The sequence below is a fragment of the Nicotiana sylvestris genome, chromosome 2 (assembly GCF_000393655.2).
Source record: "Nicotiana sylvestris chromosome 2, ASM39365v2, whole genome shotgun sequence".
Lineage (NCBI taxonomy): Eukaryota > Viridiplantae > Streptophyta > Magnoliopsida > Solanales > Solanaceae > Nicotiana > Nicotiana sylvestris.
Window position 1 is genome coordinate 13,551,032 of NC_091058.1, and position 71,285 is coordinate 13,622,316.

Below are 71,285 nucleotides of genomic sequence, written 5' to 3' on the forward strand. Positions count from 1 at the left end.
TATCCCCAGTAAAAGGGAATTGACAAAAGGATTGACGAGTGTCAAAAGGGATATCCTTGCCGAAATCAAAGGTTATAAACCTCAAGGCCAAGGCCCGTGGACAAATCAAGAAGAGCAATGGGCATGATTTGGGAAATTTATACGAGACTAAAAGGTCGGGAAAATGACAGTTTCCGAACTATACCACAAAAGAAGAGGGATATCCCCAGCAGAAAGGGATCATTCCCAGCAAATAATATCATCCTCAGCAAGTTTTTTGGAACGAAGAGCACGGAAGCAGAAAGGGAAAGGCCATCCCCAGTAGGAGTATCACAACCAACCACCACAGTCGAATCTTAAAAGGAAATGGCATTGATGGCGGAAAGGCATGCCATAAGGGAGATTGTCAAACTGGGGCAGAAAATTTTCCTTTCATTTAGAAAATTTTCTGGAAGTCAGATACCCATTCGGGGAAGAATAAAGATAGCACCAGTCTCAAGGGAAGTGGTATTTGAACCAATTTTACCCCCAGCATAACAAGTTTTAATAAAGGAAGTTGTTCCCCAGCGGACAGAACAAAAGGATAAAACTTGTGCTCGGAAAAAGCAAAAGGCCAGTATCATTCCCAGCAGCCTTCAGAAGAGTGAAGCACTAGTTTTGAAGGAATCAAAATCTCCCAGTAGTGTTATCCTTAACAGCGTTATCCCCGACTAATAATATTTTATCCCCAGCAATGTTGATAGAGAAAAGTTTTGAAGGAAGTAGCTTTGGAGAAAAGGGGAAGAAAGGAGACTCCACAATAATATTATTCCCCAACAGGTAAGTAAATAATTCCCCAGCAGTGTTATCCCCAGCAGTCTCGGGGAAAGACAACACGAGCTTTTAAAGGAGATAATCATCCCCCAACAAGGCCACAAATCGGCCACCATTTTTAAAAAAAAAAACTGATAAAATTTTTCTTTGCTTGAGAGTTGAAATAGGAACAAAGTAGCGCAAGGGAAAAAGAAAAAAAAGAAGAAATTATCAAGGTAAGTTTCTCAAACCTGTGATCTCTACATTTTCCTCCTAGGATAAAAGTCCTAGTCCGATGAAATGTTCTCCTGAGATATTAAATCTTAATCCGATGAATCTTTCTCCAAAGCTCGAAAGGAGTTTGATTTATTTTTAAAGTGTTAGAGTTGGAAAAGTCAGGAGCCCGCCTGGAGAATGGATATTTTAATATTTAAGAAAGTTGTTGAGGTCAGGAGCCCGCCTAGAGAATGGAGGTGTTAATATTTTCAAAGTTTTTGAGGTCAAGAGCCCGCCTGGAGAATGGAGGTGTTAATATTTAAGAAAGTTGTTGAGGTCAGGAGCCCGCCTGAAGAATGGAGGTGTTAATATTTAAGAAAGTTGTTGAGGTTAGGAGCCCCCCTGAAGAACAAAATGGCGATTTAAATTTCAAGTTTTGAAGTTGGGAGCCCGTCCATATAACAGAGGAATATATTTCAGTCTTTACATTTAAGTTGAAGAAATTGGGTTCGTCCGCCCTCGAATAGGATATTTTGGGTTTGTCCGCCCTCAAATAGGATATTTTGGGTTCATCCGCCCTCGAATAGGATATTGAATTTAATCCTTTCTCCAAAGGACGTTTTGATTTGTTTCGACCCGAGTGGTCCTGCTTGTATGAACATTGCCAAAATATATGTTTCATAAATCATTGCCAAAGGCATTTTATTTTCAAAGTTGTTGAAGTCAGGAGCCCGCCTGAAGAGAGAAATGACATTTTATTTTCGAAGTTGTTGTTGAGGTCAGGAGCCCGCCTGAAGAAAGGAAAGACGTTTTATTTTTAAAAGTTGTTGAAATTTCGTCAGCCTAAAGAAAGGAATGACATTTTATTTTCAAAGTTGTTGTTGAAGTCAGGAGCCCGCCTGAAGAGAGGAATGACATTTTATTTTCGAAAATGTTGTTGAGGTCATAGCCCGCCTGAAGAAAGGAAAGGCGTTTTATTTTTTAAAAAAGTTGTTGAAATCTCGCCAGCCTAAAGAAAGGAATGACATTTTATTTTCAAAGTTGTTGTTAAAGTCAGGAGCCCGCCTGAAGAGAGGAAAGACGTTTTATTTTTTGAAATCTCGCCAGCCTAAAGAAAGGAATGACATTTTATTTTCAAAGTTGTTGTTGAAGTTAGGAGCCGGCCTGAAGAGAGGAAAGGCGTTTTATTTTTGAAATCTCGCCAGTCTAAAGAAAGGAATGACATTTTATTTTCAAAGTTGTTGTTGAAGTCAGGAGCCCGCCTGAAGAAAGGAAAGACGCTTTATTTTTCAAAGTTGTTGTTGAGGTCAGGAGCTCGCCTGAAGAAAGGAAAGGCGTTTTATTTTTCAAAGTTGTTGATGAAGTCAAGAGCCCGCCTGAAGAGAGGAATGACAAATTTATTTTCAAAGTTGTTGGTTGAAGTTGGGAGCCCACCCATATAATAGAGGAATACATTGCAAGTCAGTAAAGCAGAAGAATCCAACAGGAATCCCCAGCGGGAAACAATAAAAATCCCCAGTACCGGAAAGCGGAAGGTTGCAACAAGAGATCCCAGCGCAAAATCAAGCGCATGAGTCAAAAGGGAGAAAAAACGTATCTTGAAAGAAGCGGCCTGTGAACATTGAATTATGCCCAGCATAACAAAGCTTAATGAAGAAAGCCATATCCCCAGTGGACCGAACCAGACAATGAGAATTGGTATTCAGAGTAGCAAAAGGTCGGTGTCACCCCCGTCAGTTCTCGGAAGAAAGAAGCACCGAAATCGACGCAAGCCGACAAGAAAGCAAGGCATCAAGAACAAATGGAAGATAGATGAGATCTTGTAATCCGTAGTCTAGCCTAACTTCTTGATTTTTCTTTTAAGCATGGTGTAATAAGGAGGTCAGCAAACAAGTAAAAGTAGCATGCAACAGCAGTAACATTGCAGTCCCATGGTAGTCCCAACTACCAAAACTTTCCGAACTACATTAACCTGATTCCCTTTTAGCCAGGGATATGTAGGAAACCTTTGAAGCAAAGGTTCGGTTAAATTTTTTTCAAAAAAAATGCTTCACACGGAGTACTTAGATGGGCAAAAATCGCTCACTTTATCTTTGCACGAAAAACCTTCGTGTCTTCGGGCAAAGAGGAGCAGCTGTAAGCACGTGATTTTTGCCCTATGAAATAATTACTCCCAAAAATTCAAAATAAAACGATTTTCCTTGGTGTGCTATTTTGAGAATTTTTGCGACATTTTAGGATAATTATTTGTATTTGTCCATGCATGTTTATTTGTTAAATTAATAAAAAATACAAAAAATATGTCACATTTGCATTTAGGATTTAATTCTACAATTAGGAGTAATTAAGTTTGTTTTACCAGAATGAAAATTACAAAAAAAATATGCATCATTTGCATTTTTAGCATTCAATGTCAAAATTGTGCAATTTTGTTTTAATGAGTGTTTAATTATGTATGATAAATGTTGCTAGGAATTAGTTAGTATTTTTGATAAGTTAATTTAGTTTATAACTTAATTTAGAATTTTAGTTTTATTAATTAGAAAGTAGAAGAAAATAGAGCAAAAAATATAAAGAAAATCGGAATTGGGCCTCTTCTTCAATTTCAAACCACAGGCCCAAAAAATACCCAACCTTCCCCATGACCCGGTCTATTTCAACACGGGCCGACCCGGTCCGCCCCATAACTAAACTATCCGTCCAACCCCTTTTCTTCATTTTCTCATTTTTCATTTCCCTAACTAAAAAACCCTAACCATCCGCCCCCCTCCTCATCTTCTTCTTCTCCAAAAACACCCCAAGCTCCCCTCCCACGGCTTCCCATGACTGCCTTTGCCCTTCTGTCTCCTTCCCCTTCACCCCGTCACACTCACACACACGCACATCAACACATACACACACATACACAGTGCAAAACCAGCTCCACCATGAACAACCAACGTTCATGGCTGCTGCTTCCTCCTTCGTTCTTCGTCCAAACAGACCCTGCTGCTCCTCCTTCGTTCTTCGTCCAAACAAGACCCCGCTACCCACTGCTTCTTCTTCTTCGTCATTGTCGCTGCTGCTCCTGCTACATCCAGCCATGGACGAGATCATCGTTGTCATGGTTGCGTCTTCAAGCTCGTCCAAACAGCCATGAGATCTCATCCTCACTGCCATGGCTGCGTCAAGCTCATCCAAACAGCCATGAGATCTCATCCTCGCTGCCATGGCTGCGTCAAGCTCGTCGAGCAGTTGATCCGCGTCCAGCTCCCATCGTCGCTGCTTCTGCTTCGTTTTCAAATGACACCAAATGACCATCTTCTTCCATGGTCGTCTTCGGCGTCGAGTTATTTTGGTGCGATAATTATTTCCGGGCAGATTTGTTTTCGTTCGAGTTCATCGTCGTTCCGATCCGGTTAGTTGGTTTAAGTTTCATTTTTTGTCCGTAATTTGTTTGATATTTTCGGGTTTGAAATTAGATATGTTCGATATTAAGTTCATGTTTATCGTTTTGTTATTTTCTTCAGTTTGTTTCATTTTTCTTGTTTATTTTTAGGTAGAAATTGTTAGTTTAGTTATAATATTGTTAGATTTAAGTTGAGTTCAATTAATTATTTCTTCAGTTCGTTTGAATCTGACATGTTTGTTGTTTAATTGAGACATATAATTCATGTTCATTTTTTGTTTGAAGTTCATGTTAATTCAGTGATTTAATGTGAGTTTATGTTTTAGTTTTTAATTTTTGATTTTAGTTTGAATCATGTATCTTTGTTGTAATTTTGTTGGATTTAATTTGAAGATCAATTGATTGTTTGAGTTTAGTGATTTAAATCTATTTATTTATTTTTGTTTAAGTTTTAATTTGAATTTGAGCTCATGATTTGAATGTACTTGTTTGTTATTGTTGTTGAATCTGAAAGTAGATTTGTTGTTTAAAGATTGTTCAATCAAAATAATTCCAGTTGTTTCTTTGTTGTTCGTCATATGGTTTGAGTTTGTTCATAAAATCTGATTAGGAATTGGTTATAGCTGCTATATTTTGGTTAGAATTGATTAGCTGAACTTGTTATAGCTGACGGGGTGGATTGGTAAATTACAGTATTTTCAGGGTCAAAATGATAATTTCAGTAAGGTTAGGGGGTATTTTTGGAATTAAAATTCCGAACAATTATTTATTTTGAGTGCTCTGTCCATTAAGATTAAAATAATATTAAAATAATCAATAGGGGGACAAGACATAATGGTGGGGAATAACGTACTTGTTTAATAAAAAATGGGGAACAAGACATAGTGGGATTGCGGGGCTCAAGAAAAGTTGTTTAAATAAATAATAATTGTATTTTTATGTAGTAGTGGGTTTGGTAAGAGAAAATGGTTGTTTTATTATTTGATTAATTGATTAAAGGGTTTGGGATGAGAGAAATAAATAGAGGGACTTGAACAGATTTTTAGGGGAGACAGAAAAAATAGATAGAGAGAAAAAAAAAGGGAGCTGAATATTGAAGAGAGAAAAAATTCCGAAAATATTAAGATTTCCAAACATACAAATAAAAACATTCTGGAAATTAAAAGAGAGAGTAGTATACACCTGATATACAATTTAAATATTCTGATATACGGATTCGGAAATTAAGGGTTGAACATTAATTAGTCTTTCAAATCTGAAAAGATTCTCTTGGCTTCTATCCATTGATTGTTGTCGGTGTTTCTGGATTTTTATCTTGATTTCAAAATCTGTCACTGATTTCTCGTTGCTGGTTGTTACTGGCTGCTGGGTGTTGCTGTTGTTGTATGCTACTGAATTTCTGCTGATCTCCCTTTTCTTTTGCTTCCAATATCAGGTACATGACTGTAATACTAGCTATTGCAAGCTAATAATGTGGAAGCATGAATACATATGAAGAATGGAAGTTTGAAGTGTTAATTTCGCTTTTTCTTTGTTCCTTTTATTGATTGTATTTAGACTATTTCATGTATTACTGAATAATAATTGGAATAAGAGAAAATAACATAAGTTAGTCTTTAATGAATAGGTTTGGCAAAATGGGTTAATTCACTAGTTATGAAGGTTTTAAGATTATCAACAGTAGGTTAATCATGAACAAGCAGCTAAATTTAGCTAAGGCATGAATTTAAACTAAATTTCGTGAATTAGGCATTAAGGCATGATTTGAGTTCAAACAAGATTAGAAGAACGTTTAAGTTTAATAAACTTTCTAATAAGCTTTAGTAATTATGGTTAAATCTAGTTTCAAATAGTTGTGAATAATTAATCTCAATAGTTTTTTTTATAACAATGCGAGTTTTAATCTAGCTATATTTGATTCTTTTGAATATTAGTTGTCGAATTTTTATTTCGAAATTGTTAAGTGAAATTCCTTTTCATTAATATTTGTATTAATCTAGCAATAGTATGTCATGCTTTCTTAAATAAATAAAAAAGCTCGTAATTAATTAGGATTTTCTTTCTTTATTTTAGAGACTAATTTTAATAGAAAAACGTAGTCGCTTTAAGATTTATCCATTTAAAATAAATGAGACGAGCCTCGCCTAGTAAAACGTATAGATTGCGGGGCCCTCACAAATGTATGCATTAATAATTTATAACATCGGAGTTGGCCGTCTAGTGAAATTTTACGGCCTTTCCCAAAACAACAATACGCTAGTCGCTCTAGACGCGTCTTTAACAAATTATTTTCTTAAATATGGGTGTGCATTTATGTAACCCAAATCCAAATCTCAACGGAGTCAAAAGGTGTCGATAACCACGGGCGCATTGATTGCGACGTGGTTTGAAATACGTTTTCACAATGTTACAATTCTCCATAAAATAATAACAATAAATAAAAATAATAAAAGCGGCTAAAGGATAAAATTTGCACATAAGTTTATAATATGTATTATATCAGATAATCAAGCCGAATATAACAGTTGAACGACCGTGCTAGAACCACGGAACTCGGGAGTGCCTAACACCTTCTCCCGGGTTAACAGAATTCCTTATCCAGATTTTTGGTTCGCGGACTGTAATACAAAGTCATTCTTTTCCTCGATTCGGGATTAAAATTGGTGACTTGGGACACCCTAAATCTCCCAAGTGGCGACTCTAAATAAATAAATAAATCCCTTTTCGATTGTCCTTTAATTGGAAAAAACTCCCTTCCGCGCCCCTTCGCGGGCGGCGCGGGCGAAAAAGGAGGTGTGACAACTTATGCCTCACTACAAAAACGCACCTCAAACACCCCGGGCTTACGCCCAGCACTTGAAACTTTCGTCCCACACTATCACCTCGGGGCATTTTTGGTGCGCCTCGCCCCCAGGGTTCGCCCCGAAACGCCTTTTAAAACACTGACCTCGACTACTTCTAAATACCTGCTACTTTTCATTAGCAATATGTTCCAGTTAATTCTATCCACCAAGGCTTGAATAGAAGTGAAAGTATCACCTAGTTCTATATATTTAAGTTTTGGTGGACAGAATTATTAGTACATGTGCTGGCGGAAGGTAGCACGTACCTCGTGCGGAAGCTGGTTCCGACATCACAATTACAAAAATTAATTAAAAAAAAGAATAATGATGGTCATAAGTTATTGTTATTTATGCTCATGTTAGATTGAGTGGTACAACTTGTTCACAACAATATACATACAAGATTTACCAAAGAACAATTAATTAATCTCTGTTTAAATCTTTATTTATTTTTTAATTACAAATAAATGGGTTTCTATTTCATTCAAATTGTCAAAGTTGGTATCCATCATTTTATTCAAATAGGATTGAATTAATAGTGGACTGAGACGTGACTATAAATTCAAGCTGGATAGAGTTCATTTTCATTAAAATAAAGCATACACCACACGATAAGCTGTGCACAACCGAAAATGACTTTTAGACAGACATGATAACCTTTTAGACAGTCTAATCCAAACACTGTTCAAACCCGTTGTTTTCGAACCCTCCAAAATCCCATGTTTCTTAACCCCATTATTACCAAATCATTCACACTTCCTTTACCAAACTCAATATTGGCTTTTGCATCAAATTAGATAATTTAATCACAAGAGTACGAATTAAAAACATGCAATTAATTATGAGGAATTGCTCTCTCCGTCTCATATTAATAGTCGTGGTTACTAAAAATAATTATCTTAAATTATTTATACATTTTAAAAGTTCAAGACAAAATTGATTATTTTTTTCCTTTTTTACCATTAGTAATAATTGTTCTTGAAGATGGAAATAACACATAAATAGAATAAATATTTAATATACAGAGATTATATCTTAAGACATAAATAAGGAAAAAATAGTCCAATCCCTTTCCTAATTAATATTTCTTAAAGGGCGCGTAAAAAGGAAACACGACACATAATATGAGATATAGGGAGTAAAACTCTTTTTAAAGATGGTATGCTGCCACTCTATATACAAAATATATGTACCAAACAGTGGCGAAGCCATATGGATTGACCACCATTCGTCGGAAAATTGCACTGTATATATAGATAAAATATTACGTTTTAGAGGTATATAACACATATTGAATACTCTTTGTCGGAATCTTTTTTTACTCTTTTCAAAATTAAATACCCTTGAAATTATTTTTAGTTTAGCTACTGGTACCAAAGTAGCTAAGGGAATCCCGGTCCAATTCGTATAGTATTTAAAGTTTAGTCAGTGAGAAGCTGAGTTCCGTCGTTTAGCGTTAGCAAACTTGTTTTACATATATAGTAAAAAAAAAAAAAACTTTATATTGTAAAAAATGTCAGTACACTTGTCTATAAAATCATGTTACAAATAAAGGGAAAACAAAAAAAATTCACACTTAAATTATTTTAAATTTTAGAAATTTATCATTAAAAATTGTGTATCACTCATTTCTCCATCATGGCAGTAAAAGAGACATGTCTGTACTATCAACGGACCTGTAAAACCCAAGCCAACACGTGTCAAGCGAAGACATGAGTAGTACATTGTCCTCCGTACAACGGCAGCGTACCACATAATTTCGCAAGCAGCATTTTTATTACACGTGGTCTCTTCCATTTTAACGCCGGAAATCCCTCCACTTTTCCTTTTTCTGTACGTTCTCCGTTCAAACGCAGCACACAGCCAAATCTATACGTATCGCCGTAGATTTATACGGTATCACATAAATTGAGATTATTACCATAAGTTAACAGATTCGATTTTAAACCCTAGCGTTACAAATCTAAAAGTCTGTGGATCCTAAACTTACACAGTTACACTGATCACTGCTTCATACAGTACACTGTGTGTGTGTGTGTGTATTTATAGATATAGTTACAGATAGGGGAAGTGATAATGGGGGGAGTCACGTCATCGATGGCAGCAAAGTTTGCATTTTTTCCGCCGAATCCGCCGTCTTATGGAGTGGTGGTGGAAGAATCGACGGGGAAATTGAAGATGACTGAGGTGCCGGCGAAGGAAAACGTCGACGTATTGAGGCTACCGACGAAGAGAGGAACGTCGATTGTGGCGGTGTACGTAAAAAATCCGGCGGCGACGTTGACGCTGCTTTACTCGCACGGTAACGCTGCTGATCTGGGACAGATGTACGAGTTATTCACTGAACTTAGTCACCATCTCCGGGTCAATTTGATGGGGTATAATTTCTCATGCTCATAATATTGTTTTTTAACTGCAGTTATTTGTAATTTTTTTTTCTTTTTGGTGTGAAAAGTAGATGTCTTGCTGTCCGCTGAGAATGAAACAGTGACTTTTTTGTTTCAGTTGTAGAATCCAGTGTATACATCAAGGCGGTTGGTTTATAAGTTTCTTTTTATATGTCTGGGACTTTGCTTGTGTCTATCCTTACTAATGAATGATATACAATTAAGCGTCCTAAAGCCTAATACAGTTGATATACCTTCAGATTTGGGGTACTAAACTAGTGATTATATTGCATCAGAAAAATACAGTTGATCAACTTCAGATTAGGCATAGTGATTGCATCAGAAAATAAACTAGCGATTGCATGAGGAAAAATTCTGCTCAAGTGTCATGTTTTTAGTGATCTCTTAGTAGCTTCATAAAAAAAAATTCATAAAAAAAAATATCCTTGAATTTTTGTTATGTTCTTTGATACAAAGAGAAGACTTGGTTGAAAACTTATGCTCTCATAGCACAATTGAAGTTGAAATACTCCCTCTGTTCCATCTTATTGATTGGACACTGAAATTAGGATATTAATTTGACTTAAATGTATATGTTTGTGTGTGTGAATAATAGTAGTAGTAGCGGAAGATAATGCTTTATAAATGGTTAAAAAGCTAGTTTCTGTGAGAAAACATCACATTGTAAGTTTGAAATTCTCATACAACTTTGAAGAAATAAATATCTTTCATTTGTTTTTATCAAAAAAATAATAATTGAAAGTTATTTTATTTCTTCAAAGTTGTAGAAGTTGTATGAGAATAAAATGGTATCAAATACTTTCGGACGAAGGAGCATTATTCTTGATGCTTTTCTGTATGTTCTTTCGTATGAAGAGCAGACCAGTTGAGAACTTGTCTTCTTATGGCACAGCTGAAGTTAAGATGATAGATTGATGAAAGCTAGGATTATTTTTCCAGTCAGATCTGGTGAACGAGAAGTAATGCTGACAAAGCTTGTTTCGCTATTGTAAGAGATAAGCTTTTCTTACATCTGGACTACGTGGACTTTACAAGTAACATTTAGACCTTGCCCATGTATCGTCTTGGAAATTCACCTCTAGTTAGAACTTTTATGATCTCCAAAAAGTGAGAGATGCCCACTGGCTTTCTCCCTTGCGTTTTGCTTCCTTTCGTCCTTTTTACCTGATTGCGTAAATCTTAATAAAACTTGGAGGAAAGTTTACTGTAAGTTTTGGAAAAGCTGCTTATCCTTGTCCTTTTGAACAGCGAAAATTTTGATCTTAAACCACGTTAGTGGGCTTATACATCTTTGAAGTTCAAATTACCTTAAACCTTTCTTCTGGCAGATATGATTATTCAGGGTATGGACGGTCTACCGGCAAGGTATTAAAGATTTATTTGGATGATAAATTAGAATGGAGATTTGTTGAGGTTAAAGTGTTAAACTCTTATATTGTTATTTTCCTATAGCCAAGTGAGCAGAACACTTATGCTGACATAGAAGCTGCATATAGATGTCTTGAAGAGACATATGGGGTGAAAGAGGAAGATGTCATATTATACGGACAGTCAGTTGGGAGTGGACCCACATTGGATCTGGCATCGCGATTGTCAAGATTGAGAGCGGTGGTTCTTCACAGCCCAATACTCTCCGGACTTCGTGTAATGTATCCAGTGAAGCGAACATATTGGTTTGACATATATAAGGTTAACATTATATTTCTAGCAGTTTGTAAAGTTTATTTGAAGGACTTAAGTTCATTGCGTAATTAGTTGCTTCTTTACGATGCAGAATGTTGACAAAATACCATTGGTAGAATGTCCTGTCCTTGTTATTCATGTGAGTATTCATGTTTCTTCTTCAACTTTCTACATTTCTTTATATTAAATTGAAGTGTTGTATCATAAATTTCAAAACTAAGTGGTTAAACTGTGATCTTTGGATATATTAGGGTCATTCTGATTATGCATATTGGAGTAGGTAAAATCTTCCTTGCTTGATTGTGTTTATGGTGGAACTAGATTAGAGGTTGGATTAATGTCCGGAATTCTGCCTCCAGATCTCTCCCATTTAGCTTCCACTTACGAGCCTCTACTCCACCTGTGCCCTGCTAATCTTCACCTCTGCATTTTCCTCTTTCTTTTTGGATTTTAGATTGTTTATAACCTTTTTCTTTTCTTAATAAATTTCTATATCATAAGGCCGTGACTTTCTGTTTGGTTGGTTGTTCGTGTTCCTTTATTTTGGTTGACATATGACCTCTTTTTTGTGAATGGCATAAGTCCACCACATTTAAATAGTCAACTTATATATATATATATATATATATTATAGCACCATTTTATGTTATCTTGAATTTGTGTATACATCTTTATTTCCTTTTTACATTTCCAGCCATTTCGTTCACAGATGTCTTGAAGACTCTCATGTAGTAGCTCAATCAGACCTTTTCCTCTTGAGCTTCATGCAAGTCAATGCAGGCCATACAAAATAGGACAGGGAAATATGAGTTATTGTCTTACAAAGGCAAAGAGTAGTATCATGTAGAAACATTGATTTCCTTTTCATAATTTATCATCAGTAATTCGTTGTAAAGTTGGCCAAACAATTAATTTTTCTATAGCATTATAGTAGTCTCCTGTTTTCTGGTGTGCCTTCTCTAAAGACCAAATTATTCTGCTTTCCGGATGTGATATAATTGTAACTCTTGGATTCAGAATTTCTAGTTGATATATATGCACTTTTTTCGAGAAATTCCAGGGTACTGCAGATGATGTAGTTGATTGCTCCCACGGCAAACAACTTTTTGAGCTATCCAAGCAGAAATATGAACCATTATGGGTTAAAAATGGTAACCATTGTGATTTGGAGGTCTTCCCTGAGTACATAAAACATCTGAAGAAGTTCATATCAGCTATTGAGAAATCAACTGTTTTTAGAAATGGATCTGCACTATGTACGGACCAAATAGATAAACCTCGAAGCAGCACAGACTGTAGACCTCGTCCAAGCACAGATCAGAGAGAGAAAGCTAGGCAAAGTGCAGACAAGAGGGAGCCTAGAACAAGCACAGATCGAAGAGATAAATCCAGATCTAGCGTGGACCGCAAGGAAAAGAAAAGCAAGAGTTTGGATCTCTCAGAAAAGGCGAACAATAATATGGAACAACCAGAGAAATCTAGAAACAGCATTGACCGGTTAGATTACCCTTACTAAGAGTACTTCAATTTACCTTTACCGCGATGTTAACTCATAATAGCCTGATATTGTATTAAATGCTATAACTGCTTTCATGACTAATGGATGCAACTGGTGGCAGTTTTGGTGACATGATGAGATCTGCTGTATTGTGCAATATCGACTGCTTCAAGCCAGTGGGAGCAAAGGTCTGAATGTCTTGTGAAGGTTAGTCTAAAAGGATAGTCAATTCCACCTTCGGCTTTTGAGCAATTTGGTTGTTTATTTGGTCTTTATGGTGTCATCTTCGATTTTTACCTTCTCCGGACTATATCGTGTATGCAATATGTTCCCAGGAAAAACTAAATGTTTTTTCTGTTGTTTCTCATGCTTGATTTGCTTCATAGTTTTGGTGTCTTTACATCTTCTCCTAGTAATACATTGGTGAGCCATTTGGTCGATGTTTGAAGTCCTTGGGCTAGGTTCATTCACCTCAAATAACCCAGTGTTAGTCTGATTACCTACTTTAGTACAGTCATGAAGAATGGATCTGATCTTCGTATGCATTTTAGCAATGTGTTTCCTTTATCAGACATTTTTTACAATTCAAAAGCAAAGAAATTTTATCTATTATCCTGGCTGTGAGGCCGAGGGTCCCCCGAAAACATCCTCTCTATCCCTCCGGGTAGTGGTAAGGTCTGCGTACACTCTACCCTCCTCAGACCCCACTTATGGGATCCTACTGGGTTGTTGTTGTATGATGTATCTTGGCTGTGAGGGTGTGCGTTTTTTGTTCTTTCCTATAATCTTGATATGAGCAAAGCCCTTTTAATGAAAGAGTAAGAATGCTAAAAATCTTGATAATTACTTGAAGAAGTTGTTTGGCAACTGGCAAGTGCAACTTGGCAAACCTGTGCTGTATATACTCCTTTTTGGTATTCTGTGACTAAAATCAATTCTGTTTATCTTATCTCTTGATTGCCTAAAATTTGACTCTCCTGCCAAAATGCTAGAATGGGGAATCTTTCACCTTTAACATTAGTTTCATGGAGTATATGTTGCTTTTTTGTTCTGGAACAATTCCATATATTTGATGCTGAAGGTTATGTCTGTGTAATCTGTAGTTTGGTGCCTCCAGCCTTGTTGATGAATCATCCAGCTTGAAACCTTTAAAGAATAACTGAAATTAAGTGCAATTGAGGTTCTTGTGGTTGCTATACGTTTACATCATTGTGCAGTATAAATCACTGCAATAGGTGTTAATTTATCACAAAAGTATCTAAAATATTTGTGAAATAAGGCATTCAGATTAAAGTTAAAACCTTAATCTCTGAAAAGTTGGCTGAGAACCACCTCAAGAGTAATTTCTGGTGATTAGGTAATAAGGTGCAGAAATCACAGAAAGAATCTCCTTTGTTGTTTAGGCATGGATTTGGCCCTTTTGTAGGAAGAATGCAGGCCACTGATCATTTGCAAAGGCAACATTTTCGCACTGTTTTGCTGGTAGCAGTGCATGGAGATCCCACATCCCTACTTAATCTCCCTTGTGATGAGCCGGTGTGAATAAAAAATAAACAGTGTTTTGGTTGATTATAGAATGTATTACTTGATTAATCAGTGCTTCATTTGGTTTAGTTGAGATTGTAACGATTTTGTTTCAACTTCTGCCCATTTTTTGCTTTTACGGATCTCCTAAACCTGCATGTTTTGTTAGTATAGAGTTTTGTGGAACTCTTTTGCTTACAGTTATCCGATTGATCTCAGTGGACAGTTTCATACCATGCAACGTTGCTGGAATTTCTACCAAGGATGTGCATGCTTCTGAGCTCAACTGAACTTCCAGTGCAAAAACTGGTTGTAGATACCACGGCAAACCAAAATGGTCTTCGCATGATATAGCTCACAGGAGATCCTACAATTTGGATGAATGGGGTAGTAACCAGGGAAAAGTGGTTGGGGTTTCTCCCTTCAGGTTGGGTGGTTATATATATATTACCCATTACAAATGTTCTTTATTTATATGACCAATTTCACAGGAGATCTATATGTTAAGACGTAGGAGATCAGCGCTATAAAACAAATTATTTTCTTCTGTTCAATTTGTAATTGGTTATTTTATACCATTTCCTCTGTCCCCGTTCCTGTGCCAATGGGAAATGTTGTTATACTAGAATACCCTGGACATATGCTCTTAACCTGTTACTCTGCGCCCCGGTTGTAGCAGACGCTGAATTAAAATAAGCTATATCGGCCAGGGAACTTGGTTTTGGATTTATTTTTAGATTCTTTTTCTCCTAAAGACAACCTGTATTTTAACTGTCGTCAGAAGATACTCTTCCTTCCAAAACTACTACTGTATCATAAGTAACACTTTTATTGAACGAGTGTCGAGTAATACGTACCGGAAATTCGCCACGTTGAGGATCATCTACATGTTTTGTCCTCGATCTTGGCTTGGTCGTCAATACATATGTTGGCTTTGTACGAAGCCCTCCTCGATTTATCTACATTTACAAGGACTTTTTAGCTGTTTGGCAAATCATTAGATTTTTTCCCCCTAAAATATAAAAGAAATATAGTATGTTATAGTATTGCAGTTCTTAAAAGTTTTGCTAGTGTTTGATTTTAGTTATCCACATATCTGATACCAGCTTAGAGTTCGATAAATTTGAATTTGCATCGAGAAGTTTACATTGAATCTGTGAGTGCTTGTTAAGTGGAAAAAGATTTGGTTCAAAACTGTATCAAGCATTATGCACCCATTTTGATAAACATTTTAAAAATTATTTAACCATATTAAAAGAAATTCTCACATCCAAAATACATTAAAAATCCAAATTATGGCTTTTCTTTTTGTTTCTTAGTGAGAAAAACTTTCGCCCAAAAATTCTGAAAGAGGCATACACGTGTCGCTTGGTCGAGGCTAGCCCGTAAAGCAGATGAAATATAACAAAGTGTCAAAAAGTAACCAGAGTGCACAGGCTACAGATTTGCTGATTAGCCACATCGGACCCAAAGGTTTAAGGAGGGTTTATAAAGTCGGTTCACTTCTATAGCCACCTCCCTGAAAGATCAAATATCAAATTCCCCTATTTTTCCTCTACTTACCCTTCAGACTTCAGTCTCATGAATTTCTGCACTTCTACTGATCCATCAATTCACTTCTCTCTTATATTTATTCCAACCTAAATTTTTCTGAACAAATTTGATGTCCAGCACTAAAACCCCCATTTCCCTTACCATCAAACTAAACCAATTCACTGATAAACCCACAGGTTTAGATATAAACCCATATCACAATTCCCCTATTATGTGGAGAAATATAATCAAACAGCTCTCTTCAAGAACCCCACAAAAGCTTCTTTTTAGCTCCAAGAATCGTACTTATAGCTTTCTTGGTTTTGGTCAAGATTCAATTTTTAAGGACAATACGAAATTTAGATCCTTAATTCCAATTTCTTGTTCAAATATTGTGATGGGGTTTCAGAATCTTGGCGAATATTTGCCTGGGGATGAGTTTTTGAGCAGACCCTTAATAAAAAACCAAGTGAATAACAATTTTTGCTGTAGAAAGAGCTATGCTAGTGTAGCTGAGGCTGTAGCAGTATCTTCCACTGATGCTGAAGAAGATGTGTCTGTGGTTGATGAAGTTCACGAACTGTTAACAGAATTGAAGAAAGAAGAGAAAAAGCAGTTTGCTTTTAGGCGCCGGAAGCAAAGGATGTTGACTAGTGGTATGGGCCATAGGAAGTATCAAACACTTAAAAGGAGGCAAGTTAAAGTAGAGACAGAGGCATGGGAACAAGCAGCAAAGGAGTATAAGGAGCTTTTGTTTGATATGTGTGAGCAGAAATTAGCACCCAATTTGCCTTATGTGAAGTCATTGTTTTTAGGATGGTTTGAGCCATTGCGCGATAAGATAGCTGAAGAGCAGGAATTATGTAGTCAAGGGAAGAGTAAAGCAGCTTATGCTAAGTACTTTTATCAGTTACCTGCAGATATGATGGCAGTTATCACAATGCATAAGTTGATGGGATTGTTGATGACGGGTGGTGACCATGGTACTGCACGAGTGGTACAAGCTGCGCTTGTTATTGGTGATGCAATCGAACAGGAGGTTAGTTAGCCTGAAGCTTATCTCTTATTGTTTGCTAATCTCAGTTGTAAGTAAATGAAATTTCTCTGCGTGATATAGAGAACACAAAAATTTGCATCAAACTTGCTGCATTATGAATTTTCTCTAAGTATTTCTTATGTGTTATTCAGCCCCTCTTCTTTGGTGTAGTTCATGTGGAACTGCCAAAGCTTGAAGTGAAAGTGGGAGGATCCTTAAATCGCATATGGGAAAATATATATGAATGTAATAGAAATTTCATTTTGGTCAAAGGGCAATAGTAATCTAGGCTGGAGTGACTGCCGTCTTGATTAATTAAGGGACTCCTTAAGCATCTAAAAATATGAAGGCAAATTATTTTTCAGCATTCTATATTTCTGTTTAGCAATCTATGTCAACAAGAAAATAGCTAAGTTGCAATCTAGTGACATCAAATGCTTGCACGATAGTTGCAATCTAGACCCTGCAACTATTTGGTGGACAATATGGAAGGACAGGAATTCAAGATGCTTTGAGGATACAATTAGCTCTACTCAGTAAATTAAGATGAATTGTGTTCTTCTTTTTTGTTTTTGGTGTAAAGCAGAGTATAGTGATGATTTAGAGTCAATTTTACAAGTACTAGACTCCTTGTAAGAAGTGCAAGGATTGTAATAGTGGGCCTTGTAGGTTTTTGTAAATTTCAGCTTTTGGCTTCCAGCACAACTTGTGCTGAAGATTTATTAATATGCTGATACATGTTACATTGTTAACCAAAAAAAAAACGCTTCCACGATAGTATCATTGCAAATTTGACCTAATTGGCATAACAAGTACTTTATTTAAAGACGTATGATATAGGGCAAACAAAAAAGTCAATGCTACCAGTTTGAATATTATGGTCTAGAAAATTTCGCTTGCCTTGTTGACACTGTCAGTGTGGTTCCAGAAAAAAATTGAATGTAAATGTTCACCTGCTTTGATTTTGGCTGGATGTAGCTCAGCAGGTTCATGTGTATGGGAGCATATTTAGTGAAACAAATATGATTAGATTCCGTCACTCCTATCAAATGGCAGACTAGTTACCTTTGTAGGTTCTTCGATAGAAAGATCTGATGAATTTTAGGGTTATAAATTGGAAAGGAGGTGTAAAGAAAATGAATTTAATAAAGAACAAGGAGGTCGAAGGAGGAGCGACATTCATTGATCAGTCCAAAGTGCACAACTTTTGGAAAAAGGCTCTGAAGTATGAGTATCAAAAAATGAACTGCATGTTTCAAAATCATAGCCTGGTCATAATAACTGCACAATATGTCATACTTTAGCCTCTAAATTTGCGCAAGATGTTCAAAATGTCTAATTATTGTTGTGATGTAAATGTGTCAGGGTAGTTTAACTAACTCTGGCTTGATGGGTTAAACTGTATTGGTGCGTGTGGTTCCTCTTGATAACAAGAATATTCAATATTGTTTATTTGTTAGATCTAATGTAAGTGATAAATTGAACTGTTCTGTTGACATCTTTATATGTTAGACAAGATAGATTTCAAGCATATTGGATAGTGTATTATGGTGTTATGTTGGCTAACCGGTGAAAGAGCTTATTTTGGCTTTACCCTATGTCAAGTTTCAAGTCCAATAAATGGTGGGATAAACTGAAGAGGACATAGACTTCTATTGTTAGGACAGTGGGAGGCGACTCAGAGCATTTCTCGGTTGTGATGGGATTACACCAAGGATCTGCGCTCAGCCCGTTCTTATTTGCCCTGGCGATAGACGCACTGACACATCATATTCAAGGGGAGGTGCCATGGTGTATGTTATTCAATATTCGCTGATGATATAGTTTTTTATTAAAGAGGTGCGAGGCGACGTTAACATGAGGTTGGAGGTGCGGAGACAGACCCTTGAGTCTAAAGGTTTCAATGAGCTGGACTAAGACAAAATACTTGGAGTGTAAGTTAAGTGGCGTGTCGGGGGAAGCAAACATGGACGTGAGGCTTGCGTCACAAGTCATCCCCAAGAGAGGAAGCTTCAAGTACCTTGGGTCGGTTATCCAGGGGATGGGGAGATTGACGAGGATGTCACGCACCGTATAAGGATGGGGTGGATGAAATGGAGGCTAGCATCTGGCGTATTGTGTGACAAGAAGGTGCCACCGAAACTGAAAGGTAAGTTCTATAGAGCGGTGGTTAGACCGGCCATGTTGTATGGGGCTGCGTGTTGGCAAGTCAAGAATTCTCATATCCAGAAGATGAAAGTAGCAGAAATATGGATGTTGAGATGGATGTGCGGGCACACTAGGCTGGATAAGATTAGAAATGAAGATATTTGGGTGAAGGTAAGCGTGACTCCCATGGAGGACAAGATGCGGGAGATGAGGTTTAGATGGTTCGAGCACGTGCGGAGGAGGAGCCTGGATGTCCCGGTAAGGAGGTGTGAGCGGCTAGCTTTGTCGGGTATGAGGATAGGTAGAGGGCAGCCTAAGAAGTATTGGGGAGAGGTGATCAAGCAGGACATGACGCGGTTTCAGCTTTTCAAGGACATGGCCCTTGATAGGAAGGTGTGGATGTCGAGCATTAGGGTTGAAGGTTAGAAGGTAGTTGAGCATTTTTCTACTTCGTACTGGGTTCATATTGTGTCCATACCACTTCCTCGTGTTTGTACTACCGTTCCATTGTTACTGTTTGTTGTTATTGCTTGTCTTTCTACTTTCTGGTTTCTACGTTGCTGGTATTATTTTTCTGGTTTCTGTTGATGTTACTGATCTACTTTGAGCCGAGAGTCTATTGGAGACATCCTCTCTACTCCTCCGAGTAAGGGTAAGGTTTGCGTACACGCTACCCTCCCCAGACCCTACTTGTTGAATTTTACTCGGTTGTTGTTGTTGTTTGACTGACTTCTATTTGACAGTACCTGAGCTGATCTTGCACTTCCACATGCACCAGGTTAGAATACACAACTTTTTAGAGAAAACAAAGAAGCAGAAAGCCGAGAAAGACAAGCAAAAGGAAGATGGGGAACATGTCACTCAAGAACAAGAGAAACTGCGCAAGAAAGTCACTAATCTGATGAAAAAGCAGAAGTTACGTGCAGTGGGCCAGATAGTGAGACGTCAAGACGATTCAAAGCCCTGGGGGCAAGATGCTAGAGCGAAGGTCTGGGCCTACCCTTGTTGATGTCGTTGAAAATTCAATATTTTGTTATTTATGAAGTTTTAACAGTACCTTTGTTGCCACCAGGTTGGAAGCCGGTTGATTGATCTGCTTCTGCAGACCGCTTATATACAGCCTCCTGCTAATCAGTTAGCAGTTGATCCACCTGACATTCGACCTGCCTTTGTACACAGTGTTAGAACTGTGGCTAAAGAAACAAAGTACTGGTTCATTCTATTTACTTTCAGTTGATTTTATTTGTGACAACCAATTGATGATTATTGTGGTATTATTCCATTACAGGAGTGCCAGCAGAAGATATGGTATTATCCAATGTGACGAACTGGTTTTCAAAGGGCTTGAAAGAACTGTAAGTAATTATTTATTCTTTAGGAGGTATATGTCTCATTTAAAAGCTTCTTTTGTTTATTAGCTACGCTTGTTTAATTGAGCTACCAGATATGAGAACTATTCCTCATTGTTTTGTTTACCTTTGTCCTGCAAGTAGGCAAGGCACATGGTGATACCTTACATGCCAATGTTGGTGCCTCCAGTGAAGTGGACAGGGTATAGTAATTTTTTGTCTATGTATGTAATATGTATTTATATCTTGTTTTTCCATATAATAGATTTATCTAAATCTTGTTTATCTGTCTTCAGTTATGATAAGGGTGGACACCTCTATCTGCCTTCATATGTAATGCGGACACATGGAGCAAGACAACAACGTGAAGCGGTAAAGAGAGCCTCTAGGAACCAGTTGCAACCAGTTTTTGAGGTTCATGGACCAATAATTTATTCAATCTTAAATCTGAGGATCGTATGTTTCCTTTGTTTGCTCATATCATGAAACTTGAGGCTCATGTCCTTTTTATTTGTATCCAGGCTCTTGATACTCTGGGAAATACCAAATGGAGGATAAACAAAAGGGTACTTTCTGTCGTTGATAGAATATGGGCTGGTGGCGGTCGGCTGGCTGATTTGGTTGACCGTGATGATGTTAGTTACTCTATTCTCTTAACTATCCGATTGAGATTCAAAAGCTACTTTCATTTTCATTGTTAAGCAAATGAATTTAATAAGTTGTGTAAATGGTTTGTGATGAAGGAACTGGCAATTGCTGTAATTTCTGTTGTTTTCAGGCCCCTTTGCCAGAAGAACCAGATACAGAAGATGAGGCACTACGCACGAAGTGGAGGTGGAAAGTAAAATCTGTCAAGAAAGAGAACAGAGAAAGGCACTCACAACGATGTGACATCGAGCTCAAACTCGCTGTGGGTTCCAATTGCTTCTCTCGTTTATCTTTTAAGATACTAATACTTCCAATAACATCTGGAAACATACATAGAAAACTTATTCGGGCACAGTTGCAATTAATTTCTGTATCTGTTTGATTTTCCTCCTGAGGTTTGCTTCTTCATGATTTGACAGGTAGCGCGTAAAATGAAAGATGAAGAAAGTTTCTTCTACCCGCACAACGTTGATTTCCGAGGTCGTGCATACCCGATGCATCCACATTTAAACCATCTTGGTTCTGATATCTGTCGGGGTGTCCTGGAGTTTGCCGAAGGTCGTCCTCTTGGAGAGTCAGGCTTGCGCTGGTTGAAGATACACTTGGCAAATCTATTTGCTGGTGGTGTGGAGAAATTATCTCTCGAGGGTAGAATAGGTTTTACTGAAAATCACATGGATGATATATTTGATTCTTCTGACAAACCACTTGAAGGAAGGCGCTGGTGGTTGAATGCAGAGGATCCCTTTCAGTGCCTGGCTGTATGCATTAATCTTAGTGAAGCTGTCAGAAGCTCGTCCCCAGAGACGTCAGTTTCTCATATTCCTGTGCACCAGGTAAGTTTAACTACTAATAGGGTCCTACACGTTTAATTTGTCTGTTTGACATTTTGGAAGAGAAAGAAACCTTTGAGGACAAATTCAACACTATACTCATTCTGATGTAAAGAAGTATATGAAAATACTGCAGAATTTATGCTAGAACTCATGAAAACCCCACAGGAATAGACTAGGCATATTTGTGGGGCTCTATCTTTGCCTCAGATAACCCTTTGTACGTATTTGACTGCACTTCCTTAGTGCTATGCTGATTACACATTACCATTTCTCAAAAAAAGAAAAAAATTGCCTTTTGATGTTTGGCTCACATTGAGCGTACTTTGCAAATTCTTTTCAAGTCATTGCTTTGAGTTATGAAAAGCATGTCAGTATGATTATAAGGGAGCACATAGTCTTATGTGGAAGTCACTGATATATTTGGATTTGGCCCAATACATAGATATCCCATTCAACTTGGCACCATTTTTCATTTTGGCACTCTATCTCAGTCTGGTTTCATTTTGGCACTCCAACCCCGTTTCTTATGTGTCACTTTAACACAAAAGTTGAACCCAGTGCAAAAAATATAGCGCGTGTGTATAGACAAATTTGAGATGTAATAAATATTCAATTAAATGTTGCCACCTGTTTTTTTTCATTCATGTCAAACGGGTCAATATTAAAATACCCGAAACCGACTGTATTTGGGTAAAATTAGGGTCCCGCTTCTTATTTTCTCTCTGTCACAAATCCCTAATCGTAATAGTACCCTAAGCTCCTTCCCGAATCCCTAATCACACATGATGAACCCATCAATTATCAGTGGTTTCTTCATCATCTGAAGACGAGAATCACATATTCATCAATCATTTCTTCATATTCATCATTCGAGACTGATTTAAAGAGTAGTTTTGATTTTTGTTGGCCATAGAAGTAGCTACTGTTTATTAATGTAGTTCTTGTACTAGTAAGTGTCGATTTGTCCATGCATTTTTTTTTTGTCGTGTTATATTGGGAAATTGATACAAAAGCAAGGGTTTTTAATTTCGAAAAACAGTGTGTGTAGAAAATAATTTTCTTTGAGACATGGATTCACTTCAACCTTGAAGCTTAGATGAAATAAACTCATAAAAGAAATTTAATACAAATTTGCAAAAGTTCGAAGCTTTCTGGATGGCCTGGTATGAAATCGGATGAAAGCTTTGGAACTTTGAGAATGAAGATAAGGCAACAGTGAATGGGGAAGGAAATAATGAAGAAGAAATAATGGGGAAGGAAATCGGGGGATTAAATATGGGGCCAACAGAAATTTTATTACCGTTGGAGAAGGAGTTTTGCCAAAAAAAAGCTGCCTCACACGCCTACCAGGTGAGGTAACTCACACTATGTGACTAGTCAGCTTTTGTGTTAAAGTGACACATAAAAATAGGGTTGGAGTGCCAAAATGGAACAAGGTAGAGATAGAATGCCAAAATGGAAAATAGTGCCAAGTTGAATGGGCTGTCTATGTATTTGGCCTTTGGATTTTATTAATTTATTTTTGGCAAATTTGCAAAGATTTTAGAATGTTTTTATGTACTACCTACCTCGTCAATTGATGGGTTATGTATCTCAAGCAGTTTTTTGGGGGGTTTGAATTCCATAATAAACTAACGTATTTTGGACAAGCTGGCAGATTTTCGTTAGTTGGTTCAAACAAAAGGATTATTCTTTTTGGTCGTTTCTCAGTTTCTTGAATGTAGGTTGATGAAAGTTGTCAGTTCATATGTAGAACAAAGGAGTTGGGCTACAACTCAAGTTGCACCTGGACACCTATTCATTTCTCAAACTAACTGCTGTTCGAGCGATATTACTTGATATAAGTTCTCAACTGAAGAGACTATATTTATTTATGGCTTTGAGACCACCTGCTGCCGAAGTCCTTCATCTTCTGCGATTGAATCTCTCTGTAGTATTTTGAGTTTGTATGTAGAATGTATTAGAATTTATCTTATAAACTTTTGTTGTACTTTTCAGGATGGTTCCTGCAATGGTTTACAACATTATGCTGCCCTTGGAAGAGATAAGGTAATAAAAAGCATGAAGTATGGTGCTGACATTCTTATTAAAAAAACCCGTACATGTTGCATCTCTTGAGTGATTATTTAGTTATTAACTTATGATTACAATGAATGCCATTTGCTTTGTTTTCTCATCTTATCAATTCAAGCATAGAGTTCATTTTCCTTCTCTCTGTGAGTTAATCCAAACGAATTATTTGTCACTTCGATTTTCATTCTCTAAAGTCTAATGATCTCTGGCATCTACTTAATCAACTCTTCTGTTGACAATCATCTGTTCAGTTGGGAGCTGCTGCAGTTAATTTGGTTGCTGGAGAAAAACCTGCTGATGTTTACTCTGGCATAGCAGCTAGGTGAGTTTTTCAATCCTCTTCCCTCTAAGACATAATTGGACTTGAGACCTTGAGGTGCTCCTATTCTCTGTCTTGACCTTCACTTTCATGTGAGGCGAACAATTATCCCATGTTTAAGCATAATGTATGCGAACACTTAATCATTAGCATTTGACAAACCACTGACCAGAGAGTATAACGTCAGGAGTGGGTGCAGATTGACCTTTCCTGCCATAACAAATCTTTAGGTAGTTTATATAGTTGTGTGGGAGAAGGAACTGTATTGGGATAGAAAGAAAATTGTATCAATGTTAATCTATGCTTTGCTTTATTGCATGTGACTTTCTAAGGAGGAGAAAACAGTGCAGCACGTGTAAGGTATTACCTTTTTTTTTGGATAGGTAATGGGTAACTTTTAACATAATACCAGCATAAAGGAAATGCTGAGCTAAGTTACAACCAAAATGTAAATCTATTTCAAGTTGAGCTAAGAAAGTCAACAATGGCGTTACTATCATCTACATCAAAGGGAGCCATGTTGCGCCAAAGTCTAAGAAAAAATATATACTCCCTCTGTTCCAGTTTATGTGAACCTATTTGCTTTTTAGTTCGTTCCAAAAAGAATGAACCCTTTCTAAATTTGGTAACAATTTAGCTTAAAGTTACAATTCTACTCTTAATGAGAAGCTTTTATAACCACACAAATACTCTGGGCCCCATTTGGACTTGTTTAGGACCACAAATTCCAAAAGTCTTCATTTTATTCTTAAAATCTGTGCCCAGTCAAACAGGTTCACATAAATTGGAACGGAGGGAGTACAATTTTTCACTATAAATTGTAAAATGAACCCATATGCCACAAACAAACCAACATGACATGATTTGGCTTCAAAATTGACTGCTCAGCGCGCATCAGATAGTGTAAGACAAAATCTAGAATGCTTAACTGAACTTTCTGATCAATGAAGTGGGTTGAGAATCTGAGGTTCTCAGGTTCAAATCCCAGCGGACACAAAAACACTAGGTGATTTCCTCCCATCCGTCCAAGCCTTGAATACCTGTTTCTGGTGGGAGGTAGTAGGCATTTAGTTGAAGTGCGCGCAAGTGGCCCGAACACCACGTTATTTAAAAAAAAAAGAAACTTGCTCGGTATGTGCATGGGAAAACTGGTCAATAATGAAGTTTTGGAGGAGTCAATAAACATACACCATGGAGTCTTATCATTGCTGAATTGGAACTAGAAGCTCTTTCTTTTTTAAGATTTTTGTACTCATTTCGGAGTTTATAACAAGTTCAAATGCTTATAGGTTCAGAGTTCTTAACTGTCAAAAGCAGCATTGAGTTGGAATATTTTCGTCTTTGTATACCAATTCTGGCTAATTAAGTTTAAACATTTGGAAGTTAGTATTGAGGAATAAGGCACAGTGAACAATATTTTGATGTTGCTATTTTTTCAGAGTCCTTGATATTATGAAAAGAGATGCACAGAGAGATCCTGCAGAATTTCCAGACGCTGTGCGTGCAAGGGTTTTAGTTAATCAGGTATCATACCATTCACCTTGTTAAGGCCACTGTTGTTTCATTACCAACAGCATAGTCCCTATTTCTGCAATTGTTGGCAGTTGAAATGCAGTGGTTTGACAGGTTGACAGGAAGTTGGTGAAGCAGACTGTGATGACATCAGTCTATGGGGTCACTTACATTGGGGCTCGTGATCAAATAAAGAGGAGGTTAAAGGAGCGTGGAGCAATTGCTGATGATTCTGAGCTATTTGGTGCTGCTTGCTATGCTGCAAAAGTAAGGGCAAGATGGAGATTATAATTTATACCCCTTTAATAGCTCCTTCCTGGCTTAACTGTTATCAGTTGAGAATTGACTCTTCAAATGCTTAAAACCAAAGAATCAGAACTGCTAGACTTCAGGTGGCAGTTGGATCTGGTTTCTGCTTTGCCTGAAAATGCCTGTCCATTTGTGTGTGTTCACACCCATACATAGTCCACTGTCATGCTTTCTTGCTTTCTCTAAGCATAATCGATGTATTGTATCACATGAAGATCTTTAAAAGGACATTGCCAGTGTCGTGATGGTTATAGAGTGCTAACGAATTTGCCAATGAATAAATGCTCACTACATCATATAATAAGTTCTTTTATAAAAAAAAAACATCATATAATAAGTTCTTACTTCTTATCTTGGTCAATAACCAACACCTTTTGATGCATTCATTAGGTCACGTTAACTGCATTAGGGGAGATGTTTGAAGCTGCACGCAGCATCATGACTTGGCTCGGAGAATGTGCTAAGGTATGCCTAATTTCTTACATTATCACCACTGATATGTGTTGTAAGTTCAGCCCCTCTTCTGTTTAGGTCATTTGAGCAGTTAAAATGTTGCTTTTATGGTGTCAATTACTGGACGGACTAACTTCTTGGACGAAGCTCTTACAGTGTAGTAACTCTTCAATGGTCATCATTTAGTTATCTTAGTCTAAATTACTTGTGTTAATTTGGTCGACCCTGTTTTTTCTACTTTCATTTCTGATGATGATAAAAAGCTATCAGTATGGACATGTACGTCTATGATTATATGTTCCTGTTGTTCTTGACACATGATTGCAAAGATTTTATTTGGTGGAAGTTTTTTTCCTGATAAATGGATTCACTGAGATAATTGAGGAAAAGTCTGGTATACAGAAAGTGGTAGAACCTACATCAAGACATGGTTTCAACAAAATGCTCCTAATTATCAACACTAAATGGGATCACATGGCTCCAAGAATAACTAAAAACAAGTGATATGTCTTGAGTTGTGCAATTGTGTCCTCTATTTCCTTAAAAGCTCTCCTATTTCTTTCACTCCATAGAACCAGAGATCCCGTGTCAGTACTAGTCCCCGGGGGGGGGGGGGTTGAGAACTAAAGATGGAACTTATACTAGGTATAGTGCCCAAGATCCAGTTTTAGTCGATACATGTTCCGAGTTTTCTCTAATTCTTCAATGAGGCATTTGAAGGTCAGTCAAAGATTTTCCATCTGAAGTAGGCTTATCAGATTATAGAAGAAGTGAAGAACTATGCTTATTCAATGATGCAAAAAAATTGAGACTGGAAATCCTGTACAAATATCTGATCACAATGATGAAGGTGCATTAGAATCTTACTCCTGCTACAGTTTACCTTCATTGACCTCGAGGTTTCAACAGATAATTGCTTCTGAAAATGAACCAGTCAGATGGACAACTCCTCTTGGACTTCCAGTTGTTCAGCCTTACCGCAAAATTGGAAGACATCTTGTGAGTATTACTATGTTGTTAATTTTTGGTCACCATGCTCTAGCAAAATCCTCATGTCATTAAATCTCTATTTGGTAAATCTTGTGCAGATTAAGACGTCTCTCCAGATTTTGACTTTGCAACGGGAAACAGAAAAGGTACTTTTCTTGTCTTTGCCCTCATGCTCCGTGTTATCTTATATTCGATCTCTATATCAACAAGGTGGGAACGGATACAAATGAGTGCTCATTTTGTACTTTCATTTGCATATTATTCTTCAGTGTTTCCTCTTTAGATTGAACTTGGCAAATTTCCAGTTGAAAATTTTCTAAAACTCTATGCCCTTTGCAGGTAATGGTCAAGAGGCAAAGGACAGCTTTTCCGCCAAACTTCATTCACTCCCTTGATGGTTCACATATGATGATGACTGCAGTTGCATGCAGAAGGGCAGGCTTAAATTTTGCAGGTCTTTTTAGTTCTCTTTTTCGCCCCATTTTAAGCAGGTTCTGTAGAAGGAAAACAATTAAGCATTTTTTTGCTGCAGGTGTTCATGACTCGTATTGGACGCATGCATGCGATGTTGATAAGTTGAACAGGATATTGAGAGAAAAGTTTGTAGAGCTTTATGAAGCTCCAATTCTTGAGAAAGTAAGTAAACATTATTAGAAAAGTAGCAAATATCATGTTATTGATTTCCAAGTGCTTCTTCTTCCTTAAGAATCCTCTCTCCACCTTTTAAACAAATATTTAAGAGGGCATTATAACTTAATTTTTTTGATGCCTGCGAGCCTTTGACCATTGGAAAAAATAATTCTCTATAGATTGACTGCAGCTCTTTCTTGTTATCAAGCGGAGCTGGTGAAGTTTAATGATTTATTCAATAATCCAAAGTCTATCATCTTTTTTCTTGTCTTCTTTCTTTTTCCTTCTGAAATAGTTGCAAGAATGAGAACCTGTCCCATTGATCAAAGGATTGAACCATTCGCTAATGTTAGTTTAAGGCGTTTCATGTGTCAAAATCTGGAAAATGTTACTTCATTATCCGCTCATTTGTTTCTTTCCATCTTTGGGCAGTTGTTGGAGAGCTTCCAAACTTCTTATCCTACATTGCTATTCCCACCTTTACCTGAACGTGGGGACTTTGATATGCGAGATGTTCTAGAATCTCCTTATTTCTTCAATTGATTGGGTTCATGTGTAACTTCACACCCCTTGAATTACTACACTGGCCGGTGTCATCTTGTGCAACATAGCGTTTGATGAGATGCAGATTCTATTGTATATATGAACATGATTAGGATCTCAAATCTGGGACGCTCTGGTTCTTTTCTCGATCGTGTAGCCTGCACTCTCTAGTGCAGCCGGGGTAGAAGTTTCCAGTCCAAGCATGTATGCAATGAGAATTCAGATTCCCCGGCATGTTTCTGACAGAATATGGAGAATATGTGATGTCTCGTAATTTAGACATGTTCCAAGAATGTTTGTCGAGAAATAGACGATCATTGTGGGGACTAATTTCTTCTGAAGAAGCTTTTGAGGTGCAAGGATGCAAATGATCTCCGGGTTTTGCAGGCTGTTCTTGCAAGATGCAAATGATCTCCGGGTCTAAGTATTTAACTCCTCCTGTATCTTGCTCGTCAGGGGGTATTCTTTGTATTTTCAAATTGTAAATAGAAAAAGTTTGTGCTTTACCACCATTATGGGAGAGCAAGTTTCGATTTCGATGGAGTGAAATTTGCAAGCTTTGAGGCTTGTGTTTGAGATTAAAATGATGTATAATAGTTGAGAAAATATTGTCGCGATATGTTCTGGTGGTGAATCCTATGTATAGATGCTAACAAAATCTGTTAATATCATGTTTTGGACATGCTCTCTCTCTTTAATTCTTCCAGAAATGTTTAATTATTCTCCATTGGGGTAGAGGGGGTAGTATTGTTATTTGGGAATAATATTATCTCACATTTAGGTATGTATTTTCTTTAACAAAATTTTTGGTGGTTCAAAAGTAGTAAACTCAGACAGAGGAGTAATTCGTCTATGTACTTGAAAGTTCCATCATCCCTTTTCTTTTATTTTTTTCTCCCTTATACTTTTCTGGTTCTTGGACAAGTGGGGTCCTCTTCGAATCCCACTTGTGGATTTACACTGGGTTGTTGTTGTTAGGCAACAAAAATAAAAGAAAGTACCTAAATGTGAACCGTGAAGTGACTTGCTTGTAATTGCAAGCAAATGGTGATATGTGCATATGCCTTTTTTTTTAAAATTTAATTTTTATCATCCGATATCTAAAGTTTGCTAGTCGATTAATTCTGATTCACCTAGAGTAAGCCATTTAAGGGTGTATAATATACATGCATGGTACTTGTAAAGCTCGAACTTTTTCTATTGTTCTATGAGTACACCCAACTCTCTTCCTGGACCCACCCTCAACCACAATTTAAAGAGAAGAATGCAAAATTTCGACTGCATTATTGAACTTGGATCGTCTAAGAAATGTATCACGGGTAGGGATGGTAAACGGGACTGTGCTGATTTAAAGCTATGCGGAACGGTGCGGGTTTAAAGCTATGTGGGGCGGGGCGGGTTGAAATATTTTTCATAAAAGCGATGCGGGGCGGCGCAGGTTGCCGGTATATGCGGGTTTACGATGGTGTAAGGATTTTTCTTTCTTATTTTGAGTTTCCTGTGATCACCATATGACCCATAAAACTTGCTTCTCAACAAATTGCTAATCCACTTTGGAAAAAGAAAATATAAACAATTTGTTTATTATATTAATAATAATTTTATGATATAATTCGTCAAAGATAATACGTTAATATTACTTAGCGATATTTTCATAATCTGAAAATAATATTTTCACAAAAACTAAGAAACAGTATTACTGTAACATTAATTTTACAATGATGACACGCTATGTCATCATACAGTGCTTCATTTGGATTCTTTTGATTCCAAATCACAATGCTAGAAATAATCTGGTTTTCTTTTTTAATTGAGATTCAAACTTAAGAAACAAAAATAATTTTCAATTTTTCGGTTGATTAAATTGAAAATTCCAACCAAAATATAAAAAGGAAATAAGTAAACAAAATGAAAAAAAATACTTATGCGGTGCGGGGCAGGCGGGTGGACGCGGGTCTAGTAAAAATTGCACGGGGCGCTCTATTTGGTCGCCCCCATTTAACCTATACCCATTTTTTTTAAAAGTTTTAACTTGTATCCAGTTTTTAAACAACTTCAGCCCCCTTTCTCCTTCTCCTTCTCCTCCTCAAAGTTATATTCGCCCTCAATCCGATAGTTCCATTAGAAGAAATTCAAAGCTTTTCAGCTTTTTTCTTGTCCTCTCCTGCAGCAGAAGCTTGACGACCTAATGAATTCACATGTTACAACATATTAGAAAATTTTAGTCATTCAAAACATGTAATCTCTACTAAATTTGCAAGAAATATTTGATAAAAGAGTATACTGAAAAAGAAAAAGACATAAATAAGAGACAAACCTTCCAACAAGCTGAAAAGATATATGGAGCATTCACAATGTAGTGGGCTGAAGTTCAACTCTAAGAAGGCTGAAGTTCGCCAGTTACAAACAAAAACTTCAGCTCTAGACCTGAACTTCGCTAGTTACAAACAAAAACTTTCGGCAGTTACAAAACAAAAACTTCAGCACACTTGCTACTTCAGTCCCGTCTACAAAAATGCTAAAGTTTTGTGTGATTGCCTTTGCTACTTCAGCCCAAAAACATGACCCAAAAAGTGGGTATAGATGCAAATTCTCTCGCTGGTCTATGTGCAGGCGGGTGGACGCGGGTGAAAATACTATGCGTCGGGGGACGGGACGGGTTGAAATTTTCGCTAGTTTATGCGGGTTTCCCCTGCAACCGCACCGCATCGCACCAATTACCATCCCTAATCACGGGCTGAGCTAATGGAACGGGGAAAGTACAGACTGCTAATAAGGCCCTATTAAACAGTGGCGGAAGTATCTTTGGAGCAACAAAGTTCAATCGAACACAATATTTTCGACACGAAATAAAAATATAACATATGATTGTGAAAAATCATAAATTTTTAGTGTATAAATATTAGATTCTGAACACATAATATTAAAAGAATTGTGAGTTCCGTACTAAAAATCTTAAATATTAAATCCATCAAGTTCATATTCCGGATGTGCTTGTGAAGTGTTATAGTCCAACCGTCAAGACAAAAGAGAAGAAGAGTAAGCGTGAAAATAGCACGGGCTAGCCAGTTTTCGTACTGGTAACTGAAAAATAGCCAGCATTTGTAAAGTCATTGAAAAATAGCCACTATTTTGCTGAAACACAGAAAGTTCCAATATGCGGGATTATGGAGCTTTTGCTTATAAAATTCCAGCATATTATGTTAGAGCTTACTTACTAATAAAGCGGCAAAAAGTACCTTCTTTCTCAAAGTCAACTTTCTCCCTTTTTACGAACTTCAGTACATGGAAAATTCCAGCATAATATGTTGGATCATAGAGCCCCTGCATATAAACTTCCCACATATTATGTTCGAACTCCAGCACATTATGAAATTCCTGCACATTATGCTGGAAGCTCATATGAAAAAAATTCGAACTCCAACATATTATCTTAGAATATTTTCGGATTTTTAAGGGTTTTTTTGTTCAAATTTTTATCTTTACATAAAAAAGTGGCTAAATTTCGATATTTTTGAAATTATAGCTATTTTTTAATTACCAATTGTAAATCTGGCTATTTTTTATTTTTTCGCGGAGTAAGCTTATAATATCAAAGTGTAGCTTACTCTTTTTCTCTTTTGTCTTGATGGTTGGAGTATAATACCTATAAAAAAAAAAAAAAAAAGGGGAGCATAAAGTGAGAAGAATAGTAGCCACTCAAAACAATTGTAGATATAACTTGTGAGTGAGGCACTTTATTAGTTAGTTGGATATAGAAGATCTTTTATAGTTGGAAGTCCATTAATATTTTGGGAGTTGCTGTTCATTGTTGTTGATGTTAGTTACTAACAGTAATTGAAAGCTGGCGTTGTGTACCTCTAAAAAGAGCATGTGAAAGCACATGCAGAAGGGAACCATGTCATTTTCGTTGTTTTCATTTGCACATGCTGATGTGAGATTATGGAAAACTTCCTCATCCCAACTTGTTTCCCCTAAATTATTTAGCGCTGCCTTCGCGGACTCATATATGACAATTGGTACAAAGCCTCCATAGATACTTGAGAGGAGAAAAATCACGATTTCTTGAAATTGACGTAAAGACGGTCTATTGATTGTCCATCGAGCTTGGGTGGTAAGAGCGCAACATATGATGTATGAGTTAGACGTACATCACGAATTTGAACTTTGTCACTAATAAAAGCCTGATATTAAGTAAAGAAGGATAGAAGAATGGGCTAATTATTCACCAAATTTTGAACAATGCCGCTTGGGAATTTCTCAATTATAAAGAGGAGTCTATTGAAGATGAATTTACCGATATTAAGGAGTCAATTTCAACGGTTGTTTGAAGTTGACGTTAAAATGGTCTATTGATTTTCTATATAGCTAGAATCTAGTGGTAAGAGCGCAACATGTGATGTACGAGTTAGATGCACATCACAGGTTCGAACCTTATCCTTGACAAAAGATTGATATTAAGTGGAGAAGGGTAAAGGAATTGGCCAATTATTCATGTAGAAGTATTGTGTTTTCTATCTTTTTGTTCCTTTCCATCTTATTTTGCATCACTATTTGGAGAAACTTTTTAGCTTTCAATTTTTCGTATTATTTATCCCCAAAAAATGAAAGAACGGCTCGTGTGCATTCCAAGATTGAAAAGACAATAATGACCCTAAGAATAATTAAGTTGAAATGTTTTACTCATATTACTCTTTCACTTTTTAATGTTGCGTCTATTTCTATTTTTGGGAAATTATTTCATCTTAATACACTCAATGGCATGCCTTGTAGGGATGACTACTTCATATAAAAGCTTACCTTTAATGAGGTGAGAAAAATATGAAAAGGACATGTGGGAGCTTTTACCACCTCTTTTAATTGTTGATATAATAAGGGCAATTATGGTACCTAACACCAACAACATATTCAGTATAATCCCACAAGTGGTGGGAAGGATAGAGTATACGCAGACCTTACCCATGCCTTTTAACATATATATTTTCAGGTTATGTGTGAATAGCCTTGATTTATTTTAAAATGAAAGAAAAAGAGAAACTTTTCGAACTCGAGTATGAGAAAAAACTATTGAATTAAATGAAAAGTGCAGAGGGGTTACTGTTGGAGTGTGACAACAGCAAGTGCTAGCTAAAGAGCTTAATCTAGTAGAGAAGTTCAATTCCACTCTATAAATAGCAGTCTACTCGTTCAATGCTCTTCACAATTATCTTCCTCGTAACTCTTTCAAATTATTCTCTTTTGCTTCAGATACTTTAGACAAATTATAGCAATGGCTGGGAAACTGAGCATTGTCTTGTTTGTTATTTTGGTAGTTTTTTTGGCCCAAAATCAGGTGAGCGCAAATATTTTGTGCATCCATTGTCAATGTACCTATTATTTTCAACTCGAATTATATACATATAGTTGAAAATATATTTAATGAAGTCTTGAACCCATGCGGCTCATGCATGCATTTTTGTTCTTTCAATTTTATGGTATAATAATAAATAATTTGCTGTGATCAGGTTTCAAGAGCCAAACTAGTGCTTGATCCGAAGCTGCAAACACAGAGAAATAACCAAATGGTAAAGATCCATCTTGTTTTGGGACTTTATGATTTATGAACTTTTTAACTAATTTCCGTAGCTAATTAACTATATTTATTATGTCTGCTTAATTTGCAGTATGGCGTTAGTCAGGGAAGCCTCCATCCTCAAGGTACAGACACTTCAACATGACATATGTGCAGCTACTATCCTACTTCAATCAAAATGTCTAATATTCACTCAGAACTTTTTCTTTAAAAAAAGAACAAAAAAGGAAAAAACAAAAAAATAACAGCTCGGTGCACAAAGTTCCCTATCTATATGTAGGTCCAGGAAGGGACATGACCAAATTGATTATGTTCCACACATATTATGCAATTCATGGGTGAACTCATGACCTCCTGGTCATACGGTGACAACTTTTACAGTTGCGGGGCTCCTTTCTACCTTCTTTTTGAATTTACATTATTAATGTTCTTTTTTTTGGGGGGGTAATTTACGTTGTTAACTTTCTTTCCTTTTTTGGTTGCATTGTACAGATTGTCTACCGAAATGCACGTATCGCTGCTCACAGACTTCATTCAAGAAGCCCTGCATGTTTTTCTGCCAGAAATGTTGTTCTAAGTGTCTGTGTGTGCCCCCTGGCACCTATGGCAACAAACAAACCTGCCCTTGCTACAATAACTGGAAAACCAAGGAAGGTGGCCCCAAGTGTCCCTGATTTTACCCTTCCTTCCACTACTATCTATATAATCCATCTATATATTGTGTGACAGACACCCAACTTCTGTCAGTTTTCATCTATCTGTCAAGTCTATTAACTAGCACTTGGTTCAAGTAGTCTGTGTTAGCTAGCAAATGGTCAAATTAAGCTCCAATATAACCACTTTTTGGCAAAGCCAGGAAGATTAGTTATAATGCAATGACAGTAATTATGCGCTAGCAATTGCTACTAGAAATCTGTATTCTCGTCATACTCCATGCTTGTATGCAGCCTATTGACGAGCTATGTTTATATGTAGTAGTAGTTCTTATGCTATTTGATGCAATTTCTTAAGAACTTGTATTTTAAGATATGTAATCCACATTCTATTTGGTGTTCCTTACCAATATGTGAATGATGCTCTACATTAAAGCAACTGGCAATTATCAAGAATAATGTTACAATAATAAAATGAATGGGGAGTGACAGATAGAGACTGACATACCACAAAAGAATCTGGCACAATTGAATTTGAGCGTGAACTTTTCGCCTAAATGTGTAACAAATGAAATAAATGAAGAAAACGAGGAAAGAGATAATAAGGAACCAAAGCACATGGAGAAACAATTTAGTGCCTCTTTACAATCTCAAGGACGTCCATTGAAATGGAACTGATAAGCAGTCGTCTGTTTCACAGTTTAGTTATACATGAATAATAATTCATGTATTGTCTATATGAAATGAATAGTAATGCATGTTATTATACAAGAAATAACAATACCTGAATCAGGAATTACCATGGTTAAATACTTTGACTTCAATCAAGGACGAAAATAAGCTTATATGCCTTATAAAATAGTCACAGTCTCACAGAGCATTGCATCACAAGCATATCTACTACCCAACATCTTTATATAGAGTTATAAATACGAAGTTGTTAGGTTCTTGGTACTTAACAGAAGGTAGAAGAGATGGATTACAATCCTCTTCTCCAGCATTCTCATTGGAACTTTTTTTTTTTTTGGTAACAAATGTAAATATTACCATTAACAACAAAATACCAATACACCTAAAGAGCACCTAAATTACACTACCATCCCCTAGACGGGTAGGTTAGTGCAAGTAGTAGGCCTCCAACAAACAGCTAATTACACAAGAACTTCTGTAGGATCCTATTGTATCGCTGAGCCTTTCTAGACATTCTAAGTAATTAGCTGCAAAATGCTATTTAATTAGGTGATCCATCAGCAGAGAGTAAGTCGAACTACACCAGCCCACAGCATGTGTCAAACATCGGAATCTCATCCATTCATTAACCAAGATGATCATTCAATGACGTGCATCCTTCACCTGATTGCCCTGGTAAAAGTGTCACAATTAAAATTGCCGAAAAGCTACAACATCCATTAGTAAGAAACTAAGCTAAGCATTGTTCCGGCCATTGCAGCACCTAAAGAAAAGGCATATATATATACTGAAGTCGTATTGAAACAGAGAACTGAATTTTGTCCATTTAGGCTTTTTTCAGTGAGATTTTTCTTATTCATGATGGAGTATTTAGTGATACTAGTACACTCCTGTAGTAACTAGTTGTCTTTGTTGTAATGTTGACTGATGCTTTGGTGAATCATTGTCTCATCTTAGCTTCTTTCATTTCTGAAGGCATGCTGATGTAGTGATAATTTATAAGCAGCATCCATTTATTTTACATGCTCGAGTGCTTCATACTATACCTTATTGAATTTTACAAAGTTGAACCATACAAAGCTCAGTTGAAACATCTGCTCGCGTTAAAGACAAAGGAGGAAGAATGCCTTCTGGAAATGCCACAAAATAGTATTAATTAAGAAGGTTAAAAGTATATAATCAGAAATGATTTGATGGTTCCTCCTTTTGCCCTATCAAACTTTCACCTAAAGAAGAATAGTAAGAGAAATCCTCTGGATCAAAAAATAACCCTATGGGACCTTATATAAGAAGAAAAAAAACATGGGCTACAACCTAGGCGTAATTGGTGCATTCACCTGCCACAATTTCCATGTCTCTGGTGCTGTATTCTTACTCTATCTATAGGTACAACATCCTCCTTAAAGCACAGCTCAAGAAGAGAAACAAAGTCCATCATTGAGCTTGAAATTCAAGACACCAGGTAAAATACAATAAACAAAATGACTGCTTTTGCAAAAGATCATCATTTCTTGAGAATAGTGCAAAAAAGGAAAATGACTAAGAAGATCCCCAAGCAATATGGAACTAGAATTTAACAACAATAAACTCAGTCTAATCCCACAAGTGAACTAGACTTTAACAGCACTTAAGAAAAATGCGAGTGTACCTCTTACATGTTATTAGTCACATGATTTTCTTCATCTGAGTTATTTCAGCTCCACTGTTGTTGCGTTCGAGGTCCCTTCCGTATGAAGGGACAAACTAGGCTCTTAACATAGATTTGTGCTTCAAGAGATGGAGCAAAGTTGGTAACATCCAGATATTTGATCGACTCATCCTTTGAATTGTACTTTGTGAAACGTGATACAAACTGAATCAAAATTTCACCTTCATTTGACATTAAAATCGGTGGATAAAATATATTTGCCGTAGAATCAACAGGAGACTTGATGGTAAATATCTTTACCCAAGATTCTTTTACCCCATACTCCTTCATAACCCATACATCTACATGAGTCCATGCTTCATTACAAAACGCAGAAAGATCACTCCTGAACACACCTAAACTCAAAAAACCACATTTTTTACAAGAGCAGGGCTGCTCTACCTCTGCCCATTTCTCACAAGCCAAATCAATAGAAACAATGTTCCATCCCTTGTCAAGCCAATAAAGCTTCCCATTCACAAGCTTACCCGAATGATCATCCAACAACAACCTACCTTTAAAATGATCAATACTTCTCCAAGAATTACTCTTTAGACTATATATTTTAACTTCAATACGACATAAATGTATACATCTGTAAATAGGGAAAACACCCACTACCTTGTAATCATTTTGGAACTCATCATAAGCAAAACCAAAATTAAAATCAACACATTCATCCTCATGGTAACGGCGGCTTAAATTAAGTCTATAATTACGCAATTTCTTGTACTTTCTAACTGATGGATTCCATAGAAACAAGTCAGGTAAACCGTCAAACGAATTAATGACGAGACAAATCAAACCATTAATAGAACCCACAATCCGAGGAAAATGATTGGGATTTTTACCAGGATAATCCAAGTCAAATGCCTCAGTAACAGAATTGTGAAGTAAAGAGCTAAGAGAACAGTCCTTAACGTCGCTGTTATCATTAGATACCTCAAAATAACTCCATGGTGGGTGTAGTACTTATTACTAGCGGATAATAAGAGATGGGTTTTCACAAATTCAGCGCTAGAGATTATTGCAAGCCATGATTTTGAAACACAACTAAATCGCAAGAGGGAATTGACAGGAAGCTTAACAAGATTTCTGTGATGAGTTCTGCAGGAAGGTTAGGCATAGAAAAGATTGAATCTTTTCTTGAAATGGATGGAACATGAGCTGGGTTTTGGGGTTTGCTCTGTTTTGGGTGTCGAGGGACGGCCTCATCTCTTTGTGATTCCATTTGGTTTGCTGAAACTGGAAATCTTGGAGTTGTTTTTTTGCTTATGGAGAACCCAAGTTGTTGGAAAGACTAGGGTTTAATGGTTTACCTAGTTGTTGTGAAAACCCCATGTTTTCATGCTTTTCCTCCTCCACAGTTTTACTCTTTCCCTTGGTTGTTTTTTAAGGCTGCCGTTTAAAACGTACTTTAACCTTTTGATAAAATTAAATCATGATATTAGTATAAAATTTATACTAATATTAGCTGACTCCCTTTATTTCAAATTAGATGAGGTACTGGTACTCATTTATTTTAAGTCTATTCCAATATAAATGACACATTTTTAAATTTGAAATAATTCAACTTTAAACTATTTATTTTACCTATTTTATCCTTAATAAGATGTTTTTATAACAACACAAATGTCATAGCCCCACAAAGCTTTTACCCCTTAAACTTTTAAGACCAAAAGTTTCAAAATAAAAAATTTCTTAAAATTTGTGTCAAATCAAACTAGCTCGTCGGAGAGAGTACCAAATTTTATATTGAGATTAGTGTTCCAATCTCGGTAAGCAATCAGCCCCTAAAAGGTCCTATGATTTGTGAGCACACAAAAAAATTATACTACAATTATAATACGAGGATTATACTACAAAGATTGAACAATAAGGGGTCGTTTGGTATGAGGTATAAGAAGGTATAAGGGTAGTATAAAAATTTAATACCACCTTAATACTCTGTTTGGTTAGTAAACCAGGTATAAGTTATCCCGGTATTAATTTTAACACTGGGATAACTTATACTACTTTATAGAAGGTGGGGTAATTAGCACTAGTATAACTTATACCTTCTTCTTAAAAATTATGCAATTGTCATTCTTAATACAACATACCATCAGAAAATTTTCCCTTCCTTCTCTCTAGGAAGAAGGGTGAATAGTAAATCCGTTACTATTCATCGGTCATAACTTCGGAATCCAGCAGTGGATTTTCGCAAACTTGATATCAAAAGATTCATTTTCTCTTTGCGCACAATCCCCAATTGGTTTCACCCTCAAATCCATAGCCAATTGTTACAGATCTACAAATTGGTTCGTCCATTACTGTAGCAAACAGTGTATCTGGGCAGCTTCTTCTTTTCTGTGCGATGTAGTGTTGAAACTTTTGCGTAATAGAGCCTTTCCATGGCAGCCAACGTCTCTCCCCAGCCTTTGGTTGTGGGAGAGCAGAATCCAAACTCAAATGAAGTTACTCCAAACATCAACAACTTTGTTACATATGCAGCAAGTTTGAATCAAAAGCAATCTGCCACATCTCTCACAAAAACGAGTTTGAAACCTTTTGAAATTGTTCATGGGGTTCCTACCATTCAATTTTCCATGGATGAACGTGAAGAATTTGCAAAGGAGGAAGGATTACATCAAGCAGTGATGATAAAACTGTCCAGTGACGCACCAAATTTACAGATTTTAAGGAGTATTATGCCGAAAATCTTTGGTATCAAAGGTAATTGCTTGTTCGGTTCTTTGGCTCCACGACAAATTTTAATTCGTTGTGATCAACATGAAGATTATGTTGCTTGTTTGGCAAGAGCTGTAAACTATTTTCAACATAATGGAAGGGAGCATCAATATAGAGTTTTCCCATGGAGTGTTGGATATAATCCAAACCAGGAAACTTCGAAGGTGGCTATTTGGATTTCTTTGCCGAATTTGTCGCCTGAACTGTTTGCTCGTAAGCCTTTATTGTCCATTGCGGCTGCTATTGGAAAACCAATCGCAATTGATAAGGCAACACAAGTTAGATCTCGTCCTAGCACAACAAGAGTCAAGGTTATCATTGATTTACTTGACAAACTTCCTGAAAAGATTAGGCTTCAATATCTTGATGTTAAAACTGGTAAGATTGTTGAGGATTACCAGGAAATTATCTATGATAATTTGCCTTTGTATTGTGGCCATTGTAAGCATCAAGGACACGAAGAAAATCAATGTCGGCGCTTAAAAGGAAAGGCAGTTCAAGCAGCTCGTGTTTGTGATGAGAATGAGCATCAAATAGTTGAAAAATTGCAGGGTGATGCAAGAGATTTTTTGAATGCTAAGAGAGCTGGGAAACAACTTATAGAAGGATCAGAAAATGATAAGAATGCTAGGCAGCAAGTGTGTGATGATTTGAGTAAAAGAGTAGATGCAACAGGGGTTAGAGGTGCTGTGCAAGTAAAAAAAACTGATGTTAATATCCCTGATGGTGCACAAATTCTCAGCAATTCTGGGATCTCAAAGAGTGTCGCTATTATTCCTGTCGATCGTGCCTTAGCTAGGAATCGAGGGAATGGCAGTAGTATAGGGACAGTAGCGGGAGGTGATCGACCTATTAATGGTATAGGTGAACAAATTGATAATGCAGCAGGATACAAAGCTATTATTGTGAATGAGGAGGGCCAGGAACATGTAAGTACTGAGGCCTTGGAGTGTGCTGATGCTACAGTCTGTAAGGCTGTGAATATGGAAAATTCAGCTGCAGGTGTAGCAGGGGCAGGACATAGTGGTGTAGGTGCACATTCGAAGTCTACTACTGCATTGAAAACAACTGTTGATCATGTTGTTGCACTGGTTGAACCAGTTGAGAAATCAGCAGCAGCAGGTACAACTCCTGTAGATGTATCTACTGCTGTTTTAGTTCCAGCTGAAATTGTTTCAACACCTACTGATGCTGAAAAAGATACAAAGGAAGCTGGGCAGCAAATTAGTAAGAATAACTGGACAACGGTTTCCAGCAAAAAAAGCACTCCAAATAGAAAAAAAATGATGCAGGTTGAGAAGCGACAAAATGCTATAAATAGCAGTGTAGCAGAAGTGTCAAAGGGCGAGCTTGTACCAAGGGCCAACACTCCTACGATTCTTTTTTCCAGTTCACAAGTGGAAAACATTATCAAACAGGCCCAGGCAGAAATGGTAATGAACACCACCTTGGTTAAACAACCAATGGTGACTTTGAACACATCCGTGTTTGATGTCCCTTCTCAGTCAGTAGAGTCTTTTGGGGAGTTCAAAGGTGAATCTGGGCAGCTTGTCCTGTCAACTGGGAACAACAATGAGGTTATCCAACAAAAGGTGAAGGAAATGGCTATCAATTCTAAGTTGTGGCGTGAACAACGAGAGAAGGATGATGAAGATGATTGGGGTGATGGGTTTGCTGGCTATTCATCTGAAGAAGGTGAGCAGGAGGTTGATCAGGAGAGTGCAGGTGAGGAGATCGATCCTCCAGTAATGCCAAAGCCTCATGAGGCAACAACATCAAGTCCCACGACCAAATTGAACATTCATGCTCCTATTTTCATCCCCAGAAACTCTCCTACTGCTGCTATGCCTGATGCAGCAGCTGCAAGGTTGGTTAGCGCTGCGGAAACATGTGCCAAGCAGGCCACTCCAGGTGTTAATACAAGTCAAATTGTGATTACACCAACACTTAAAATGCAGCAGCAACAAAATGATCTGCAAGCCTCAACTAGTATGCATACTGGTGATCGCACAACAACAACAAAACCAAATTCTGGGCAGCAGCAACTCACAACAACTACTCCAATTATTTTGGTTGAGGAGAGACAACTGCTTGATGCAATTGTAAGTACTGCTCCTCTACTTTCTTTAAGTCAAACAGTCTCTTGCACTGGTCGTGGGAATGTGAGCAGGAACAAATCACAAAAACAACAACAAAGTACGGCAAATATGGTTCATGCACAAGCTGGAAATACATTGATGACTCAAGGTGTTTCTCAACACATGCCAAATCCAATTTTGGTAGGTAGAGATATATATGAAGAAGGAGAGGAAGATGATATCTTAAATCAATGCCGGGAAGAGGCATCAAGAAAAGGTGACCTATCACCTATGCATAGTGGAAAAATAAAAAAAGCACATACAAGGAAAAATAGTTGGGACGACAAGGTCAGTGATTTTTTAAATGTTAGGCGAGCTCCAATGAGAGTTGCCAAACAAAAGAAGGATGCCCCAACTATCTCAACGAGGTCCAACCATTCAAAAAAGAAATGATGATTTTTGAATACTTTTTGAACACGGTTGAGGAACACAACAAAGAACTGCAAATTGAAGATTTTACATGTTTGGAAAAGAAGGGACATGAACCAAATTGGTACTTCATTCTATTATACCACTTTATTAGTATTCTCATTTGTAATATCATCACAGAGTATGTTATAAACTCTGTGATGATCATTGAATATTTGGTACTCTCCAGTTCTTATTTTTTACATGCGTGCTAGTAGGTGAGGCCTTTTCATTGCCTCAATAGGATTAGTAAGGTAAGGTTTAGCCCGGTTTGAGTTGCCTTGGTCTTATGCCTTTGGAAAAATATCCACACGGCTATGAGATTATATGCCCTCGTGAGACATTGCCGGCAGCTACACCATGAATCCTCTACATGAGGCTGCCATCTTAACGCAATGTGAGGCGCAGAGGAGTGATTATATAGCCAAGGCATATAGGTAACAATACCGGTGCTATTGTCCCCCTTATTTGTACTGTTCCTAATTGTTGTACTTTTATTTTCATTTATTAATAATAAAAAAAAAAAAACTAGCCCTAGGCGCTTGCCTAGCGGATTGCCAAAAAAAAATACAACATACCAAACAATGAATAAACAACAATCTCAACATAATTTATTCCAATTTAACTTATACCGGTATAAATTGTATTCCAACCAAACGACCCCTAACAAGATTATTTAGTGAATACACTCTATTAGTAGATGTTTAGTTTATTTATTAAAAATAGGATATATGGGGTATCATATAATACATGTGTTTTGTTTAAACTAGATAAACTTGAATAAATTTTATTTTCAGTTTTAACTATGGTCAAATACTTTGACTTCAATCAGGGACACATTCGCTTATATGCGTGGTCATGGAACATCGCATCACAAGAATCTCTGCTACTCAATATCTTCTATATACAGTTCTAAATAAGAAGCTGTTAGGTTCTTGGTGCTCAACAGAAGGTACAAGAGCTGGATTACAATCCCCTTCTCCGGCATCTCCTTGCTCACCAACCTCCCTCCCCTCCCCCACCCCAAAAACAAAAACCCTACCCCTCTTCCTATTTTTTCCTCCTCTTCAAACAACCATCTTTCATGGAAAAATAACGCCCGCAATATCAAGATTGGTGTTCCAGCCAAGCATAAAGCCTCTCGGATGTGAGCCCTGTGCTATTTTCCCCTCAGGCACATTCCTGTTCTGGAAATTTATGCAAGATCTCCAATCAAGCAGTAGGTGATATTCAGTTAGGTAATCCAGCAGCAGCCGTAAATCAGATACACCATCCCACAGCATGTGTCTGAACATCGGAATCTCATCCATTCAATAACCAAGACGATCATTCAGTGAGGTTCGTCCATCACCTGATTGCCCTGGTAAAAAGTGTCACAAGTATAAGTAATATTGCCAAAAACTCAAACATCCTTTAGTAAGCAACTAAGTTAGGCATGAAGAGACAGGTGGCTTACCTTCAGGAGGAACCCAAGAATCATAGTCGGTCTCACTCTTGAGAAATGATGGTCTCTCTGGACCAAGCACCTTCTTGTGCTTCTTCTTAGCGTTCCTGATTTGACTTTCACGGGATACGTCATGTCCACTATGTTCCACCTCACCATCAGAAACATGGTATCTTTGAGAATGTCTCAACAGCAGAGCAACCGCATCTTCCGCTTTCAGATCAGCTCCAGAGGATTGTTGAGAATCTTTGAGTTCAGTGGCATCAGACTTTTCCACTTGCTTGCGCTTCCTTATTATCAGTCCAGGAGCTGCATTTTCAATTCCAGAGTCAGCAGTCAACTGTGTAACATCAGCTTTTTCCAAAATTTCATTCCTGTCTTTGTAGTCAACAAATTGATCATTTTCTTGAAGTTCTATCGGGCTTTCAATTATTGCCTCTTGTTTTTTCTTTTCCTCTACAGCACCAAGCCATTGGGGTTTACTAGCAGTGTATACAACATTTTTACCACCAGATATATCAGCGGCAATCTCCTTCTCTGTTTCTTGACTCGATGTACAGTTTGCATCAACGGTACCCTGTTTCTCCATTAAATCCTTAGGTTCTACTCTGTCTTTTTTGTTCTTTTCTGGCGGTGGCTGCTGATGGACACTTGGTGTGATGGTTTTGGTCAAATTCGTCTTTGGTTCTTGTACTTTCAGCTCCCTCTTTTTAGCAGCCTCACCACTAGGATCAGCAATCTTTAGCAAGTAGAGTACCCTGTCCAACTCTGATTGGAGAGTGGAGAGTTCCTTATGAACCTTTTCCTTCTTTTCATGAGCTGGAATCAGAAACAAAAAGCCCATGTTAAATTCTAATAAACATCTATTTGAACGAGGAACCTGAATACAACCATGGGATATCCATCCTTTCGTTGTGAGAAATGATTCTTGCTTATTTTAATGCACATACATAAAAATATGGAAGTGTTACTGGTGGAGAAGTTCCTGCTACTCCATTCCGCAGATATGCATGTTGACAAATGAACAAAAGCAATTCAATCACATTTCTTTTTGTTAAATGCTAAATCATATTCCTAAATTAAGCATATAGTGTGTGTGTGTAGAACAATCACAAACTTGTCAAGAACTTAATAGTACCAATCATTAGATATGCTACCATGATGAAAAGAAGAGACAAGTAAAGGACTAGTGCATGACAAGATAGAAGACACCACAAATACTCCACAAGCTTTGAAACATTTAAATGAAATCTCAAATTTATAGGAACCTTAAAAAGAAACCAAAATAATACCTCTAATGTGATAAGACATAAATGTTAGAAAATCAAGACAATTTCGGAGTTTGCTAAAAGAAACACGCACCTAGCTGCGAGGAAAGCCCAGACATGTAAGCATCTAGTTCATCTCCAGCTTCAACCTCACATTCCTGACCTGTACCATCCTTTTCATCTAGAAGCAATCTTCTCGTGTCTTCCATCTGCCTGACAATGTTGTCCTTCTTATCAAGAAGAGAATCAGCTGTCTCAATTGCCTGATTTTCACCACTTTTTCTCTTCGAAGGCTTCTGTGTCCGATCATAGAACTCATCCTCCTCACTGTGTGTAAAGAAATTCAAGTTCACCGTGTTAATGCGGTAGCTAGCTCTACTCGATAATGACAATCCCAAATATAGCACTACATCCAACCTTACTTAGATCATTTCAAGCAACAAGTACTGCGGAAAGCATTTACCACACAATGAAGTTTGTTGAAATTATTGAATATCTGCAAATTACATACTAACCTCGTGTTGTCAACGCGCTACCTCTACTCACTAAAACAAAATCATGACAATCCCAAGAGTGGTACTAAATCCAAGTTTACAATGATCATTTCACGCAACACGTACTACATAAAGCATTACCACACAATGAAGTTTGTCAAAACAATTGAAGATCTGCAAATTATGTACCTCGAAATCTCTTCTTCTTCTTCAGGCGCTTTTTTCTTTCCACGGGATGTCATTCCAGTACGTGCACCGAGACTTTCACGTATGCTCTCATTTAAAGTCTCTTCCAAGTTTTCAAGCTCTTCCATTAGCTGAAAGAATTTTAAGCACATGGATTAAAGAAAGTGGCTTGGCTACCTTAAGAAATTGCTAAGTCAAAAACATTCTGTGTATTGTAGTATTAGTCCTTAGTAAAAAGGGGTTAAATGAACATGTGATATGCATCGCCAAAGAGAATAAAAAAATAGGAGTACTAAAGACAAAGAAAGAGAAAATGAGAAAGGATCTATCAACCTGTGATATCCTCTGTTCATTACGAGCAATTTGAGTTTGTTGTCCCTGTGTCAATCCACCTTGAGCAATATCCTTAGCCCGAATGGCATCTATCTCTTTTTTCATATGAGCAATCTAAAACCAAAGGAGTTACAATAAGAAGAGCATAAAATTGCAAAGAATTACTTTCCTGAAGAGGTCCTTATTATGCGCTCCATCCGTCCCATTTTATATGACTATGACCAGAAGTAGTTGACATCATTCCACTAATAACATTATTTTATACAACTTACACAAATTTCAAGAATTCAAATACATTTAGCTAATCAAATATGAAGGTTGTTGTCATGTTCTCATTAAACTAACTTTTCAACCCATACTTCAATATCTTTTTAGTACCTTTTATTTTTAAGAACGATGGTTTCTGGGTAAGCTTTTGGTCACCTCAATTATTACTCCAAGTACCTGCTACCTCCCACTGGCACAAGTATTCGTTAACTCTATCCACTAAGGTTAAGCATATGGGGAAAAAATCACCTAGTGTTTTTGTCTTTGTTGGGATTTGAATGTTTCCGAGGTTTGCACCTACTTCATTTACCTCTAGGTCACACCCTTGGATGCTATTATCTAGTACTAACTAAGTTTCCAACCAAAAACATTCAGCTAATTTGTTGCATTCAGTCAATGCCAGCTTGAAACTGCCAAGAGATAAAAGCAACTCCAAGAGATGCTCTCTACTATTTCACATATTCTCCTCTAGCTAAGAATGTGGTCTCTTTTCTACACTCCACGCCTGGTCATGATTGTTATACCTGGAACGAAGAAACTCTCAGCTTCTCTAGGCTAATTATTAAGATCCTGGCAGGAAATAGTCATACAAACTCCTCAGCATTATCTGTTTGAAAGAATACCAGTACAAAAATAATACAAAGGAAAGAAGGGGAAAACAAGTGATCTGCCTGACTTTTGCTCTTTACTTTTTTTTTCTTTTGGAGTGGGGTGGAATTTATTTTTTTTGGGGGTGGGGGTGGGGGTGTAATAACCATTATTTGAATATGAACAGACACAAAGAGACAGCAAACAGCCTTCATAGTGCAGTTTTGCTGAACAAAATTACTTTTACTGATAAAAGGAAAAACTGATTAAGCAGACTATTAAGACCAGATGATACTGCCAGTCAACCTCTATTATGAATATAGCTCCCTCGATCTACAATAGCTAATATAAATGCACTAGTACATGAAAGAAATAGTAACATAGAGAACTTAAGTAAATTGCTACCTTCTCAAGTCTTTTCACAACTTTTTCACGTGTTTTTTCCTGCTTCTCTGTAAGTTGTCCCTTGTAAGTTTGCCAAGTTATTTCGTCAACTTCATCCTAGCATCAAAATCAATTTTGATTAGCACGCATGCTATAAGAATTCAAAAAATGAATAATAGCAGGAAAACTGTGCAGTGTGCAAGGGACCAACGCCCGGACGAAGAGTATATTTCATCTATAACAGGTGAAAGCAACCAAAGCAGTCAGCTAATTGCACAACCCAGTGACTCCCATTCCTTGAGAGTATTACTTATCAATGAGTTGACTATGTATCTTTACATTGTCAAAGGTGTTGCTGAATATTTTTGATACGTGATCAATTTTTTATAAGAAAAAAGAATGACTGTTTAGGAATTGGGCTCTGCACTTGTCCAACCCCACCTAGAGAGGAAAATCTCAGAAAAAAGAGAGAAGTCAAAGAGAGAACATCGTTATGTGTATATGCGGTCAACATCTCCAAGAAATCTATCCGTAATAAGGCCAAGAGCAAAACCACTCATAACTGTTATCTAAAAAGTAATCTACCATTCCCCAAATACCCTAAAGGAAAATGAAACAAACAAACTGACCTCGTTCTCCTCAATAGCATCTTCACCCATTCCCCATGAGATCCCGTCTGCACGAGATGCTTCCAGTTTTGCACGGAGAAGTGATGCTTCCATGTCTTGCACGTCTTCCCGGATCTTAGATTGTTTTATCCTCTTCAGGTCAGCTTCCTTCAATACAAAAACGAAGTAATGCTTTTGGAACAGGTCGTTAATTCTTATGGAAGTGCTCTTTTTCTTTAATTTTTGACCTTGATTTGTTAAGTACATATCATTTGTTTCATTGATCAATTCCCATAGAAGTTCTTGACAAGAAAGACTACATTGCACAAGCAAGACAAGCAGGAGTAATAGTATAAAATGCTTAAAGAAATAAAGAGAAAATAAAGCACGAGAAAGGAGATGCAGTAGCAGAACTGTCATACCGGTGGCATCAGGTCAGTTGGTCCTTGGAATATATATAACCGTGACGAGCTGTAAAAAAGTGAAGAACATCAGAATGATGCCAAAACATTATAACACCACTAGTAAGAAAACTCTTTCTTCCAATTAAGAAGTTAAAACAAAGCAAAGACCTTTAAAAGTAACCTTGACTATATGGAAAACATAAAAAACCCAATACTAGGAGAAGAGCAGAAAATTCTACTGAATACTGATTTTAATAATAAAAGAAGAAAAGATCTACGTTCTAAGCGAATATTGCACAAGGATTCGACAAGATTCTTTTTGTTGGATTCAACGAGGATGCCATTTTGCTTTTCAGGGGAGTAAACAAGTCGGAGTCATGACTTACAGTCCAAATCGAAGGACGTCACCAACATGCAGCTCCATATAAATTCTCTTCTCCACCTAGTAATATGCAAACGGGCAAGCCATTAGAATATGTTCTTTACTGATTCAAAAAGATGAAATCACTCCATAATAAACAATGGAAGTGGAAATAAGAATCTTGGCCGTAACATTTAATTGCTGAACAAATAATAATTGAATAGATATCAATTATGGGCAATTTCATTTTCCACTGAAGCACCAAGTCAGCACACAAATTTCTCCTCGCTTTCTGTTTTTATTACACGGCACTAGTAGTGGATTAAAAAGGAGTTTGAGAAGTGCTTCAATTGATTAAAAACTAGAGCCGCACATAGAACCAAATGAATCCCTGAAGCATAAGCTGAATGCATCCAATTATTTAATTGAATTTTTTTCTTATAAAAGATTCTTTATTCATCTGAACCTCCTTAGCTGTAATATATTGCGAGTTAAATGGAATAATATAAAGGTATACAAAGATACGCTAAAGTACCTGATTTTTGTTAATGAATGTCCCATGTGTACTGCCAAGGTCATAAAGATAAGCATTGCCACTTCCCTTGAACTGCAAAACTGCAAAGAGAATGTGTTACAGGATGAATGCTAATGATAGATCTTAAAAACAAAGTTACAAAAACTGCAAACAGAGTCGTTTATATAGCAGTGGTAGAAGTGAAGAATGAATACCAGCATGGAAGCGAGAGATGGTCGGGTGTTCAAGGACAAAGTCGCAAAGATCAACACGACCAAACATGTAAGCCCCCTTCTTGTGCCTGTAATAACAGTAAAAGGTGATACAATACCCTTAAAGAAAATAAAAGCCTAGCAACTAATAAAAATAGTGAAGCCTAACAGAATTTCACAGACAACGCAAATGAACCATCCTTTCCGTAAGAGAGGCACGAATAGTAAGAGAGCTGCAGAAATACGTACAGAATGTTCTAACTATTAAATTTAATAGTTTTATTATAAGCAACTAACAAAAATAAAATAGCACTTGATTAGAAACTCCATAACCACTTCAAGTAGTTTCTGGCAAGAGATTCAGTTTTTCTAAATAAGTATCTAGCAAAAGATTCAATTTATTCCTAGATTTTATTTTTTTTGGGAATAACGTGGTACCTGCTACCTCCCCCCCCCCCAGGTACCGGAAAACTCTGTCCACCAATCAATTTGATAACGTAACAAGAATGGACTTAAAGAAAAAGCATAAGAGAAGAAAAAAGCTTATGATGAGCCAAAAATCAATTGCATTGAAGTTTGCGGAAACTTACACGTCATATTGATCAATGATGGAGCCATCTTTAAGCACTTCCAGGTAAAACTGATGACAGGGACGCCCACTCCACGTGGGAATGGTGTAGGGAACTGCAGCAGCACCGGATCGTTGCTCTTGCTTCTGGTCTTCCTTGATGTTTTTACTACTTTGGGAGGAAACAGAGCTCGAGCTGGAGTCATCGCCACTTCCAGAAGGTTCTGTAGAGCTTTGAGGAATAACAGGGGTGTCCGATTGGGACTTCTCTTGCGACGAATTTGGGTCTGAATTGCTTAGAAATTTCGGAGGTGGAGGTTTCATTGAAGTCTGAGTTGAGCTTGAAGTCGAAACAACGTCTTGGTTTGAACCAGGAGTTTCCATAGCGGTGGCGGTAGCGGTGTTAGGGTTCCGAGACGGCGGAGGGTCCATGTCAGTCGTCATTCTAAGGCGGGAGAGAGCGGGGAGCGGCCAAGGGGAACGAAGATCAGCTGTAGCGGGGCTTAGGCAAATCTTGAAGCTGCGGGTCTGGGATCAAAGCGGAGCGACCCAAAAAGAGAAGTCGGATCCTTAAACTGTTTTGTACAGGATTACAGGAGACAGGACACGTCTATAAATAGTTCAAATTCATATTATTCAAATGTTTTTTTTTTGGACCCCAGAAAACCCACGGCCGCTACAGCCTCGGCTGTGCGTACTGGGTAAACCTCCGCTGTGTTAATAGCCTTGCAAACCACACAGGGATGTAAACCGCACTAAGCAAGCACCGTGCAACAGGCTCAGACCCAGAGGGCATTAAGGGGGGGATCAAACCCGCGTTGCCCGTGTGGACAACTCCCTCCAAACCCAACTGGGTCGTCCCTTCGGGACTATTATTCAAATGTTAATAAGCAGTGACATTATGAGCCCGTTTGAATTGGCTTGTTTTAAGTGCTTTTAAGCTAAAATAATTTTTAAGGTATTTTGTAGTGTTTGGATAAAGTAAAAAAATGCTTTTAAGCATTTATTTTTAAGTTAAAATAACAAAAACAAGTCAAAAGCAAAAAGTTAAAATTCCTAACTTACAGCTTAAAGCTATTTTGACTTAAAAGTCACTTAAAACAAGTTCATCCAAACGGGCTCTATATTTTGTCTTTTCATTTTTCAATTATTATTTTATTATTTTTATTTACTATGATAATAAAAGGCACAATCCACCATGAGTATTTGAAATTTTGTAACAAATTGTATACCCTTGTATAAATCATAGACATATAATAATATCTTCTTTATATTATAAAATTATTATTTTTAATAATCGTGGTGTTTGAGTCATACCAATAATAAATTTTGACAACTCTTGTTCTAAATAACAAAATATTATAATTTTATATTATAAAAATTGAAATGAGCATTGCATGTATTAAAGTTAAAAAGAATTGTAATAAATCAAAATTCTATATTGCTATATTAATCCTTATGTTCTGGAATATGCAATATAATATTAAATAGTTAATACTTAAAATTTAATTCAAATAGCCTAATTGTGCATATAAAATTTCTGTTAGAGCATCACATCACAAAAGTCGTATAAAATAAATATGTTATATTTTTCATCTTTTGTTCCTTCCAGGACAATCACATAATATTTTAATACTAAGATCCCAAGATTATCGAGTAATATGACATGCTAGTTACAGCTTGTTTGGATGGTTGTTACATATCGTTTCATGGTGTATCGTATCGTATTGTATTGTAATGTACTGTATCGTTTGATAAATACAATATTTGGATGGATTGTGACTGTAAGCACGTGATTTTTGCTTTACGAGCAATCGCTCCAAAAGAAAATAAAAATAGTGACAAATGATTTCGCGGTACAATTTTTCGAGTTTTCCGTGACATGTGTTGTTAGTCATTTATGGGTCTGTCCGTTTTGCATCTAGGCATTATCAAACAAAAATACAAAAAATGCCTGTCGTTAAAAGAAAATTCAAAAAATGTGTATGTGTGCATCGTTCGTTCTCAGCTGTGAGCTAACCATTTTTATTTTTATTTTATTTTTTCATTTATGTGTGTTTATCGTTGTGGGTATCACTCAATATGTGTGTAGGTTTATTTTAATTTTTACATTGTTTTAGGAATTTTTGTTTAATTTGAAAAAAAAAAAAAAAGAGAAGGGAAAAGGAAAATCTGATTTGGGCCCCGAAACAAGGCCCAAAACCAAAGTACTGATCCAGTCCAAGACGAGCCTGCCCAAACACGGACTCAAACGACGCCGTATCGGCGTCCCTACCAAAGCCGTTGATCTGATTCAAACGAACGGTCCAGATCAGGCTGTTCAACTCGCCTCAACGACGTCGTTTCAGGCAAGATGATCTAAGCCGTCCAACCCCATTGATCCAACGGATCCAGGCCCTCCTCTAAACCCGTCAACATGACCCGATCCATGCCCTTTACCCGGTCTCACCCACCATCACGCCCAAACGACACCGTCTTTCCTAAGTGGATGGATCCTGGCCATAGATCTCACTTGATCCAACGGCCAGGATCTAAACCCTCAATACATATATAAGCTCTCCATTACACCCCACGCCCCCCAAACCAAACCCCACCTTCCCCACTGTACACCCTCGTCCCAAACACAACCCCTTCTCATCCTCGAACCCTAGCAGCCGCCCCAGTATCCCTCGCCATTAAAGCCGGCGGCATGAACGCCGATGACCGCCTCCTGAACACCCTAGGACCACCTCACTGTCCTGAACACGAATCCACTAACCACGAGCCTCGAATCACTTTCGTTCGTCTCGAATCTTCATTTGAAGATTTGAGTCGAACCCGGATCTATGCCAAACCACCCCATCTTCATACCAGACACCCCCCTGACCTTCCTCGTGACCAAACCAAGCTTGGTTTGGTCCGAATCTACCCACAACTCCTTAAAAATCAGATCTGGAAATCCAGACCTTAGGACACATGCACCTGGGGAACCCGGCCAGTCTTGACAAGGGTTTGAGGTCTAATAGACCTTAATCAAGGTGTTCTCATGTGAGAACACCCTGATTAAAGTTTGTTCGGCCTCAAGGGTTCGAAGTTGAATCAGAATTTGGGTCATTTTTGATTTCAAACCTTTTTGGTAAGTTTTTCTTTCTTTTGTTTTAGTTCTAATTAAGCTGTCAGCATGTTCTGTTGTGTTTGTTTGTTATGTTGTTATTTTTATTTCGGATTTCTTCCATCTCTGTTAAAGGCCTTTTATTTGGTCGATTGTCTTCTGTTTGTTCTGAATACACTCTGTGATAAACATGATCGTCAGTTAGATTAATCGTCAAAGGAACTAATTCATATAGGCCCAGTAATTTAACAAGAGTTGTCTGATACCCTTTAGGTCCCCGAACGTATTGTTTACATGAGCGACTGATCATTACCTGCTATAATTAGTATAGTCGACTCGATAAATGTTGTTGATTAGTTTTCTATAACTAATGAATCGAATGAGCTAATAACGTCACAGGACTAATTGAACGTTGCCACTAACTGAATGCCCCAACATTGTTTAAAATGGTTTGTTTGCATTGTGAAAAATGACTGGAAAGGTTCAGTCCAGGCAGCTTTGAATTTGAACTTTCATCAGTTCAAAACTGCCCTGATGCTGCAATAGGCAGGGCAGTAATAATCAAGGTTAAGCAGGGGTATTCTAGGGTGTTAAAAAGGACAGAAAGATTAGTTTAAATGAGCTGACAAGTAGGGTACTAATTTAGGATTAAACTAATACCAATGGGGAGCAAGACATAAGAGTATGGGGTTTAAAATGAATAATAAAATGATGCCCATAACTCTTGATTAAACAAAAACCAGGCGTGGGGAATAAAAGGGCTGGCACCAAAAGATGCTTAGGCATGGGCTTTAAGGGGTATGGGCAGACTGCAAGTTGCAGATGAGGGCAGCTTAGCTGCACTTGGTCACTTTGGCTTATAAATAGGCCAGTGAAAAACTTAAAAAAGGGGGGCTGGACTTTTGAGTCTTCAGAAAGAAAAACTTTAGTCTGAAGGGAGGTCTAGTGAGTCCCAAATCACAATAGCGTAAACACAAGGTAGTTTCCAATAGACATTGTAACCAAACACTGCCTGAAAGTTGTACAAGAGTGAGTATTGGTCAAAGATGTCTTGGCCAAGTTCTGTTGCTTGCATTGGCTGAGTTGTTTGTTGGTTGTTGAACTGTTAGTTTTACTGCATTTGAACCCTCAGTTACTGCTGTTATTTCCTTACTCTTTCCTGGGATTGCTGGCTTGGTTTCGACTATCTGCTAGTCCTTGTATTCTGGGAGATATTGTTGGTTATCTGTGGCTGTGGAAAACACTTGGTTTAGTTGGTTGTTGCTGTGTTGTTGCTGTGTGTCTGCTGCTGCTGTATTTACTGCATACTGCCCAGCTGATCATTCCTTTCTTCTTTTGTTCTCTATACCAGGTACACACCTAATACACTGTCAGATGTAATTGGAAATTGAGGATGAATACAAAAATGAGAAAACCTGAAGAATGTCTTTTATACGTAGATTGTTGCATTAAATATCATGTAATGTAGAATGATTTTTTATTTTGGTTTGGATGCTGGAAGCAGCTTGCCCGCCTAGTAAATATCAATGTATGGGGATTGAATGTTAGTTGTATATGTAGGCTGTTAGATGAATATTCCTAATGCAGTAGGTTGTATCCCAGACTTAGGTTTAAATTGTGTAACATACTCTTTAATGTAGGCCAGGCATGTAAACTATCCACTATTAGTATAGTTCTTTCCCCTTTTGCTAGTTTGTCACATATAAATTGATAAAGAACAAAGAATCAGTTCTAGGCCTCCACCCCAGGAAGGCCGAGCCCAAATCGAAAATCAGCTAGGCCTGTATCGGAAAAACAGGGCCCAAGTCGGGCCATCTCGCATGAGCTGGGTTTGGGCCCATAATTTGCGACTAGTTGTCCATAAATGCAGTCACGTTTTATTATTCTGTAGTAGCACTTTAAATCCGGTTTTATAATCAACTAAGGCTATTTACTGCTTTCAATTGATAGAGACAAACACGACGAGAAACATAGTTGCTATAGGATATCCCTTAAAAATAACAACGAGATGAGCCTCGATAAAAATAAACAAAACGCAGATACGGGGCCCTTGTTAAATGCATATTAGTGAAGCATTTAGTTTCCAGGACGGGTTGTTTAGCAAATCTCACAACTCTCCTAAAAATAACAATACGTTAGACTCTTTAGGACGCGCCTTAATAAATCTTACCTTCTTAAACTCGGGTGCGCATTTATGTGACCCAAATCCAATTCTCAACGGAGTCGAAATGTGTTTCTAATCACGGGTACATTGATTGTGACGTGGTTCGAGATGCGTGTCCATGACGTTGCAAATTCATTTTTTTTTTAAAAAGAAAAATAAGAATGAGATGAGCCTCGCCAAATAAAAATGCAAATTGCGGGGCCCTCAGTAAATATTTGTTTTAAAAATTGTTTAGACTTCGGGATGGACCGTTTAGTAAAATTCCACGGTCCTACCCAAAATAAATACGCTAGTCGCTTTAGGCGCGCCTTTAATAATTTAATTTCCTTAAAATCGGGTGCACATTGATGTGACCCAAATCCAAATCTCAACGGAGTCAAAGTGTGTCGACGACCGCGGGTACATTGATTGTAACGCGGTTCGAGATACATTTTCACAACGTTGCAATTCTTGATAAAAACAGTAAATGATAAAAGCGGTTAAAAGTTAAATTTTGCACATAAGTTCACACTTGTATAAAATCAGATAATCAAGCCGAATATAACAGTTGAGCGACCGTGCTAGAACCACGGAACTCGGGAATGCCTAACACCTTCTCCCGGGTTAACAGAATTCCTTATCCGAATTTCTGGTACGCAGACTGTAATATGGAGTCATTCTTTTCCTCGATTCGGGATTAAAATTGGTGACTTGGGACACCCTAAATCTCCCAAGTGGCGACTCTGAAATAATTAAACCAATCCCGTTTCGATTGTCCTTTAATTGGAAAAAACTCCCCTGCGCCCCTCGGGTGCGGAAAAAGGAGGTGTGACAGCTTTGGCGACTCTGCTGGGGATCTAACCCAGAACCACTGGTTCAGGGTTAAGAATTCGAGCTTAGAATAATTGTTATTATTTGGCTTTATTTATTATCTGATTTTATTATTATTTGTTTTAGCCTAAATGTGCAAAATGCTACTTTTACCGCTTTGATATTATTTGAACTGTATATAAACTGTGCCGAAACCCTTCTCTTCTTACCTCTGGGGATGTGCTTACTGGTTGAGACTCCCTATTCTGTTAGTGTCGTACCCTAAATAAAAGAGGCTCGGAAAGTTTCTAAGCCGGCTGGCCTTTTGGTTCCCGGAAAGGAGCTCCTTCCTCAACTCGAGTTGTCCGCTCGGGTACACTGTCTAGAACACCGACCCAGGTTTTGAACATAGAATAACGTGACTTCATGCCGGATCCCTAGTAGGAACGCTTATTTGCATCATGTTGCATATGACTTAGGGGACTCAACACAGGGGTTGGGTCCGTCTAGGACTAGCAACCTGATATGAAAAGACCATTCTGATGCATCCTATTGTTGTCCGTGCATTTATTTGTCTCATGCCCGCATGCTGACCGGGTGTTTGAATATTTGGAATATTGTGGAAAAACAAAGAGTGAAATAACGGTTAGGAATTGATTGTTTATTGTTGAAAAAAAGAAAAAAAAAACAAATACTGTCAAAACTCTGCCAAAATTTTGAAAAAAAAGTCGTTGTTCTGTTTTTCAAAAAAAAATAAAAAAATAAAAATAAAATATCAATAGAAATATAGAGTTTGTCTTGTTTTTAAAATGGTTTTTTCTGAAAATAATAATAAAAAGAGTCTTGTGTTGTCTTTACTTTTATTATTTATTGCAAATATATGTATATATATATATATATATATATATATATGAAAAATTCAAAAGTTTTGCTTTACTTCAAAATGTATATATATCTTTATTTGTGGCAAAAGTATTTGTCTTGCTAAAGGTCTAGAAAAGTCCTTTCAGGCTCCCAGTTTTCGAAACAAAAATCCAAAATATTTTCCGTTATTGACTTCTTTAGAAAGTTTTTATATATATATACGAAAATTCACAAAAAATTCGCATATATTTTTGTTTTTATCAGGGTAAGTGTCGTTTGTTAAATCTTATTAATAAATGTGCAGAATGAGCACGATTCCGAATGAACCCTTTTCAATCATGAATAAAATCCCCCTCCAATTGCGGCTCTGGTGGAATGATTTGGGCAAAGAAGGGCATGACGAAATCAAGAAGTATCTGAAAGGCCTCACGAGTTTGTTGGATATCAGGCCACGAGGAGATATCATAAGGGCACTAGTCCCCCACTGGGATCCTGCGCACAATGTCTTCCGTTTCTCAGATTTTGAACTTACCCCAACTTTAGAAGAAATAGCAGGGTATATCGGCAGCACTGAGACTCCTTTGAGGCACAAATATCTGATTGCTCCAAGAGCTGTAGCAATACACCGGTTCCTGGACTCTTTAAAGATAGTCAGAACAATTCATAACCCTGACTTGGCAAAAGGTTTTTGCAGCATGAGTTTCGTATATCAAAGATATGGTCACATAGGAGGATTCGACAAGCCAGAAAACCAGTTGTGCAGCAAAGGTAATCGCCAAAAGTGGGAAGAACATAGACGGATTGCTTTCATGATAACTTTTCTAGGACTACTAGTATTCCCAAGAAAAGATGGGAATATTGACATAAAGATAGCAGGGGTCGTCAGTACGTTGCTCACACAGAGTGATAGTACGTTGGCACCCATGATAGTATCTGATATATTCCGGGCACTCACTTCTTGCAAAGCCGGAGGAAGCTTTTTCGAGGGTTGCAATTTGTTGTTGCAAATGTGGATGACCGAACACCTATGTCACCGAGCCCAGTTTCTGAGCCATGGATCCGCTGGAAAGACCTGCATAGAGGAGTTCTATACCAGAGTTAATGAAACCTACCTACCAGAAGGGGTCACAGCATGGACCTCATATTTTCCATACCCTCAACGCTAGTCAAATACAGTGGGCGCTAGGGTGGTTACCGATCGACGAAGTCATATACATGCCAGCAGCCAGGCCCCATTTTCTCTTAATGGGACTTAAAAGTATTCAACCATACGCGCCGCATCGGGTTTTAAGGCAACTTGGGAGGTATCAGATAGTGCCGAAAGATGAGGATCTGAGCATCCAGGTAATCGAGATCAGTCCCGACGGCCAGTTTCCTGAAGCAAGGGTTCGTCAAATTTGGAGCCAATGTCAATACTTAGAAGCAAATACTTGTGTAATGAATCGGGCAAAAGGGGAAGTTTCGCCCGGGTATCAGGCCTGGTACAAAGGGGAGACATCATCTGGAAGACCGACCAAAAGACCTCACCTGCAAGAATTTGCCAAATCTTCACAAGAACAGTGGGGCTGGTTGGCCAAAGAGCAGGAATATCTTGTCAAAGCAGGCAAACTGAAGCAACAAGTTCAGGATATGAGATTTGAGTGCCAATTACAGTCTGCCGCCCACGAGGGAGAAAAGAGCAGGTTAATCAGAGAAGGCGAGATCCTCAAAGCTCAGATCCGGAGAATGAAAAAAGAGGCTAATAGCCAGCTGAGAAGCCGGGCAGATAAAAGATTGATAGCAGGGTTAAAGGATCAGATTGCGGAATGCCGGGAAGATTTGGAAAAAGCCAGGGACAGCACAGCAAAATTGCGAACCAAGTGGGCAAAGGGTGCGATAGCTCGGAGGCAGCGCCTGCAACGAGTCATAAGGGATTATGAACTGAGCATCGAGACATTAAGGGAAACGAATGCCTCTTTTCAAGAGAGGATCTTCAAGCAAACACGAGATGCCCAAGCCGAAAGAAGGCAATGTTACGAGGCAATGACCAGAATGGAAAGGCAGATGGAGATGTTCCAAGACCGGCTTGCCAGCAATGCACAAACACTAGGATTGAAGAACCGACAGATAAGGCAGTTGTTCGCGGAAAGGGACAACATTCGGGGAAAGATCGACGAGATCGGGCATTACATCTACATGAGATGCCTGGCATGCGAGCAAAAGCCTCGAAAGACCCTCCTTGTTTCCATCATGGGTTGCGTCCACCGAATCATGAATGAGCTGAAAAACCTGCAGAGGGACCTCACACCTAGGGCCGCGGAAAGGCCGAATGATGCCTCGCGGGTCCCTAAGTTGGAAAATTAATCTTTGGTTGAGTCCTGTTTATTTGGCTTTGTCGCTTTTCCATATGTTGTTTTCCTTTCTTTTAGTCAAAACGGGTTAAGAACTGTGGAGTCTGTACTTATTGCTATTCCTCGCTTGATGTAATTTGTAATAGCAAAATTTTGAGAATGAATTTAATGATTTCACAAGAATTGTGTGTTTCTTTACTTTGAGGCAGAACTACGCCTGGTCTGATTCACGCGGGGACGTGATACGTAGGCAATCCCCATAAGATTCGACCGCTTTTAATAAATAAAGAAAAAATATAAATAAAATAAAACACGGGGTTTCGCAAAATACTTTAAAAAGAGACGAATGAACAAACCGGGATGACGCATGTGGTTTGAAGCAAAGCATGTAGAAACGGTTAACTGCCTAGGTGCATTGCATCCTCTATGTGTTATGATCAAATCTGTTAAGCTCTAACACTAACAAAGTTTGTTGTTGTCTGATACCAGACAGTTAGTTGTTAAAGAATTCTGGCAACACATTCATACCAAACCAGATCCAAAGGACCGGTAGCAACAAGCATGACTACTTCAGAGAATAGTAATGAGGAAGAAAGGCCGATGAGCCAGTTGCTAAAAGAGGCAATGGAAAAGATTGAAAGGATGGGACTAGAGATGCATGCAATGCAGCTAGCCCTGGCCAAAACGCAAAAGAGCCCTGAGACACTGGGACACGTGCCGGAGTACCCTCACTCTGGCCCTTCCACAAGCCGCCCAAATCCCCTCTATCATCAAGAAAGAAGCCCTCATGATTCCCAAGCTCCACCACCCCATCAACCTCTCCCAACACCCAATATTCCCATTTTTGTGGGACCTGCATCAGCCCCTTTGCAGCGAACGACCAGTGAGCCATTGTTTCAGGCTCACGATACACAATACTATCCCCCTGAGCCTACATTCCATGCACCCGAACCACAGGCTTACAATCCATATTTGGAAGTACCGGCAGAGGTTGAGAAGCCGGTTAAGGCCCCTGAACAGGATGAAGTGTTGAGAAAGTTCAAAAGCCTGGAGCAATCCTTCAGGAACTTGCACGGGCTGGGCAATCAAGTCAGCGTGGCATACAAAGATCTGTGCCCTTTCCCAGATGTCCAACTCCCGGCTGGGTTCAAGATGCCCAAGTTTGATTTATATGAAGGGCACGGTGATCCCATGGCACATTTGCGGGGATTCTGTAGCAAAATGAGAGGGGCAGGAGGCAAGGATGAGCTTTTGATAGCTTATTTCGGCCAAAGTCTGAGTGGATCTGCACTGGAATGGTATACCAGGCAAGATTTCAGCAGGTGGTACACGTGGGATGATCTGGCGCAGGCTTTTACAGGTCATTTCCAGTACAACCTGGAGATAGTCCCTGACCGTCTCACGTTATTGAGAACTGGGAAGAAACCCGGGGAAAGTTTTCGCGAATTCGGGTTCCGCTGGAGAGAACAAGCAGCTAGGGTCGATCCTCCCATGAGAGAGGGAGAGATGGTAGACTACTTTTTGCAGACATTGGATCCAACCTACTTTGGTCACTTGGTGACAACGGTTGGAAAATCTTTCAACGAGGTGGTCAAAATAGGGGTCATGATAGAAGAAGGTTTGAGGTCGGACAAGATCTTAAACTATTCGGCACTTAAGGCCACAACCCAGGCTATTCAAAGCGGCACGGGAGGTGCGCTAAGAAGAAAGAAAGAAGAGGTTGCCACGATCGAGGCAGGCAGTTGGTCCAGGGCTGGCAGGCCGCACTACAACCAACCCAGGCCTCACAGGTCAAACTACCCATACAACCCACCACAAAATTTCTATCCACCTCGAGAACCACATTGTTCCGTACACCAAGCCCAGGTATACACTCAGCCTCCGGTTCGCCCACAATGGCGCGCACCGGCTCCCCAGAACATATATGCACCACCACAAAACACTTACCCTCCACCAAGGGCATATAGAAATCCTTCAGGGGCAGGTTTCCGGGGAAATCCAGATGCCAGAAATGACAGGTTGCGGAAGCAAAGAACCTTCACCGAACTGGGAGAAACCTACACCGCTGTGTTCCACAAGCTGCGGCAATTGGGTTTGGTTAGTCCTGTCCATACTCGGGAACCAAATCCCCCGCCTCAGAATTTGGATCGTTCAATCAGTTGTGAATACTGTTCAGGGATGCTCGGGCACGATACCGAGAAGTGCTGGAAGTTAAGGCATGCCATACAGGATCTTATTGACACCAATAAGATCGAGGTCCAGACACCGGAGGCTCCTAACATCAACCAAAACCCACTGCCAGCGCACCACGAAACTCACATGATTGAGTTGGTGTGTGAGGGAGGAGAATTAAGAAAACCCTCACAAACAGTGATGATGATCCAAGCTGCCCCAAAAGAAGTCTTAACCAGTGGAGGAACAAATGTACAGTCGCAGGGAGAAGGCGTCAAGCCGGTAGTAATATGGGGGAAGAGCCCGTCCGTCATAGCAAGCAAACCCGAGCCAAGCAAGTTGGTAATACCAGGGATCCTGCCCACACCGGCAGTCATGTTGAAAGGGGTATGTGGAGAACGGGTGACCATAAAGCCGGTGGTCCAACTGCCAATGCTTGACAGCAGGGCTGTGCCCTGGAAATATGAAAAAGCAGTGGTGACGTACCAAGGAAAACAGGTGGAAGAAGTCAGTTGTGAAGCGCAAGGGCTGACTCGATCAGGTCGATGTTTTGCTCCGGTGGAGTTAAGAAAAACCAACCCAGTGGCAACCAAGAAGCCAGTGTCAGAAGAAGAGGCTGAAGACTTCCTGAGGAAGATGAAAGTACAAGACTATTCTGTGGTTGAGCAGCTGAGAAAAACACCTGCCCAGATCTCACTATTGTCATTACTCCTCCATTCCGAGGAACATCGTCGGGCCCTGTTAAAGATATTGAACGAGGCCCATGTACCCAGTGAGATTTCTGTAAACCACCTGGAAACCATCGCCAGCAAGATTTTCGAGGTGAACAGGGTAACATTCTCAGATGATGACCTGCCGGTGGAAGGTACGGAGCATAACAAAGCTCTATACCTAGCTGTCAAATGTGAAGACTCGGTGGTAACTCGAGTATTGGTGGATAACGGCTCAAGCGCCAATATTTGTCCATTATCCACCCTGGACCAGTTAAAGATTGACCGTGGAAGAATCCGGGAGAATAGCATCTGTGTCCGGGGGTTTGACGGAAACGGAACCGCCACTGTGGGGGATGTTGTACTTGAATTAACCATTGGTCCGGTCCTATTTACCATGGAATTCCAGGTGTTGGACGCCACGGTATCTTACAACTTGCTGTTAGGACGACCTTGGATTCATGCAGCTAAAGCGGTGCCTTCCACCCTACATCAGACAGTGAAGTTCGAGTGGGAAAGACAAGAGGTCGTGTTGCACGGCGAGGATACAACATGCACCATGGGCGGAACCATTGTGCCTTTCATAGAGACCACTGATGACAAGGGTCCCTGGGTCTACCAGATTCTCGATACAGGGTCGGCCAACAAAATTTCTGAAGGAGAAATCATCCCGCACCCTAGGGTGACTGCCGCAACAGTCATGATGGTATCAGAAATGCTGGGTAATGGGTTTGTGCCGGGAAAAGGCCTGGGAGTTGAACTTCAAGGGATAGTCCAACCTGTCTCCCTTCCTAAGAATCTGGAAACTTTCGGGTTGGGGTTCAAACCAACCGCAGCAGACAGGAAGCAAGCACGAAAAATGAAGAAGAGAGTCTGGTTTCTGCCTAAACCAGTGCCACGCCTCTCAAGGTCTTTTGTTAAAGCTAGTGCCAAGGGGTCAGCGATCCCAAAGATTCGAGGACCTTTGATCGGCATAAGTGAAGACCTGAATCAGAGTTTTGAGAGACTATTCGCGGATGTCAGTATGGTGGAAGCTGGAGAGGGTTCCAGCAGAGCAGAGATACAATTCGTGGGGCCTGAGGCCAAGACCAACAATTGGACGGTTACTCCTCTTCCTGTCCGAGGGGAGTCTTGGTAGTAGGCTTTGATTAATGTTTTGTTTGTTTGTTTGTTTGATCGGATTATTCAAGGGTGTAATCCCAATTTTACTTTCGTTTTGTAAAAGTGTGAACCCTTTTTATCCTGCAAATTTAATAAAGTTCTTTTCTTTTGTCCCATTTTAATTTCTTGTTTTGTTCTTTTTCTTTCTGAACAGTTCTCTTTTTACTGGTCCTAATGACATGGCATGCACAGCGGATCTTCGACCTAGTCTAATAAATCAATCTGAATCTGACTCAATGATGCAAGAGGTCGTTTGTGATAATGAATCCGAATGTGACGAAGGGGAAGCCTTCGAAGAAATAAACCGAGAACTGTGCCAATTTGAAGAGAAACCCAAGCCTAACCTAAATGACACTGAGGCTGTGAACCTAGGAGACGCTGATAACATCCAAGAGACCAAAATTAGCATCCACATTGAGCCGAATGTCAAAGCAGAATTGATCGAAACTCTCAGGGAATTCAAAGATGTTTTTGCATGGTCATATGATGATATGCCTGGATTGAGCACCAATTTAGTGGTTCACAAACTACCCACTGACCCGGCATACCCTCCGGTCAAGCAAAAACTAAGGAAATTTAAAACAGAAATGAGTGTAAAAATCAAAGAAGAAGTGATCAAGCAGTTGCAATCGAAGGTCATTCGGGTCACTCGATATCCCGAGTGGCTGGCCAATGTGGTACCAGTCCCAAAGAAGGATGGAAAAATCAGGGTGTGCGTCGACTACCGCAACCTCAACAAAGCAAGTCCCAAGGACAATTTCCCGTTACCCAACATTCATATCCTGATCGATAATTGCGCTGGGCGCGAGATCGGATCCTTTGTGGATTGCTATGCGGGTTATCATCAGATCCTAATGGACGAAGAGGATGCTGAGAAGACAGCGTTTATTACGCCATGGGGAACCTACTGCTATCGGGTAATGCCGTTCGGGTTAAAGAACGCCGGGGCAACGTACATGCGAGCAATGACTGCTGTGTTTCATGACATGATACACAAAGAAATAGAGGTGTACGTCGATGATGTGATCATCAAATCTTGGCGTCAGGAGGACCATGTGGCAGACCTAAGGAGATTTTTCCAAAGACTCCGGAGGTATGATATCAAGCTTAACCCGGCCAAATGCGCATTCGGGGTTCCATCAGGAAAGTTGCTAGGATTCATCGTCAGTCGACGGGGGATTGAGTTAGACCCATCCAAAATTGAATCCATCCGAGACTTGCCACCGCCAAGGAACAAAACAGAGGTAATGAGTTTGCTGGGTAGACTCAATTACATCAGCAGGTTCATCGCTCAACTCACAGCAACTTGTGAGCCCATATTTCGGCTACTGAGAAAGGATGCTGCAGTAGGTTGGACGGCAGAGTGTCAGGAGGCTTTCGACCAAATCAAAGGGTATCTGTCTAATCCACCCGTATTGGTCCCGCCTAAGCCCGGGAAGCCCCTAATTCTTTACCTGACGGTCTTGGAAAATTCATTTGGTTGTGTATTGGGGCAACATGACGACACAGGAAGGAAGGAGCAGGCCATCTACTATCTTAGCAAGAAATTCACAGTGCATGAGGTCAAGTACACTCAACTCGAGAAAACGTGTTGCGCCCTAACTTGGGTAGCTCAGAAATTGAAGCACTACCTGTCTTCGTATACTACTTATCTCATATCCCGTTTGGACCCGTTGAAGTATATCTTTCAGAAACCTATGCCCACGGGAAGGTTGGCAAAATGGCAAATTCTGCTCACAGAATTTGATATCATCTACGTAACGAGGACGGCCATGAAAGCCCAGGCACTGGCAGACCATTTGGCAGAGAATCCCGTTGATGAAAAATACGAGCCCTTAAGAACGTATTTTCCTGACGAAGAGGTGATGCATACGAATGAGTTGGAATTACCTGAGGAACCGGGTTGGAAGCTTTTCTTCGATGGAGCTGCGAACGCAAAAGGGGTTGGAATAGGAGCAGTACTCATTTCTGAAACAGGACGGCATTATCCTGTTACGGCTCAACTGCGCTTCTATTGCACCAACAATATGGCCGAATATGAGGCTTGCATTCTGGGTCTGCGCCTGGCTGCCGACATGGATGTCCAAGACGTCTTGGTCTTGGGAGACTCGGACCTCTTGGTACATCAAATTCAGGGTGAATGGGAAACACGAGATCTAAAGCTCATACCATACCGACAATGCTTGCATGATCTGAGCAAGCAATTTCGATCGGTAAAGTTCAAACACATCCCGAGAGTTCACAATGAGGTTGCGGATGCCTTAGCCACCTTAGCATCAATGCTGCACCACCCTGACAAAATGTATGTTGACCTCTACACATCCAGGTCCGTGATCAGCACGCCTACTGCAATGCCATAGAAGAAGAAGCAGATGGCGAACCATGGTTTCATGATATCAAGGAATACCTCAGGATGGGGATATATCCGGAACATGCCTCTGGGGACCAAAAAGAGCCCTTCGGCGTTTGTCGAATGGTTTCTTCCTCAGTGGAGGAGTATTGTACAAAAGAACCCCGGATTTGGGATTGTTGAGATGCATAGATGCCGGGCAGGCAACGACGGTTATGGCGGAAGTACATGCCGGAGTTTGTGGGCCGCACATGAGCGGATATGTATTGGCAAGAAAGATCCTTCGAACAGGGTGTTATTGGCTAACCATGGAACACGACTGTATCACTTTCGTAAGGAAATGCCATCAGTGCCAGATACATGGAGATTTGATTCATTCTCCGCCAACAGAGTTACATACGATGTCAGCACCCTGGCCGTTTGTAGCATGGGGCATGGATGTCATTGGGCCCATCGAGCCAGCAGCGTCCAACGGTCATAGGTTCATTCTAGTGACCATTGATTACTTCACCAAATGGGTTGAGGCTAAAACCTTCAAATCAGTAACCAAGAAGGCAGTGGTGGACTTTGTTCACTCCCATATCATCTGCAGATTTGGGATCCCAAAAGTGATCATCACGGATAACGGTGCGAATCTTAATAGCAGCCTGATGAGAGAGGTATGCCAACAATTCAAGATTATACACCGCAACTCCACCCCATATCGTCCCAAGGCGAATGGAGCAGTCGAAGCAGCCAATAAGAATATCAAGAAGATACTGCGAAAAATGGTGGAAGGGTCCAGACAATGGCACGAGAAATTACCCTTTGCCTTGTTGGGTTACCGCACTACCGTCCGGACTTCCATAGGCACAACTCCTTATTTGTTGGTGTATGGAACTGAGGCCGTGATACCAGCGGAGGTCGAAATTCCGTCCCTCCGAATTGTCGCTGAAGCCGGGATTGATGATGATGAATGGGTCAAAGCTCGATTGGAACAGTTGAGCCTGATAGATGAGAAAAGATTGGCAGCAGTGTGCCATGGTCAGCTGTACCAGAAGAGAATGGCAAGAGCGTATAATAAGAAGGTGCGCCCCAGGAAGTTTGATGTAGGGCAGCTGGTATTAAAGAAGATCCTCCCACATCAGGTCGAGGCAAAAGGCAAATTCTCCCCAAATTGGCAAGGGCCTTATATCGTGACCCGAGTATTGTCCAACGGTGCTTTGTGTTTGACAGATGTCGAAGGTAGATGTGTCGACATGGCTATCAATTCAGATGCAGTCAAGAGATATTATGCGTAACTTCTTCAATTATGGCAATTTTGGTTTATTTGTTTGTATTTGGCATTTATTGAATAATGAGATGACGGAGGCAATTCTCTCTTCTATCCAAACACTTTTAACCCTCGCTTCCCCCTTTGAGCCTTAAGCAAATTCTTTCAATACCCCTCTTTTGGAATCACTAATGGGAAAGATACGAAAAAAAAAGAAAAGAAAGAAAAGGAAAAGAAAATGAAAAGAAAGAAAAGAAAAATCAAGGAATATAAAACCGTGGGAACTACGTTTGACCTGATTCCTCAAAGAGGATACGTAGGCGCCTCACGGCTCGGTCATAGTATGCATCATAGCAAATATAGGATGCATAATGTACATAGTGTGCATAATAGGCACAATGTGCGTAACGCACATAGCTCAACATAAGCATAAAAAATAAATTCCCCAAGCAAGAAAACTGGGGCAGAGGTTATGTTTTAAGTTCCAACAAAGGTTTGATTCCAAAAGTTGTAGCACATCACCCTTCAAATTGTTTTCATTTTTGTAGCCTTTCTTCAATCCCACACCAAAACCAACGTCAACATCCAAAAGACCTCCCGATCAATGTTCGAGAGATGCCAAATCCGGCAAATAAGACCGAGAATAATACACTGATCCCCAGCAAAGAAGAGGATCGTGAGACTGAGAATGAATTGATAGTCAAAGGAATCTCCAGAAGAGAGGGTCGTATCTACAACGCCCCGATTCATCGAAAGAAATAAAATGAGAGAGTCTCATCGGTGAAAACCTTCGCAGGCACCGAGAGGCGATGTAAGATGAGGGATATGAAATGAGAGAGTCTTATTGGTGAAAACCTTCACAGGCACCATAAGGCGCCGGGAGATGAGAGAAAAGAGAGAGTCTCATTAGTGAAAACCCCTCGAAGGGCACTATGAGGCGACAAGACGAATCAACAAAAGCTACCACATTTGCAACAGCATGGACAGTCATTTATCATCCCCAGCAAGTCAGACCATCCGGCAAATCGATTGATACAAATAGACTGGGTCGGGAATCTATGGTGCACGTCATGATCACGGGGACCAGTCATGTCCTCCAGATAAGTTCTTTTGATTGTCTCCTCCCACAAAAAATATTGGTTCAGAAAGATTTTCTCCTTTCCGTATCTTTTATTTCTTTCCTTAAAATGTGTCTTGAAAGGATTTTTCAAAGCTTACTACCAGAAACCAAAGGGGAATTCATCCAATGCAGGATAATACAAACAGTCTTAAAGGCCGGTCCCAGGCAATGCAGGGATTGTGCCCGGAAATTTTGGAAGAAGTAAGCTCCAAAAGGGAGTGGTTTCGGGAGTTAGAAGCAGACTCCCACATCATGTGTTTAAAGAGAAAGCAGAAAAGGGGATAAATTGAAAACCAATCCCCAGCAGGCTAGAGACCCCCAACAGGCAACTTTGCCCGCCAACCAATTATGGGGACAAAGAGCAAGAAAAGGGGAAGAGAGAAAAATTGCTCGCCAGAAAGGCACCCTCTACCACCACGATTAAAACTGACTAAATCCTTTTGTCTGTTGCAGGAGAGCAAAGAATTGATGACGGCAACAAGATGCAATGCCATGGAAGTTACCAAAAACCGGGGCAGAAAATTTTCTGCCGATTGTCGAAAATTTTCTCGGAAGAACGGGGAAACAATTTCAATACTTTTAATTCTAGGTCGCCCACCAGTATAATGCGGGAATACATTTAAGTTCTAGGTCGCCCACCAGTATAATGCGGGAATACTTTTAAGTTCTAGGTCGCCCACCAGTATAATGCGGGAATACTTTTAAGTTCTAGGTCGCCCACCAGTATAATGCGGGAATACATTTAAGTTCTAGGTCGCCCACCAGTATAATGCGGGAATACATTTAAGTTCTAGGTCGCCCACCAGTATAATGCGGGAATACATTTAAGTTCTAGGTCGCCCACCAGTATAATGCGGGAATACATTTCAGTTCTAGGTCGCCCACCAGTATAATGCGGGAATACTTTTAAGTTCTAGGTCGCCCACCAGTATAATGCGGGAATACATTTAAGTTCTAGGTCGCCCACCAGTATAATGCGGGAATACTTTTAAGTTCTAGGTCGCCCACCAGTATAATGCAGGAATACTTTTAAGTTCTAGGTCACCCACCAGTATAATGCGGGAATACATTTAAGTTCTAGGTCGCCCACCAGTATAATGCGGGAATACATTTCAGTTCTAGGTCGCCCACCAGTATAATGCGGGAATACTTTTAAGTTCTAGGTCGCCCACCAGTATAATGCGGGAATACATTTAAGTTCTAGGTCGCCCACCAGTATAATGCGGGAATACATTTCAGTTCTAGGTCGCCCACCAGTATAATGCGGGAATACTTTCAAGTTCTAGGTCGCCCACCAGTATAATGCGGGAATACTTTTAAGTTCTAGGTCGCCCACCAGTATAATGCGGGAATACATTTAAGTTCTAGGTCGCCCACCAGTATAATGCGGGAATACATTTCAGTTCTAGGTCGCCCACCAGTATAATGCGGGAATACTTTCAAGTTCTAGGTCGCCCACCAGTATAATGCGGGAATACTTTTAAGTTCTAGGTCGCCCACCAGTATAATGCGGGAATAAATTTAAGTTCTAGGTCGCCCACCAGTATAATGCGGGAATACATTTAAGTTCTAGGTCGCCCACCAGTATAATGCGGGAATACATTTAAGTTCTAGGTCGCCCACCAGTATAATGCGGGAATACCTTTAAGTTCTAGGTCGCCCACCAGTATAATGCGGGAATACATTTAAGTTCTAGGTCGCCCACCAGTATAATGCGGGAATACTTTCAAGTTCTAGGTCGCCCACCAGTATAATGCGGGAATACTTTTAAGTTCTAGGTCGCCCACCAGTATAATGCGGGAATACATTTAAGTTCTAGGTCGCCCACCAGTATAATGCGGGAATACATTTAAGTTCTAGGTCGCCCACCAGTATAATGCGGGAATACATTTAAGTTCTAGGTCGCCCACTAGTATAATGCGGGAATACCTTTAAGTTCTAGGTCGCCCACCAGTATAATGCGGGAATACTTTTAAGTTCTAGGTCGCCCACCAGTATAATGCGGGAATACATTTAAGTTCTAGGTCGCCCACCAGTATAATGCGGGAATACATTTAAGTTCTAGGTCGCCCACCAGTATAATGCGGGAATACCTTTAAGTTCTAGGTCGCCCACCAGTATAATGCGGGAATACTTTTAAGTTCTAGGTCGCCCACTAGTATAATGCGGGAATACATTTAAGTTCTAGGTCGCCCACCAGTATAATGCGGGAATACTTTTAAGTTCTAGGTCGCCCACCAGTATAATGCGGGAATACATTTAAGTTCTAGGTCGCCCACCAGTATAATGCGGGAATACATTTAAGTTCTAGGTCGCCCACCAGTATAATGCGGGAATACATTTCAGTTCTAGGTCGCCCACCAGTATAATGCGGGAATACTTTCAAGTTCTAGGTCGCCCACCAGTATAATGCGGGAATACTTTTAAGTTCTAGGTCGCCCACCAGTATAATGCGGGAATACATTTAAGTTCTAGGTCGCCCACCAGTATAATGCGGGAATACATTTAAGTTCTAGGTCGCCCACCAGTATAATGCGGGAATACATTTAAGTTCTAGGTCGCCCACCAGTATAATGTGGGAATACCTTTAAGTTCTAGGTCGCCCACCAGTATAATGCGGGAATACTTTTAAGTTCTAGGTCGCCCACCAGTATAATGCGGGAATACATTTAAGTTCTAGGTCGCCCACCAGTATAATGCGGGAATACATTTAAGTTCTAGGTCGCCCACCAGTATAATGCGGGAATACCTTTAAGTTCTAGGTCGCCCACCAGTATAATGCGGGAATACTTTTAAGTTCTAGGTCGCCCACCAGTATAATGCGGGAATACATTTAAGTTCTAGGTCGCCCACCAGTATAATGCGGGAATACATTTAAGTTCTAGGTCGCCCACCAGTATAATGCGGGAATACATTTAAGTTCTAGGTCGCCCACCAGTATAATGCGGGAATACTTTTAAGTTCTAGGTCGCCCACCAGTATAATGCGGGAATACCCTTTAGCTCTAGATTTTGGAATCAGTCACCCCACCCGAAAACGGAAGGGTACAACAGAGAGCCCCGA

General features: G+C 39.0%; 5 protein-coding genes across 5 annotated transcripts; 3 read left to right on the forward strand and 2 right to left on the reverse strand.

The window, feature by feature from the left end:
* The first annotated feature begins 9,001 nt into the window (after positions 1-9,001).
* LOC104225148 (uncharacterized) lies at positions 9,002-15,170 on the forward strand. The gene is made up of 7 exons (XM_009776919.2): positions 9,002-9,596; positions 10,955-10,991; positions 11,079-11,315; positions 11,401-11,448; positions 12,370-12,806; positions 12,929-13,014; positions 14,551-15,170. Exons 1-6 carry the CDS (start codon positions 9,295-9,297, stop codon positions 12,999-13,001), a joined length of 1,134 nt encoding a protein of 377 aa, XP_009775221.1. The 5' UTR covers positions 9,002-9,294; the 3' UTR covers positions 13,002-13,014; positions 14,551-15,170.
* Positions 15,171-15,854: 684 nt separating this feature from the next.
* LOC104225149 (DNA-directed RNA polymerase 2, chloroplastic/mitochondrial) lies at positions 15,855-29,088 on the forward strand. The gene is given in 19 exon segments (NM_001302591.1): positions 15,855-16,903; positions 19,827-20,036; positions 20,121-20,254; positions 20,337-20,403; positions 20,542-20,600; positions 20,694-20,811; positions 20,919-21,032; positions 21,176-21,307; positions 21,465-21,881; positions 23,880-23,930; positions 24,206-24,276; positions 25,713-25,797; positions 25,900-26,052; positions 26,485-26,559; positions 27,457-27,546; positions 27,636-27,683; positions 27,877-27,991; positions 28,070-28,173; positions 28,600-29,088. Coding segments are annotated over 19 exon segments (3,063 nt in total). The 5' UTR covers positions 15,855-15,994; the 3' UTR covers positions 28,711-29,088.
* A 4,618-nt stretch (positions 29,089-33,706) lies between these two features.
* LOC104225150 (protein GAST1-like) lies at positions 33,707-35,345 on the forward strand. The gene is made up of 4 exons (XM_009776922.2): positions 33,707-34,042; positions 34,215-34,274; positions 34,374-34,407; positions 34,775-35,345. Exons 1-4 carry the CDS (start codon positions 33,980-33,982, stop codon positions 34,954-34,956), a joined length of 339 nt encoding a protein of 112 aa, XP_009775224.1. The 5' UTR covers positions 33,707-33,979; the 3' UTR covers positions 34,957-35,345.
* Positions 35,346-36,044: 699 nt separating this feature from the next.
* On the reverse strand, positions 36,045-39,707 carry LOC104225152 (F-box/kelch-repeat protein At3g23880-like). The gene is made up of 3 exons (XM_009776924.2): positions 39,626-39,707; positions 37,274-38,283; positions 36,045-36,297 (listed from the first exon to the last, which is right to left on the reverse strand). Exons 1-2 carry the CDS (start codon positions 39,705-39,707, stop codon positions 37,319-37,321), a joined length of 1,047 nt encoding a protein of 348 aa, XP_009775226.2. The 3' UTR covers positions 36,045-36,297; positions 37,274-37,318.
* A 3,636-nt stretch (positions 39,708-43,343) lies between these two features.
* LOC104226155 (uncharacterized) lies at positions 43,344-50,796 on the reverse strand. The gene is made up of 12 exons (XM_009778054.2): positions 50,242-50,796; positions 49,655-49,740; positions 49,461-49,540; positions 48,951-49,006; positions 48,583-48,631; positions 48,182-48,328; positions 47,574-47,669; positions 46,314-46,427; positions 45,984-46,111; positions 45,395-45,627; positions 44,045-44,851; positions 43,344-43,948 (listed from the first exon to the last, which is right to left on the reverse strand). Exons 1-12 carry the CDS (start codon positions 50,661-50,663, stop codon positions 43,899-43,901), a joined length of 2,268 nt encoding a protein of 755 aa, XP_009776356.1. The 5' UTR covers positions 50,664-50,796; the 3' UTR covers positions 43,344-43,898.
* Between the last annotated feature and the right edge of the window lie 20,489 nt (positions 50,797-71,285).

What these genes read in the sequence shown, in the direction of transcription:
- LOC104225148 (XM_009776919.2), top strand. Translation starts at nt 9,295, where the DNA reads ATGGGGGGAGTCACGTCATCGATGGCAGCAAAGTTTGCATTTTTTCCG. An exon ending in CTCCGGGTCAATTTGATGGG is followed by an intron (nt 9,597 to 10,954) that starts GTATAATTTCTC and finishes TTCTTCTGGCAG; the next exon opens with ATATGATTATTCAGGGTATG. An exon ending in ATTGGTTTGACATATATAAG is followed by an intron (nt 11,316 to 11,400) that starts GTTAACATTATA and finishes TTTACGATGCAG; the next exon opens with AATGTTGACAAAATACCATT.
- LOC104225152 (XM_009776924.2), bottom strand. Translation starts at nt 39,707, where the DNA reads ATGGAAAGGCTCTATTACGCAAAAGTTTCAACACTACATCGCACAGAA. An exon ending in CAGATACACTGTTTGCTACA is followed by an intron (nt 38,284 to 39,625) that starts GTAATGGACGAA and finishes GCTAGTAATAAG; the next exon opens with TACTACACCCACCATGGAGT.
- LOC104225150 (XM_009776922.2), top strand. Translation starts at nt 33,980, where the DNA reads ATGGCTGGGAAACTGAGCATTGTCTTGTTTGTTATTTTGGTAGTTTTT. An exon ending in TTTTTTTGGCCCAAAATCAG is followed by an intron (nt 34,043 to 34,214) that starts GTGAGCGCAAAT and finishes TGCTGTGATCAG; the next exon opens with GTTTCAAGAGCCAAACTAGT. An exon ending in CACAGAGAAATAACCAAATG is followed by an intron (nt 34,275 to 34,373) that starts GTAAAGATCCAT and finishes CTTAATTTGCAG; the next exon opens with TATGGCGTTAGTCAGGGAAG.
- LOC104226155 (XM_009778054.2), bottom strand. Translation starts at nt 50,663, where the DNA reads ATGACGACTGACATGGACCCTCCGCCGTCTCGGAACCCTAACACCGCT. An exon ending in ATGAACAGAGGATATCACAG is followed by an intron (nt 46,112 to 46,313) that starts GTTGATAGATCC and finishes AAATTCTTTCAG; the next exon opens with CTAATGGAAGAGCTTGAAAA. An exon ending in GAAGAAGAAGAGATTTCGAG is followed by an intron (nt 45,628 to 45,983) that starts GTACATAATTTG and finishes CTTTACACACAG; the next exon opens with TGAGGAGGATGAGTTCTATG.